General features: G+C 42.6%; 3 protein-coding genes across 3 annotated transcripts; 1 reads left to right on the top strand and 2 right to left on the bottom strand.

Annotated features, from left to right (window-relative positions):
• The first annotated feature begins 6,177 nt into the window (after positions 1-6,177).
• LOC308301368 (testis development-related protein) lies at positions 6,178-25,413 on the top strand. The gene is made up of 4 exons (XM_080745332.1): positions 6,178-6,667; positions 11,141-11,206; positions 18,680-18,795; positions 20,332-25,413. Exons 1-4 carry the CDS (start codon positions 6,581-6,583, stop codon positions 20,801-20,803), a joined length of 741 nt encoding a protein of 246 aa, XP_080601458.1. The 5' UTR covers positions 6,178-6,580; the 3' UTR covers positions 20,804-25,413.
• Positions 25,414-26,462: 1,049 nt separating this feature from the next.
• fbxo25 (F-box protein 25) lies at positions 26,463-47,494 on the bottom strand. Its single transcript, XM_080744503.1, has 10 exons — positions 47,424-47,494; positions 46,650-46,830; positions 36,198-36,301; positions 34,541-34,590; positions 34,199-34,291; positions 33,989-34,082; positions 33,028-33,212; positions 31,324-31,506; positions 29,555-29,698; positions 26,463-28,145 (listed from the first exon to the last, which is right to left on the bottom strand). Exons 2-10 carry the CDS (start codon positions 46,775-46,777, stop codon positions 28,056-28,058), a joined length of 1,071 nt encoding a protein of 356 aa, XP_080600629.1. The 5' UTR covers positions 46,778-46,830; positions 47,424-47,494; the 3' UTR covers positions 26,463-28,055.
• Positions 47,495-51,179: 3,685 nt separating this feature from the next.
• Positions 51,180-53,078, bottom strand: fam110c (family with sequence similarity 110 member C). Its single transcript, XM_080744571.1, has one exon. It carries the CDS (start codon positions 52,968-52,970, stop codon positions 51,948-51,950), a length of 1,023 nt encoding a protein of 340 aa, XP_080600697.1. The 5' UTR covers positions 52,971-53,078; the 3' UTR covers positions 51,180-51,947.
• Positions 53,079-65,615: the final 12,537 nt, after the last annotated feature.

Raw genomic sequence — 65,615 nt, 5'->3', positions numbered from 1 at the left:
AATTGATCTGAAATCGCATCACCATCAGCATATGAACACACCTGACATAACTGTGAAGCCCGTTTGTCACTTTCACAAATCGTATGCTGTATAATTGCATTTTTATGGTGTATCTATATCTATTTAGCCTACAGTACCTTTTGTGACCACACATGTTAAGGGAGGGGCGCTGTTGTTCAGGCCATGCACAATCACACACAAACCCACACACACACACACACACACACGGGGGGGGGGGGGGGGGGAGTGTGTGTGTGTGCAGGCGGGCAGGCGGGCGGGCGGGCGGGCGGGCGGGCGGGGGGGGGGGGGGGGGGGGGTGGTTCTGGCCCTGTTACAGATGTTGTCCAAAATCATGCAGATCGGTACACAGTATCTCTGTAGCCGTTAAATGGAACGGGTATTTCTTACATTGATGCTCCTACATATTAGCATGCAAGCACCAGTTAAAGTTACTTTCCATCCCTCATATACTGTGTGCACAGTGCACATCCCATAATCCACACACTGCACATCATTTCGGAGCTCATATCTTTGAACGGGTAAGGGCTAGTCTAACATATAATTTTCCGAATGTCTGTCTGTCTGAGTGTCTGTCTGAAACCGCGTTTCTCCTCAGTGGCTGGAGCAATTGATCTGAAATCGCATCACCATCAGCATATGAACACACCTGACATAACTGTGAAGCCCGTTTGTCACTTTCACAAATCGTATGCTGTATAATTGCATTTTTATGGTGTATCTATATCTATTTAGCCTACAGTACCTTTTGTGACCACACATGTTAAGGGAGGGGCGCTGTTGTTCAGGCCATGCACAATCACACACAAACCCACACACACACACACACACACACGGGGGGGGGGGGGGGGGGAGTGTGTGTGTGTGCAGGCGGGCAGGCGGGCGGGGGGGGGGGGGGGGGGGGGGTGGTTCTGGCCCTGTTACAGATGTTGTCCAAAATCATGCAGATCGGTACACAGTATCTCTGTAGCCGTTAAATGGAACGGGTATTTCTTACATTGATGCTCCTACATATTAGCATGCAAGCACCAGTTAAAGTTACTTTCCATCCCTCATATACTGTGTGCACAGTGCACATCCCATAATCCACACACTGCACATCATTTCGGAGCTCATATCTTTGAACGGGTAAGGGCTAGTCTATACTATAATTTTGCGAATGTCTGAGTGAGTGTCTGTCTGTCTGAAACAGCGTTTCTCCTCGGTGGCTGGAGCAATTGATCTGAAATCGCATCACCATCAGCATATGAACACACCTGACATAACTGTGAAGCCCGTTTGTCACTTTCACAAATCGTATGCTGTATATTAGCATTTTTATGGTGTATCTATATTAGCCTACAGTACCTTTTGTGACCACACATGTTAAGGGAGGGGCGCTGTTGTTCAGGCCATGCACAATCACACACACACACACACACACACACACACACACACACACACACACACACACACACGGGGGGGCACAGTGCACATCCCATAACCCACACACTGCACATCATTTCGGAGCTCATATCTTTGAACGGGTAAGGGCTAGTTATTATATATTTATTAAAGCCCTTATCGCTGATCTTAGCCATTACAACATGATGTGATGGTGGGTTTGCTCGTGTTACAAACCCTGTGACCTATGAATCTAGCCACATAGTTGATGAGTCATGGTATAGTTGATGAGTCATGGTAATGGCAGCTGTGTCGCTGGCAGTCAGACCCTCAACTGTAGTGTTGCCTGAGCACAGGTGATGCTGTGCTGACGTAGTACATGTACCGTGGCGGATGTTGTTTCTCCTATAGCACTGTTTCCCAAACAGTGGGTTGGGACCCATTTGTGGGTCACTGACCAATTATTTATGGGTCACGACTCGAAAAAACAAAAAATAATTTAATTTTTAGATATATAATTTATTTAAAACAAAGAAACAAACATCTAAGAAATTCCATTAATAAAATTGTATAATTAATAAGTAGTGAAAATAGCAGATCTACAAGCTCACAACGCGTCGCTTCGCACCACGTTGATAGCTTGTAGATCTGCTATTTTCACTAGTTTGGGTCCCGGGCGAAAGTGCAATTTCTCTTTTGGGTCACGGGCTAAAACGTTTGGGAAAAACTGTCCTATAGTACATGCACATACACATGCACGCATGCATGCATGCTCCCAAACACAGATATTTACACAGACATACAGTAGGCACACTGGCATGCACCTGTACACAAAAGTGCTTGTTCATTCACACACACAAACTCACCCATGTGTACAAACCAATGATTCCAACGATGTGTGCAGTACTTGTTTTTCCCAGAGAAAACAGATGGTCACCCTAAACACGAAGATAATGAAATGGATTAGGGACACCTGAGCTTTGTTTGGCCTGAAGGCACACCTACTGTATACTGTAAAGGGAAGGCAAGGCACGGCAAGTTCATTTGTATCGCACATTTTACAAACAATATAATTAAAGTACAGTACAGAAGAGGGGGGGGGGGGGGGGTATTTATACCAGGGGTCATAAATATATCCGTCCACAGACAAATGTGTCTGTGGCAAAGTCTTGTCCGTGGCAAATTTTTTATTTGCTTTTTTGCTTTTTATAATGTTCTTATTTTGATCACAAGACCCAATTACTGAATGTCAAGTCTCCAGGTTTTCTTCAGAATATGTATGACACTTATTTAGTCCAACTAGTACAAGTGGTTCTCAAATGTTATATTTGCAAGGACCTTAACTCTGCGGGTCCATTTGGTTCCATTTGTACACTCTCAGAATTAAAGACCTGTTATGGTCATTCAGGGCTAGTTGAATAGGTGTTTCTGGTAATAGTTTTGTCTTGTATGCCTGTGGCAAAAATGGCTTTCTTACAAAAATGTCCACCACATGAGGATGATCCCAGATTTATACTGTACATTAAGACATCAAGTATTAAGATGGTATAAAAGGATTTAAAATGTTGCTGTCAATGCTGTGCACACTGTAAATAACCACTCTAGAGAGACAATAAGAACGCAACTCCCAGCAAAGAGCCAAACATGGAGGCTTGTTGGCACAATGACGACCTCCAGGGGCATGGGTCACTGACTATAGCCTATCAATAGGTCTCCAAGTGAGTGAGTCATCCTAACAGCCAGTCACACCTCAGCATCAACTCAACTGGGATGGCTTGCATCACCCGGCGCTAATCTCAGTAATGAGCTATTGACACCGACTCATGTGCGCTGAAGCCCGACCCCACTCCAACCCCCATGAAGGCACGCACACATGCACGCACGCACACACAAATCCATCTCTGTACAAATGTTCATCTCTGTACACATGGAATACCCAGGGTTTTACAGTGCACATTAACTCGAGTAGTTTAAAGTATGAATATCCTGAAAAATCTATATTAGTCTTTTTGTTTGTCTCAAAGGGCAAAATGGCCACAAAGTCAGTGAAAGAAGTGAAAAGTCAAAAATGGAACCGGAAGCAAGCTTGCCAAATACAACTAAAAAATCTAACAAACAACTTAAATTTATCTTGCAGGCAGTTCTCAGCGGGTTTGAAAATTAGGGCCCGGCCCTAACTGGGCTGGCCCGAGGCCCTAACCGGCCTGACTAGTTAGCATATGAAAACGTTAGGTCGGATGGGGTTTGGAATGAATTTAGTAATAAAATAATTTTAATAATTTTATTTTAGGCCTACCCTACCCTAAATGTCGGGTCGGGTTCGGGTTTGTTCGGGTTCGATTTGAGAACTCTATAGCTGGCTTCAACAGGCCAGTGAGGCCACTCCCCCATGACAGCATTTTAATGTGCAGATAAAAAAGATATTCAGAGATTCCAGTCTAAACAGAATGTGAACCGTGTGCTGTGTGACTGGGAATCTACACGTTACAGGCATTCAATATGAACTGCTGAATTTAAACATACGGGATCCTGGGGAACATTACTCTACTAAGAGTCTGCAGTCTGTGACAGCGTGTATGCCAGTTGTTCAGTCCACAGTCTGCTCATTTTGCTCATCCATATACTATGGTTGCTGCAGGAAAATGTGCACGTCATGAGGAAGAAAAAGCCTGCGCAACAGCTTGATGCTATGAATATATACTTTTTCAAATTGTGCAAATATACAAAAAAAACAACATTTGGAATGTGTCTGGCCTAGCTTCCTCAGGTGAAAATAGTAAAGGTGAACCATGATGACCCTTATGTGGGTGAGAGAGTGGAATTTTACAGTAGGAGGCAAAATTACAGGTTCTATGCACACCCAAAAATAAGGTTTATGAAGAATCCCATTCCTGCCAGTACAATGCAAGGCTAGATTAAAAATAGATTCTGATCACACATCCAAGTTTAATCCAGTGTGTCCTATATCTTGGATGACCAGAAATGCAAACCTCAAAGTTTTCAAAACAAAAGCTTTTGAACACATTTAGGTCAAGGAGTCCATTCTAAAGATAGACTCAAGCAATAGTTTATCTCCCAGGGGCTATTTTCTTCCTTCTATCTTAACATCAACTCTGCCCCTCTGCGTAGAACTACTAGACTATCCATACTCACACATCTAGAAAGTACAACTCCTAATTGACTTATCTCAAATGTGGACATCTACCCATTAAAAAGTAAAAGTTGATTGAATATCAGGTGAGTAGTGTTAGTGGCAGCTGTGTCCATTTTAGGGGTCAGCAAAACTAGCATAATGTGTCATTTGTTTAGTCTGACCACAGGGTTCTTGAAGAGGAAGGAAGAGAGAGGGTTTGAATGGGAGAAACCTCAGATCACTGTGTGTCACCACAAGGCATATTTTTACTAAATGTAAAACACACAACTACAGAGCCGAAATTAGAAAATGGGGGGAAACTGGCAAGCCTACCCCTAGCCATAAAGGTTTGTAAATATTAGCTATACTGTACTCAAAATAATATTGTGCAGTTTATTCTCCTTCTCTGGTTATATTAGGACATTTGGCTGCAGGGACAACCGTTGAAAATGTCCCGCCATGTGTGTGTGTATTGTCCTTGACAGGTAAATATGAATATGAAATAATTACATAGGCTTATTCTTCTGGACTAATCATATCTTTCCCATACAGTATATTTCTGAAACAAAAGACTGGCATGCATCCATTTGTACATTCTGTTGTGCCAATTTAATCCAGACTCTGGATTAAACTGGCATTTAAGATTGCAGTACTGTAGGCTGCAACAAGAATGATGTGATATTTTGGTGAGTGGCTAAAGAAAGACATCAAGGAAGGAAGAGGCCTGTACTACATGGTGTTTGATGTTATCCTCGTTTGTACCCCCCATCCTCCCCCCAAGGTCCACTCCAATCCACTTCAATAATTGCCCCTGCTGTGACGTGGTCACCTGACAACAGGGTTTGTTTACTTGATGATTTATTGAAGACACATTTTCTTTTCACTGTTTGACCTTTTGCTTGCAAGTACTGCCAGTAGGCCAATGAAGCTAAACATGAGACTGTCTAGTCTGCACTTGTAATCCTTTAATGTAGGGACTGAAAAAAAAGAGAGAATAACTGAAGAAAAGCAAAGTAGTCTTTATGAATATGGTCGAATAAATTGTGGATTTTTCTGGCTATGCACCATTGGTACGTAATCATGCGGTTGGATTAGTTGGGCCTAATCCTTGATCAGCACCCTGCACCCCCTTTCCGGGAAACTTTATAAAACAATCCCTTGATGTGGAATTAAACATGAATTACCCAGGCTGATCTCTCGCAATAAGCAATATGAAATGTAAAGATTTTGAGCCTGAGGGTTCTTTTAGAAAGTAGAATAATCCATGGGAAATTGGGAATGATAATAGAAATTGGGAGGTAGGCCTAGTGTGTTATCACACGCTTAAAGTTTCACTGTTTATCCACATCCCATCCCATCATCGACCCGTGGAAAAAGTTGCATCACGCGTGAAAGCCAAAATGCTTGTGTAGTAGCAGGCTAGGCTATAATATGATAGATATTCATCATGTTAATAAAGACAGTGAAACGGGAGCGGAGCCTGCCTACCTGTCTCTGTGGTAACTAGGCTATAAAACAGCGGATCGTGGCACAGCCAGGCAGCGAACCGGAGCGGAGGAGGGCGGGGGGTAACGGGGATGGATGGGAGGAGCGATGCTTAAACGTTCGGGTGGTCGTGGTTGCTTTTTTTGCGACGCTGCGTACAAACACCAATAACACAAAGCCAAGCAGCACATGAAGGGAAAAGCTTCTGCGTGGCAGCAGCAGCGTCTGGTGAGTGATCAATGAACAACAGTGTGTCGTTTCTTATGGGAGGAAGCCTGCCGGTTGTTGTGTCGCGGTATTAAGAAGAAAGCAAACCATCACACTGTCTGCGCCGCGGCGTCGGTGCTTCGCAGAGATCTCTCCAGAAACGGGCAAAAAAGAAACGCACTGTATAACAACTCTTGTCTGGACTACGTCTCCACTCTGACAGCCTGGACAGGAGCTTATTAACTGACTGACTGTTGGTCTGGACTCTGGAACAACTCGAGCCCAGGGCAGCACAGCCTACAACTCCCCAGAAGAACAACAACACGGACTGCTTGGTCGTCAATAAGCGACGAGATGTTCAAGAAAAGCAAGAGCAAAGTGCTGGTGGATTACGCGTCAGAGGAAGACGACATGTCCTGGCATTATCACCACTCTTATAAGGTGGGTAATGGTGAATAAATAACGGGCTTTTACGCAGCATATTTACGCGCAGGTTGTGTAGGCCAGTGTTTCTCAATCTTTCAAATTTCAAGGTCTCCCCTTTAACTCTGACAGTACACTGTCAGAGTTACAGACTTGTATGGGTCCATTTAGACCCCCCTTAACTTGTCTAAAGGAACCCACAGAGTCCATGGAATCCTCTTTGAGAAACACTGGTGTAGGCTAAATCTGCAATACTGTAGCACTTTGACTAAATACGTTCTGAAAAACTGCCAAGACTGTCCGAGTTTACAACAGTTGGTTAAAGATATCACACTGACTCACATAATTATGAGCTAATGCGACCATGGAGCATCCCGTGAGGGCAAAAGATGCTGTCAGTGTGGTTGGAAGATAAGTGGCGACACACACTGTAAAATCCTCGATGCAAGGGTCATCCACCGTCCAGGCAGAATGGTTCCATTTGTACACCAATCAGAGTCAGGGAAAGGATCAATTAACATTTAATTTAATATGGGACATGGAAAGAGCTGTGTGTGAAATAATTTAGCCTCAGTCACAATAAAGCCTCGGGAAATCAATTGAAGTGCTCCTAATCTTACTGGGTCATAGTTTAGGTTACTTGACACATATGTCTTGTCATGAGTTAGTTCCTGTCTTTTCACATGATTGTGTGTGGGAAGCCACAAGGTCTTTTCCACTAGGTCAACTGAGATGTCTAGGAGTCATGCCGGCAGGGGCTGTTATGAGAAACGAGGGGCGACAGATAAGCTCGCTTTTTTAAGATGAAAATACCACATCTGCCCTGATAAGACCTCTAGTCTAGTGTACAGGGGGTCCTGCGTACACACACACACACACACACACACACACACACACACACACACACACACACACACACACACACACACACACACACACACACACACACACACACACACTGTGACCTGACACACACCATTTCCCAGGTGAGTAGTAACTGCGTGTGGGGTCTAGGAGCCCCCATATCAGCACTTAGGCAGCTGGGGGGATAGTCTTGAGATAAGAGAGAGAACCTACAGTATGTATGCGTGCGGCCTAAACACACATAGCCTACTATATGCTGTACACCAACAGTCATGAACACCCACACACACACACACACACACACACACACACACACACACACACACATTATTCAGTCTTACGTAAGTGTAGCCTAATTTCTGGCCATTTAATGGATCCTCTTACAAACGCTCATGGTCTAGTATGCATGTTGAGACTTACAGTAATCGCTTATGGCCATGGTTGTACATTACGTCATCCATTGACTGTTGCTTTGTCAGCGACTCAGCGTTTCAAAATACAGAGTATTTGTAATACAAGAGTACAAAGTGCCAATGACTGTCTCGTCAATAGCAGGCATGAAAGATTAGCCTGGTTAACACTGTTAACCGGGGACATTCCTCATGTGTTGTTGGGATAAGGTCAGGATCTACATCCTGATTAATGCCTAATTTTCGCTCAGTTGACAAGCCCACCCACCACCACGCACGTCACATTTGCAACCCGTCGTGAGCCTGTAGATTTGCTATTTCTGATGGTGCAAACGGATCATAAATCTGGCATATTTGGCCCTTGGCTGGGATGTCTGTGGTGTATTTCCCAACTCTCCCATCCTGGGAACCGTCACATTTTTAAGAACGGCCTTGACTTCAGTGTTCTCTTCTCACCGGTCCACCGTGCACTGTCTGGACACTGATCCCGGACCAGGTCAGTGACTTCTTCCCAGAGATGCCTGGGAAAGTCATCAGGGAGATTCTCCTCCAGTCGCCATAGCAGTAAAGTGCCTCCGGGGTCAAGGGGTCGGATCATAAAATGTGGTAAACGATGCTGACAGGAGTGCATTCAGCCCCTTGTACGCTGGAGGAGAGGAGTATGATGTTGGCATCGGGCCCAAAAAACACGATGGCAGCAGCACTGTCTCGAATGCTCTCCTTCCCTCATATTCAGTGCCCTCCCTTGGCCAACATGGAGGTTTTAAAGAGTGTGATAATGACGTACAGAGAGAGAGAGAGAGGCAGACAGACAGACAGACAGACAGGTCATAGATCCGCCTCGCCCAGGGAGATAAAAGCATACAGACTTGAACACACACACACAGAGCTGCAGGACAGGTACACTAGATGCAAACAAATAGGAAGGAATAGCCTATATACAGTACATGAAGAATCAGAAGCAAAGAGAGTGAGAGAAGGCAGAAAGAGCATGACAAGGGGGGAGGAGGAAACATAGAGAGAGACACACAGAGAGAGAGAGAGCGTAGAAAGGATTTGAAGTTTTTCTTTTTTTCTCACCACAGTGCTCTAGGGCTGCTAGGCCTGTGCCACAGCTTGCTTTTCCTAAAGTCTCCACCTAGCTTAGTTTCTCTTGAAGTTCATTGTGTGTGTGTGTGTGTGTGTGTGTGTGTGTGTGTGTGTGTGTGTGTGTGTGTGTGTGTGTGTGTGTGTGTGTGTGTGTGTGTGTGTGTGTGTGTGTGTGTGTGTGTGTGTGTGTGTGTGTGTGTGTGTGTGTGTGTGTGTGTGTGTGTGTGTGTGTGTGTGTGTGTGTGTGTGTGTGTGTGTGTGTGTGCGCGTGTGTGTAAAAGTATGTGTGTGCACGCATGTCTGAATCAGCCTTCAGACACCTGCATACTTCAATATCGTGGCCTTAAATCCACCTGCTTACAGCCCTCTCTATGAAGCAGGGTTATTGACATTACGCATCAGGGCTTCAAACAACTTCAGACGATCTAACATCTTAACTGGCGTAAATCATGAGAAGTGAAAAAAGAAGAGCGAGAGGGAGGGAGCGACAGAGAGAGCTGTTGCGCTGATCCTAAACTGACAGTGAAAGCTTTATGGGGAAGGCAGATCAAACAGACTTCTTGCCCCGTAGGGTAACAATTATTAAATCATTATAATCCGTAATGCAAAGAAAACCTGGATTCATCCGAAAACCCCTCCTTTTGCAGCAAAATGTAATACATGTGTTAGGTTACCACTGGAAAATTGACTGGTGACTGGTAATTACAGTGGGCCTATTCTTCTAAAGAGGAGTCAGGTTTGTGTAAATCCTGATGGTTCTTTGAACTTTAAACTTAAAGTGTTAAAAACTATCCCATGTTCCTCATCATCTTGCTGGAAATCAGATAATACTGTGCCAGAATCTACTCCGCAGGCACGCACGCACGCATGCACGCACGCACGCACGCACACAACACACACACACACACACACACACACACACACACACACACACACACACACACACACACACACACACACACACACACAGACAATAACAGAGAGAGAGAGAGAGAGAGAGAGAGAGAGAGAGAGAGAGAGAGAGAATCCTCCCTGAGGTGAGAAAGCAAATCCTTACTCCCTGTTTGCAGAGTTTGTTGAAAAACCCCCACCCGAGCACTAGAAAAGCAATACTCTCTCTCTTTACCTTCTCTCCCCCCCTCTCTCCCTCCCTCTTCCCCTCTGCCACTATCTCTCTCTCTGTTCTACGGTTGTTAATGCTTACTCTCTAAGTATAAGCTGCGTTTGTGTATTGTCTTTGATCTGCACAGGTGGCAGGGACCCAAAAAGACTTTGCTCTAGCATGTCCAACCATCTCTCTCTCTCTCTCTCTCTCTCTCTCTCTCTCGTCAAAATAACTACAAATGTCACTACTACTTTTGTGTAACATTCTTGTATGATGAACTGAAGTAGTAGGGCATTACTTAATTAAATAAAATAAATACACACGTTTGAAACATGGAGATGAGTGGTTTCTGCCCGACACTGCCAGCAACGTCTTTCTCATATTTAGAACTAGTCCTGCGGTCGTTGTGTGCTCAGTGAGCGCTGGTTCACTTTAGCAGCCTCACAGTCCTATACTAACTGACTGACTGAGTGGGCAAAGTGGCCAACAATGACAGAGTTAAATTGAGACTCATGACCCCGGCAGTGTATGACGTTATTGTGTTTTTTCCCCCCTCTGCTACTGGCTTTACTTCCCTTATCCTTTGTTCGAGTCTTCCCTCAGGTCGTTCTGTCTGTCTGTCTGCCTGCCTGCCTGCCTGCCTGTCTGTCTGTCTGTGTGTGTGTCTGTGTGTCTGTCTGTCTGTCTGTCTGTGTGTCTGTGTGTCTGTCTGTCTGTCTGTCTCTCGCACGGTGGCTTTCCTCTCACCCCCCTTCCATCCCCACCATCCAAACACGCTGTGTTTATGTTACAACTTGAAAATAGTTTAGCCTGTGTGTTGTACAGGATGACCTGCGAGCGCACGCACACGCAACGCACGCACACACGCACGCACGCACGCAAGCACGCACGCACGCACGCACGCACACACACACACACACACACACACACAGAGGACCCCTGCTGTGGTGTGTGTGGACTGTATTTGGCAGGAAGGTAAAAGGCAGTTGCTAACTCATCGTGTGTGTGCATGTGTGTGTTCAGGATAAAGACTTAGAAGGAGGAGGAGAAGAAGAAGAAGAGGAGGAGGTAGAGTCTCCAGGATCCAAGGTAAACTGAAAAAAGTAACACACATACACACACAAAGCTGTACTTAATTCACCTTTTCATTTAATTTTCCTTCCATTTTCAGTTTTACACTACACAACACAAAAGTAAAAACACCACAGAACCGCACAACACAACGAAACAAAAAGAAAATACCCTGACCACGCGCACGCACGCACGCATGCACACACACACACACGCACGCACGCACGCGCGCACACACACACAGAGTACATACTGTATGCACATGCTAACAGTAGCAGTGCAGCTGAGTCTGAGGCTGCAGTGTTTATCAGTAAACATCACCAACCTGACTCCTAAACCTGCCCTGCTTCTCTACCCTGACACTGGATAACTGCTGCTGTGTGTGTGTGTGTGTGTGTGTGTGTGTGTGTGTGTGTGTGTGTGTGTGTGTGTGTGTGTGTGTGTGTGTGTGTGTGTGTGTGTGTGTGTGTGTGTGTGTGTGTGTGTGTGTGTGTGTGTGTGTGTGTGTGTGTGTGTGTGTGTGTGTGTGTGTGTGTGTGTGTGTGTGAACGAGTGTGTATGTGATTGCGGGTGTGCTCGTGTATATGTTCGTGCATGGCTGCATGCATGATTGCGTTCCAAAGATATCCATCCAGCTAGTTCAGTTAATTTATTATTTGGTTTTCCATACAACAAGCATAGGGGTTTGGATAAATGTCAGTAAAGGACTTTTTGATATGCTGTTTGAAGTAGGGGCACAACAAGCAACTCTAACTCGATTTAATTAATAATAATTAATAATGTTTTACTATATTATAAAATACATTAAAAAATGTAATGTTTGTCACAGGTGTCTGTGGATCTATATCTACCGTCTCAGATGGTTATGTAAGGGTAAGACATTAAAACCCTCAGAGTTAATTTTCCACTGAGGGACAGACCCTTAAGGGTCCATTTTACCGTGTAGGTTACTTGGTTCACAGGACGTGTGTGCGCTATTTCATAATCCGTTCCTTTTTTTCCTTTGTAAAGTTAGGACAGAGGTGGCTGGCCTGGACAAGGGAAGGAAACTGAACATTCCTTCGAGGAGTTCAGCCTTTGGTGGGGGAACAATCGCCATGAAAAGAAAAACAAGGCTGAAAATAGCCACAGCTGCCCTGATAGTATGGAAGGTGACATTTGTCCCCCTTTCTACCACAGGTCACTTTATGTTCCTATTCAGTGGTGTGTTCTAGACTTTTTTTATATAATCTATGATCCGCAGCTATTCGTGTGGCCAGCGCATACGCCAGTGCATAATGCCTATCAGATACGCTACTTTGAAAGGTTCACGAGGGCATACGCTTATTCAAGAAAATGTCTTCACGGCATACTCCTTATACCCGCATGACAGGTAGAACACAGTAGGGCTGTCACGATTATGACATTTTGCATGACGATTAATTTTCACTCAAATAATTGCGATTAACGATTTGATTGTGTATTTGTTGTTGACAATTACATTTCTGTTTGGCTTTTAGGCTTTGAAGTTGCACATGGTAGATATGTCACATAACCTAAATATATAAAAAAAATGACTGACAACTTTATACTTAAAAAAGAACATTGATAGTGGAAATAGCCGATCTACAAGCATCGCAACGTGTTGTGAGCTTGTAGATCTGCTTTTTCCACTACTTTTTGAAAGTGTTTGAAACTACAGCATATTAACATTTCTCAACATGGCAACGATTATGACGATTATGCAAAAATAAATGCGATTACCTAAAATAATTGTGACAGCCCTAGAACACAGCACTGTTCCTATTAGGAAACAGACTAAATGGACACAAAGTCTCCTGGCAAAAGTGTACACTGTAAAATCACGAGTGTTAATTTCACTCTGAGAGTGTAACAAGATACTTTCCCTGCCTCAGGCTAGGTCCAGACTGGTCTTTGTCATTGTAACCACTTTAACCCTGTCGTCATTATTTTAAAAAGAATAGCCAATATACAAGCTTTTAGATCCGCTATTTTCGCCACAAAATATAATATATATATAATCTTATATTTTTGTGCTGTTTCGGGTTTTGAAACGTACGGTGGAGAGATAGAGAGACGGCAAGGTAGAGAGGCAGAGGTCGTGTGTGTTGGATTTCAGCCTATCGTGTCACAAACGCCAGCCACCCCGCGAACGCATTCACCTGCTTTAGCTCACAAAGATTCCATGACGGACAAAGTTAATGCGAGTTCTCAAACACTTTGAAATAACGTCCAAACCCATGAAACTCATCCACCTCTTGATAACTCCCACTCCCGTTAATATCCAGTCTGACATCGCTGAGTCATAGACAAACTTTCATGGCAGTTTCCAAATTATTGTAGAATTAAATTGCAGGGGAAACGGCCCTTCAACGTCAAAGCCATACATATCTCTTTGGTATGGACGGAAGAATTCTATCCAATAAGAGAGCTATTGTTCCTTCAGGCGTAGAATGGAGCATTAAAACCATAAAGATAAGTTGCTCCCCACACAGTAAGCTCTGTGAGCTGTTTGGTTTGCCTGCCGGCCGTCCGGCTGTGGCTGGAGAGAGATTACTGCAGACTGAGCTGCTTTGGGCCCAGAAGCTTGGAGGTTTAATGCTGAAGAAAATCTCAAATAGGCAAGTCTCTGTATGGGTGCACACTCGTGCAGACATAAAGGCACGTACAATACTTGTGAATGCTTGCATGTAACTGTGCAAAGACAAACTTGTGCACATATGCGTACGCACACGCACGCACACACACACACACACACACACACACACACACACACACACACACGCGCGCACGCACACACACACACACACACACACACACACACACACACACACACACACACACACACACACACACACACACACACACACACACACACACACACACACACACACACACACACACACACACATGGCATGCAATCTCTGTTGGCATCTCTGGTCTCAGTCTGTACTGCAAAGCTCTAACTATGGCAAATCTGATCCACAGTTTACACTTGGCAGCACTCAGGGAACGTGGGGGCAGGGCAGGAGAGGAGAGGCAAAGAGATAGAGAGAGCAATAAAGTGGGAGCCAGACCAACGCAACGACAAAGAGAGGGAGTAAAGACAGAGTGATGGGAGGGGGTGTCGAAATTGCTGACAGATAAAGTCGCTGTGAATATTTTGGGGTGATAACAAACCTCCAGATAATGGCAGCATTCTTACGAGAAAAGAGATGAGCTGTAATCAGAATGTTTATAAACCACTGGGTAGGATGGCATTTCCTGGTGGAATATCAGTGGATATCTACATAATACAAGTTGAACTGTCCAGTTCCTTAGCTATGTCTAGTTTGTCCTGCCTTTATACTAGTAGCCAAACAATGGGAAATTGGAGATTCGACAGAAACTAGTCACTGCCCTCTGGGGTAAAAGAAAAGTGTCCTTAAAGGAGTAGTTCACCCCCAAAATGACTTTTTTTCTACTGATTACTCACCCCATAGAGACTTGAATTCATGGATATATTTTGTATTTGTCGCATTCCTAAGACAATAATTTGATTTCAATAAATGTACCCCCATTGATTCCGGATGGGGACCCAAATGCAATTACCCCCTTTGATTCCCATCTGGAATTGTAGGGGGTAAATTTACATACCGGTAATATCATTTTTGTCTTAGGAATGCGACAAATACAAAAAAATATTCATTTTGGGGGTGAACTACTCCTTTAATCAAACCCCATATAACAGTAAAAGAATGGCTCACCCTTGCTGAATTTATAAGCAGTTTATTTATCTGCTAATTGAATTGGCTTCAGGTGTTTATCACTTATGACATCACACTGGCAAATGGGGTCTATTCTTTTACCGGACATCTACTGTATGTAATGTTCTCAGTCAAGCTGTCAGATCTGTCGCACTGGGAGGCAAATTCTCAATAGAATGCATTGTCAATGGGACAAGCAAATGAATAAACACTTTCTAAATGACTGCAACCTTTGTAAAATAATCGCTTCAGTAAAATAAAGAAGACAATCATGTACAGTATGTATCGCACAAAGTCTCTTATTTTAATGGGCACAGGATCTCATTAATTGAGATATCTATGGTATGTTGTCGCGAGACTGTCAGTCACTGACAGTTTGTTAACCGATATCTCACGATCCTGCTGAGCTAGAAAAGTTTGCCAGTGCTCTTTAGATCAGTGGTTCCCAAACGTTTCAGCTCGAGACCCAAAAGAGAGATTAGACGTTTGCCCAGGACCCAAACTAGTGAAAACGGCAGATCTAAAAGCTATTTTTCTTATTTATGTAATTTCTTTGATTTTTCTTTGATTTCTTCATGAAATGATTGAGAATAATAGTAGAATTTTGTCTTAAAGTGTGTCCGTGACCGTAACCCACTGTTTGGGAAACAGTACTTTAGATGCCTCACATTGAAAAACAAGTCATCGGAAAATACCATAGTGTATAATATATGTCTTCTTTTATTTTCCTGAAACGATAATATGACATCATTCATCAGTCAAAAATATTGTTTGTTTATAAGCTGGTCCAGCTGGCTCTCATTGACTTCAATGCATTCCATTGAAACTTCCGCTTCCACTTTGCCTCGCAGGTGCGTCAATGGCGCATGCCTGGCGTAGAATGTTTCTCTTCATTTTGAAATACGTTCCTCTGTGACGTCCAAGGAATGACCCTGGGTGGGGTGAGAGTGTTACCCCCACCACCACCAGGGGTGTTGCACCAAATATTGGGCCCTGAGTACAAGAATTCACTGCGGGGCCCCCATGAATGTTCTTCATAGGGGAGGGGGTTTGACCCATTTAGACTGGGAAGAGGGAACGCATTATTTTGTGCTTTAACTATTGAAAAATAGCAGATATACAAGCTCAATGCGAGCTTGTAGATCTATTTTTGAAAAATCTTGAAAATGTGTGCAAATCTTTGAATATTTCAAATTTGAAAAACCTGTTTCTATGTCAGTGGTGCTCAAACCTTTTCATGTGAAGGACCCCCAAAATGATATGTATTTGCCCACAGACCCCCCCCCCCCCCCCCCCGCCCCATCTCAAAATATGTAGTTCCAGGGACTACAAATTGAGTTACAAATGTTTGCTTAAAAAATACATATATTCAAAGATTTGCACATGACTTTTCAAAAACAGCAGATCTACAAGCTCGCGCTGTGAGCTTGTTTATCTGCTATCTTTCAATAGCTAAAGTATAAAATAATTAAGGCCTCTCCACCGTGGGCCCTGGTGAACTGAGTCCCACTTTTCCCCCCCTTGTGACGCCCCTGCAGGTCAGGTCGACCCGCGCCAACCATTGAACCACAGATAGTCACTCCTCGATTAGATATCACACAGACATTCATGGTGAACTTTTTCCACACGTCCAATTGTGACATAATGTGAGAAGAGCATTCGATATACTGCCAAGATTTTGTACTGACACCGATAAGATGAGGGGGGGAGAGGATAAAGTATGCGTGTGGATGCATGCCCCAGCAAGAGTGTGTGTGTGAGTGTCATATTACATGGCAAAGAGTGTTTGTGTATGTTTATTTACCGAAAAGTGTCAAGGTACATTGTGTGGTCTCAGTCAGTACTTGTAATTTGAACGGGGAAGCTCTGCTGAGCGATCCTGGGAATGGGGAGAGTTGTTACAGCGCTAAATGTGTTTGTCCCAGGAAGAGAGATCGCTGCTTTGGTCTAGAGTCGGCTTGTTTGTTTGTTGTCTGTGTTGTCCCGTCCTCTGATCTCTGAACAAAAAGGAAGTAAACTGGAACTTAAGGGAGTATAATGCGTGTGCACTGTGCACGTGTGTGTGTGTGTGTGTGTGTGTGTGTGTGTGTGTGCGTGTGCGTGCGACTGTACCTCTTCTATAGGAAAGATCATAGAATTAAATACACCGCTATAAAAAAGGGTTGTCGGGTTCAGCCCACTTCATCAAAGTGATTCAGTGAAAACTCCAAAATGTTTTGATAAGTGACGCAGCCCGGGCGGATGTGAGCGGGGAGTCGACGCTATAACCTTGACACTTGACATTGGGAATGCTTCCCAGAGCGCATGGAGCAGAGAGAGAGAGACAGAGCCAACGTCTCGTCCACATAATCGCTGAGTAGGCTGGTATTGGCCTGCCGAGGAGCGCGCTGCGAGGGCAGGGAGGAATTCGGATGTGACAGGAGAGTCGAGGAGGGCTTTGTAGGAGTGGAGGGCACTCCAGCTGGAATGCACACTGTACTGCCAAGTCAATACAGCATGGAGTCTGTCTCCTTCCTTTATCTTTACCCCCCACCACCCCCACATCGCTCTCTCTCTCTCTCTCTTTCTCTCTGTAGTCTGTACTCTTCAATCAATATGTCCTCAATGCCAGAAAACAAACAACAATATTGCTTCATAAAAAAAACTGCAGTACTGTTGGTAACTGTCTATTTCTGGTCACTTTGACTTGACTGTGCATGGAAGATACTGTAGAATAGTGGTTCTCAAACTTGGGGTCGGGACCCCAAGTGGGGTCCCCAAATTATTTTGTGGGGCCCCCAGATGATTAGCTTAGTGTAAAAAAAAATGTCTCACTCAACAGTAAACAGACCAACATAAGTGTATACAGGGTGTCTGCACATTTATAAAGTGACAATTTATGGATTTTCAAGACCGTTTTAATACCAAACTAGCCAAACTGTCAAATATTAAGTAAGCAAGAGGCGAACATTGTGAAAATAGCAGATCTACATGCTCACAACGCCTCGCACTGTGAGGCGTTGTGAGCATGTAGATCTGCTATTTTCACAATATTTATCTGTGGAACCGAGTCACATTTAAATGTAATGCCTACAATTCCAAGTGCTTGTCAGGGTCCCCAGTTCATATTATGTTTATTATGGGGGTCACGGCCTAAAAAAGTTTGAGAAACCCTGCTGTAGAACATAGGAACACGGACGTCGGAGCACTGATGGCTGTGTCTGTGTGCTGTTTTATATTTTCTGTTATGCAGACACAGATATAATTTAGAGCTTTGTCCAACTGTTGTAATCCTACTTCATGCCCATATATGTACTGCAGCTAATTAACAGCTGTAAAACGTAAAACAAGCATTAACCTATTACCAGATTAAGGGCTCTATTCCAGGCTCCCCCCCGTTTCCGCTCTACACTAATGTCTTTGCCAAAGAATTCTGATCTGCAAGCTCACAACGCTTTTAGATCTGCCATTTTCACCCAAATTTTAGCCCTAGCATAGGAATGCTAGGGTTCCAAATCATTGCTGCCTCATACTTTAGCTACGAATCTGGGTGATTTACAGTATGTATTTATTTGATAGTCCTTTAAAAGGTAAAACTCCCTCTGAGGAGTTTGTTTTTCAGCACGTTATGACCTTTTGGAGCGTAAATCATCCACAAAAGAGGCATGAGGCGGAGAGAGAAGAATGCAACAGATGATGTTTATTATGTCCACCCTGTGATTCAAAGCCGTGGTGCTGTGTTTGTCTGCTGCTGCTCTCTTGTCAGGAGTCCAAAGTCAAGAAGATCAGATCCAAGAAGGAGAGGAGAGACAAGAAGATGTTCTCCTCGAAAGACGACGAACACTTCCTGATCACTGGAGTCAAGCTGACCGACAGGCGAGGGTGAGGTTAAGCTCTGTTCTTTAGTTTTTTGTGACACCTGTGATAGACAGGGTTCCCACGGTCATGAAATTCCTGGAAATATTTTGAAATTAGAAAAATATTTTTCCAGTACTGGAAAAGTTTTGGAATTGATAGCTATGCATTGTCTTTGGTTATTGATTTTGTTAATACCTCTGAAATGACAAATTAAACATTGGCCAAATTGTCAAATATTAGAGGCAGAAATTGTGAAAATAGCAGATCTACATGCTCACAACGCGTTGTGAGCACGTTGTGAGCATGTAGATCTGCTATTTTCACAATAAAACCGTGTTGTACAAAATTCCTCTACTCTTAGTGCTCGTCAGGGTCCCCGGGTCCCCAGTTCAAATATGATTATTTCGTGGGTCACTCCACATAGGAGTAAGCGACTCGTTATTGAGCTGAATTATTGTTATATAGTCCTGGAAATCGGGTTCAATATTCTGGAAAAGTTTTGGAAAAGTTTTGGAAATGAATTGGTAAAGATGTGTGGGAACCCTGGATAGGTATTGACAAAGAGCAGTGGTTCTCAACCAGTGGTCTGGGGACCAGCAGTGGTCCATGAGGAGGTTCCAAGTGGTCCTTGAGGGTGTTCCAGGGGGTCCCCGAGTTAATTGTTGATAGTTAGGGAGGAAATAAAAAGAGATATTGCATGTCTGTAAAACTCTAGAGTTATGGGGGTGGCTTTATCTAATGCCCACCAAACTGGAGTTCCTTGAAATGAAAATAAGAGTTGAACCACTCTATGTCAGTGGTTTTCAACCCTTTTCATATGAACTGAGCGTTCGCCCAAACCCCCGTCGTCGACATCTCGACCTCTTTGAGGAAGTGTGGAACACATACGGAGAGGAAAGCCGAGAGTAAATCAGTCCAACCGTGACAGATGTGCAATTCCCCCGGGAAATCCTATACAATGGCCCACTCTGTGGGGGAAAGTTCCACTCCCCAGCCGCTACGTGTCTGAAAAGTATCCAGCCTCTCAAGTCCCGGTAAAAGATCCCACACACCCTCCATGGTCCAGCATCCTGTTAATCTGAGAAGTGCTTCCTGATTCCTACTGGTCCTGGGTGATTTGCACTTCTCAAGGTCTCAAGAACTAACTGTATGTTATACAGGCATGGATCCAGATCAGGTTTGTGTGGTAGATGTTTGGTTTTTCATATGATCACAAGCCCCTCCTACAGCATACCCTGCTTTAACATCATAACATAAATTGGACCATATTGTCACAAAATGCATATCATGGTGATTGAAGCGAGGCGACAGGAACCATAAAGTATTTATGACAATGTTTATTAAGGTAAGAAAATCAAATGTAAAAGTTCAGGGAAAATGAATGGAATCCTATGGAGAACATGTTGCTTCTGGTACCAGAACAGCGCAACTAGCGGCCAATCATAGGAACTTTAAGTTCCGTGCTTGCTTCATTTTAAATCCGGAAAACTGGCCCCCGGATGTATACATACCGCTTTCTTTCTCTCAATCCAATTTTCTTTTTCTTTTGTCATACAAAAGGTCTCACAAGAAAATCAAGGACGAAGAGAAAGAGAAGGAAAAGGAGAAAGAGAAGGAGAAAGACAAAGACAAGAAGGAGAAAACGGAAAAGAGCCACTGTTTCTGGGAGAGCGTCACCATGACGATGAAGCAGATCACGCCCACCAGGAAGCCGGAGAAGATGGAGGGCTGGGAGCCGCCTCAGGTCGGCGCGGACGCGACAGAGACCCCCACGGACGAGAGCCCGGAGGCCAAGAGCGAGACCGGGGACTCGCCTGTTTCCCTCCCCGAGTCCCCGGGCCTCCCCGAGGGGCTGCCTTCCTCCTGGGCAGGCCTGGGGCTGGAGGAGGACTCGTCGCGCTACGCTAACCTGTCAGACTCCAAGGATTCCGCGGCCGTCAGGTGGACGACGCGGGCCAAAGGCAAGCTGGCGGGCATCAGCAGGAGGAGTCGAGGGATTGCGACGGAGAGCTCGTGGGAGGGGTTTAAATAGTGACGCCCTAGGGTGGATCTTAAATGACCTTTTTTAGATTTGTTTGAGTCTCACCCCCCAATTATGTTCCAATGTACAAAAAACTGCTTTGGTTAAAATTTGGTTGAATTTCAAGCATATTTAGAGGTAGCTCAATCAAGTCAAAGATTGTACATTTTATTGGTCAAAATCGAATTGCACTGCAGGCACATTTAAGTTATACATTTCACATTATTCTTATACTAAGCACAGAAATTATATTTTTTAAGCTTACAAATCTAAACACAAATCTGTGTTGTCATATGTCAAACCAGAATTAATGTATTGTAGGAAATAGCAAAGCAAAGAATGACAAATTGCTATTTTTCATTTAACGTGTCGTGCACAATGACATGTCTTTATTGCAAACTCTTCAAACATAAACACACAACAAGCACACAGCCCCACTTCCTTGTTTACCTCCCAAAACCCCCGAAAGTCACTGCAGTATTTAATAGTAATTCAGTAGTTACTGATCAATTAAAGTTTGTTTACGGCTATCGGGATACTTGTGCCGATGGTTCTGCACAATTTGCAGCAAGTATTGGAGTTGGGACTCATCTTTAGTAATGAGACCACAATATTCTTGTATTAGGGCAACCCCACACTCTGCATGATCATTGACAACATTCATCGCCTTCACTACAGCCAGAGCTTCTTGGTAGTCCACCCTGGGCTCCCACTCATCGGGATCAACGTCAAGGAAGTCATCTGGGAGATTCATCATTTTGAAAAGTACCTTGGATTTGGGAGACACAAAATCTTCAATATTCTTCCTTGCAATTGTTCCAAGGTCAACAGTAATTCTCTTCATATGCCCCTGTTCACCATAAGTGATTGGAAAACCTTTGAGAAGCAGATTTAGACACCTCAGCGTTTATTGATGAACCGGATACCTCGCTGCTCGAGGTATCCGGTTCAGAGCTCCAGGAGCTACCCATCATGCCTGTTGGATGGCAAAGGTTATTTAATGTTTGAAGATCTGGATGTTTCATGGCCAATTCAAACTGACCCTCAGGGAAGAAAAAGCATGCATGGATTTGTGCATTTTTGCAGTTTGCATTTATGTGAAGGCATGGATGATGGCACCTGTTGCTGTCAGCGCTCCACTAAATGACTTGGCAGCTGTTAAAATCGTTGCTGGAATATTCATCAATAAATGCTGAGGTGTCTAAAGCTGCTTCTCAAAGGTTTTCCAATCACTTATGGTATTTGGCTCCAGAGATCATCGGACTTGCATTGTTTGACAGTCAAGTGAGCGCGCAAACGAAGAGGCTGATGGTGAGAGCCATGAAAGATGGAAATGAAGATGATGAACCGGGGCATATGAAGAGAATTACTGTTGACCTTGGAACAATTGCAAGGAAGAACATTGAAGATTTTGTGTTTCCCAAATCCAAGGTGCTTTTCAAAATGATGGATCTCCCAGATAACATACTTGACGTTGATCCCGATGAGTGGGAGCCCAGGGTGGACTACCAAGAAGCTCTGGCTGTAGTGAAGGCGATGAATGTTGTCAATGATCATGCAGAGCATGGGGTTGCCCATTAATACAAGAATATTGTGGTCTCATTACTAAAGATGAGTCCCAACTCCAATACTTGCTGCAAATTGTGCAGAACCATCGCCACAAGTATCCCGATATCCGTAAACAAACTTTAATTGATCAGTAACTACTGAATTACTATACTGCAGTGACTTTCGGGGGTTTTGGGGGTAAACAAGGAAGTGGGGCTGTGTGCTTGTTGTGTGTTGTGAGTATGATTGAAGAGTGTGCAATAAAGACATGTCATTGTGCACGTTAAATGAAAAATAGCAATTTGTCATTCTTTGCTTTGCTATTTCCTACAATACATTAATTCTGGTTTGACATACAACAAACATGTAATCAGATTTGTGTTTAGATTTGTAAGCTTAAAAAGTATAATTTCTGTGCTTAGTATAAGAATAATGTGAAATGTATAACTTAAATGTGCCTGCAGTGCAATTCGATTTTGACCAATAAAATGTACAATCTTTGACTTGATTGAGCTACCTCTAAATATGCTTGAAATTCAACCAAATTGTAACCAAAGCAGTTTTTTGTACATTGGAACATAATTGGGGGGTGAGACTCAAGAAAATCTAAAAAAGGTAATTTAAGATCCACCCTATGACGCCCCCCCCATCACCAATTTACCTCCACTCCTCTCTCCATCAGTACCTCTGGTCCTTTCTCTGTTTCTAAGGGGAAAGTATGTTGACGGGAACCAGTTGTCTGTATGTCTTTGTACGTAACAAACCATTGTTATTGAACTGTTCCTCAGAGTTCTAACGCCAGCCCTGGACTGAACAGACTCACTAAACCCATACTTACTGTACTTTCTTGGTCTGCCACAACTTTAGAGGTGTGCATAGTTGAACCTTGTGGCTCATCGCGGACCTTGACCTTTGATGACCAAATTGCACCACATGTCAAATAGATAATATATTACATTTCATGGCCTTGTATTGTGGTTTGATGATGTTACATTGTATTGCGTCATTGTAGACAGAGTGACATGCTTACGCACAGACACACAGCCTCGTTAGAATAATTTTGCATTGCTTTCGTGGCTCATCTAACAATGTTGATAACGAATCCACCCAACACCAATGATTCCGTGCCAAAGTTGTCTTAGAATTGTAGAAACCTTGAGCTATAGGTGAGACATCGTCTTTATCGGGTTGGAAACTATTACTTTTCAGGATTCAAATTCAAAAACGGCAAAAGTAGCAGATCTACAAGCTTGTGGATCTGCCTACTTTTGATACTTTTGTGTGATGCTGTGGTATGATCAAGTAGGGGCAATAATTTACAAAAAGAAAAACACTCAAATTCAGAATATGGAGTGAAGAGGTTTCTCCCCGACAGCAACGATATGGCAGAGAGATATTATGGCGAGACAGGGTTCCCATCGCAAAGCATCGAAATTCAGATGACAAAATTCACCACACACAGAAGCCTTACACTACTGTATCTTTTAAACTGTGATTTTCACTGGCCTTTAGACATTTTGTAATGAAAACAGTACTATGTGAGATTGAGAGCAGTGCTTGTCATTGCATATTTTAACGTTATCACAACACTTGATGGAAGATATGCAAAGCTGCCAACGTGCTTTTGTGGGCTTTTATACTGGAATGGATTCCCCATGCCATTCCTTCTATGCAGTTTAAGCCTTGAAGAAAAGAATGTGAGTTTGTTGCCTTAACTTATACATAACTAATGCTTTGTACAATCAAAAGACAGCTTATTAAATATGTTATTTTTTGTGTGCTCTGGACTATTAGGTGCTCTGTAAAGTGTGTGTGTGTGTGTGTGTGTGTGTGTGTGTGTGTGTGTGTGTGTGTGTGTGTGTGTGTGTGTGTGTGTGTGTGTGTGTGTGTGTGTGTGTGTGTGTGTGTGTGTGTGTGTGTGTGTGTGTGTGTGTGTGTGTGTGTGTGTGTGTGTGTGTGTGTGTGTGTGCTGTAGGTCTTTATGAATTCCTGTATGAATTAATCTATCTGTGTAGGAAAGGATGAGTTTTTTTTTGGTCAGGTTCTCTTGACATTCTTTAAGATGATTAACTGTATGTTCTTCCTTTGTTTTAAGACATATTAGGGAACCACCCTTGCTTTGTAGAATGGCAATACACTTGAACGAGAAGCTGTGTGTTATTTATCAAGGCCGTTACTGATGATACATTCTCTTTATACCAGGACTACTAGTTGTCAGGAGCGCTCCGTGATGTGCCTGCACAGTACTAGTCTCAGTGTTAACTTACCCATCTTTAACTCAGAGAGCATACAAATGGAACCGAAGTTACCGTTATGGGTCCATTTGTACAGAGTTAAATGAACACTGGAGGATCTTACGGTGTGTACTACGTGTTATCAGAAGAAAAGATATTGTGGCCTTGCTGTGTTAAAACATTACTCCCAGACCAAACAAACTTCTCTGACCAATAAACTTGCCTTGCATATCAAAATGGCCTGCAGGTGCACCGGGCCGCCCTCCAGTGTGATGTTAAGATGTGCCAACCTTGAGTTGGTCGCTGTGTTCCAGTTACTATCCAGTATCCCTGGTTACTGACTGTTAGTTCTGCCAGATGCTGAGGGCCTTTGAGCGGCTAACAGGCTGAATCGAGGTGGTTTTGGAAAGAAAATTGGTCTGCCTTGTTTATTGTGCTTACATGGTAAAATACTGAGTGTTCATTTTAACGCAGAGTGTGTACACGCGTACCTTTGTACACTTTTGAGTTATAAATGGTGGATAAATGAACCCTGAGGATATCTGTGTACATATCACGGATTGAATAATCATGTCATTTCTAGAATGATTGTTTCCGGGGTCTTTTAATGCCCCACTTTGTAATGTCTTACCAAACAGTTCAAATTCACGCCATTTGCCTTTTTATTTCCTCTCCTTTTGTTTAGTTTTTTTCTTTGCAAAGCTACTGAGTCTGTCTGAAACTGAAGTCTGCTCCACTGCGGCCAAGAGTGTACACAGATACAGATCCAGTGCCAAGGATGCTGTATCCTGTATTTACAAAAAGATAGGGTCGCGTTCTCTCAACCAGAATAAAGACGTACCCGGGACTGTCTGGCTCTGCTTATTTCAACACCTTCCACTCTGAACTAAATACACAGACTCAGGGACGTGCTGGGCCCCTGATTCAGTCCGGGAAAAAGAGTTGGAGAGGCCCTCATTGCGCGCTATAGAGAGAGATCTCTCTATAGCGCTGCTGCTACTCAAAGATTTGCCATTTCAGATCATGAAAAGTGACAAGCCAGTGGGCCAATTACATGAGTTATATTTCGTCGTTGTCGGGTGGAAACCTTGTATGTCCAAAACCGTTTGTTTTGTATTTATCATTTTAAAAATGATTTAAACTAGTGAAAACAGGCGATCTACAATCTGCTGTTTTCACTACGTTTGTGCGACGGCCTTGTATGATGAAGCAGGGCTTTGCTTTGCGAAAAAATTTACAAATTTGAAACTTGGAGATACAAGGTTTCTGCCTGACAGTGACGATTTACTTTGCTGGCCGCCCAGCCCCCAAAATGGAATGAAGGCCGACATTTTATTTGTAATTTTTTCCTAAAGGCCGGCCAGGAATGAACCGGCCGTTCGGGAGTTGTCCCGCTTTTCCCAATGGCCAGCACGTCCCTGACACAGACTGATTTACATGGCATGCTTTCAACACTGGAATGGTTTACACTAACAATGTGGCCAAAAACAGGGCCATTTTACCTAAGCTTCTTAACACAGGTCATATAACACTAGCCAACCTGCTTACATAACTCCAATAGTATCAAGGGGAAAAAGATGTCTATCTTTAAAAGAGGGAACAAGAGCATTCCCACATATAGACTGAGGCGTCATAATAAAAATGAAGGCCATTACTTATTTAACTGATAAAATATATTAGCCGTTAAAATCTTTCAGATCGTGAGAGCCCAGAGAATGGCCAAAATAGTTATAAATGATCATCTGCAGTGCATTTATGTAAACAAACATGCATGTTATTCCTATAATGACCATATAAGTGCAATCGCTCTGTCGGCCATGTCTAAAAAAGATCTCATAAATAAACAGCCCAATAAATCCCAGAAGCCATAAAAATGAGACCTTTTTAGAAAGATTTAATAATTATATAACCAGCTACTATCCCAGAAAAGTCATGATAGTACCAACAACAGTAGCCTTCATAATCACATACATTTCAGTTATTGGAATGGTAAAGGAATATTACAAAATTCAAAGAAAGGATATAAAAGTTGTCTTTCATAAATAACGTTTAACAGAATGTTTTTCCTTGTTTGAAAAAAAAAAAAAAAAAATTGTATTGTAAAAAGTTGTTTTACAGCAAACGTATATTTGACATTATTTTCTTTTAGTGTCGTTTCCTTGAAATGTATGCACAGCACAGCAACAATACACAAAATGACAATGTACGTAAACATACAACTACGACTACATTTGACATGCATTCAGTTACTGCAGAAATCCCCCCCAAAACAAGACAACAAAACGAAAACAGGACAGGCAGAATTAGGGTTGCAAAGGGTCAGAAATATCCAGGAAATTGACAAGAGATTTTCCAAGGAAGTTAAGCTCGGGAATTTTGAAAATGTACAAACTTTCAATATAAAAATGATACCTTTTAACAGAATCTATTTTGAAGGAAATTACACACAACAATGCAATACTGGGTCTTAATGGCATATTGGGGTTAAAAGTATGCCCATTCAATTGAATGGTACCCATGCACTGCATTCAGCATCACTCTTACATCACAAATTTGACAGCATCATCACATTAAATATAGGAATCCAGTCGTTTACAACCCTCTTACATGTGCAGTGCAGCCAAAAGACTACATTCTTTCAGGAACGTTTTGATTGATAATATGTGTGGAGTGAATATATTTGATTTTATGGTATTTCCCTTAACAGGCAGGCCAAAGTAAAGCACACACTTAATAAACTTGTTAACACACCCTTGCTAGCTAGCTATTGCCATGTGGGAAATAGCTTGATTGAGCATGCTAATTGAAATTAGTCGTTTACTTTAAACCTAAGTTTGCACACAGCCCACATTGTTGCCTCAAAGAACCTTTCTCATTAGTCATCTTGCCAGCTAGCTAACTCACCACATGGCACATTTCATGTTGAATGTATTTGACAAATTAATGGATTCATTTGGCTTTTTTCTATTTGACTTGTTTCTATCATATAGAACATGGTACATACGGCCTAAGAAAATAACCCTTTTATTTACATTTTATTCCCGTTATTTCCGGTTAATTCCCATGGAAAGTTTCCACCTTGAATTTTGCTGGAATTTTGCAACCCTTGGCGTTATAACCTACGAAAACACCACCCATCTTGTTAATCATGAAACAATTTAACAAGTTTTCTTCCAAGGTGTTCACATTTACCATAGTCCATCGAAGCCACAGAGTTTTTAATCTGAATCTGAAAAACACTGAAAATCTTTTTATTAATTTTTCCCCCACTCTTTTTCTCTCCATAGGTGCTTTTTTCTGTCAGGGAGACAAATATATGTGCACAAGGCAAGGAAGAAAAACTAAAAAGAAGTCTTTTTTTTCAGTTGAAGCCCTTTGTAACTGGTTGAAAGACATCGAAACCTCATATACAAACTTCACTTGGGGTTGAGGAGGAGGAGGAGGAGTAAACGGGTCCCTCGCGCAGAGTAAAAGACGTAGGATCAGAACTTGAAAAGGTCGATAAAGTGCTGAGGGGAGACAGGCATGAGGCAGTCGTCAGGATCATTGGCTGTGCACGGATGCCCAGAGTCCTGGAAAAAAGAGTCAGGAGAGGCCAAGTGGTTACGAAGAATTCATACAGGATACACAAACAAACGCTGCAACTTCAAGTAGCACTGTACTGGACTTCAGCACAAATAAACATTCAGCTACATTTAAGGTGGCAGCCAATATAGCCATCTTCTTTTAGACGAGTGAACTGGACATCCAGAGGAATTTATAACCCAACAAAGTCTAGTTGTTAAAACTTTTTAGAGAACACAAAAGCCCCAGAAGTAAAAGGTGAGACTGCTTCATAAACATTCCTAGAGCACAAAATGTGACTGTCAAGAGTAACACAGAGTAAAAAAAAAAAGAAAAATAATCTCTGGGGCAACACAGAACCAAAATGGCAACCGGGAAGAGACAGAAGCATAACGGGACGGGAAGTACCTTGAATAGTACTGCCAGGTGGCGGTCCTTTGGGGATTGAGGAGAAGGAGTACCAGGAATAAAGACCGGAAGGAGGGAAGGCAAGCATAGAGCGGGATGCAGAGAGGTCAAAGGTTAGAAACTAGAGGAAAACAGCCAAGGAGGATAACATAATAAAAACTGGAAGAAAAGGAGGTTGGGGTCAGATGCTGAAGGGACATGATTTTGAGTCCAATCACAAGTGGTACAGTACACGTAAGACTTTACCTGAGATTATGACCATTCCCAACCCTCCAATTATCTGAGTGGTCAGTCAGTCTTACTTGGTTACAGGCGAGGTCTACAGTGTCAATGAGGTCTGATTAGACCATTCATTTAATGAATGGTCTGAGTTCACAGATTATCATGTTGTTCAAGAGCAGGAAGGATTAGCGAAATTAGCAAATAGGCATTCGAATTACTGTTAGCTGATCAGTGTTGCTGTGCGTCACGCATTAACTTGCTTAGTCCCTGTGCATGGTTAGTTGCGATGTGTGGAAAACAACATACATCTTTTTAACACTGTCCTCAGAACTACAGTGGCTAAAGGATAATTCGAACTAGAAAGGCGAGTAGAGGAAAGAGCAATGGTTTAATGCTTCTAAAAGACAGGATTATATACCATCATTTCCCACCGTCTCATAATGCTTCCCATAAGACTGCAACCAGGGCCAGCGAGGTTGTGTGCTTTGACCTCAGTCAGAGCGTACCCGCTGATAAGAGTTGTTTTGGCTGTCTGGTCGTGGAATAACAGCATGTTCTAGCTAATACAGAAATGATTCCTGATTCAGGTCCAAGGCCTTTTCACACAATGATCTTTAAGCTCTGATGCCTTCATGAAGTCTGATTATACACAAAGGCATCTCTCTCTCTCCCCCCCTTTCAAGACCTTTATTTCTTTCGTTCAGTATTTCCATACACGATGTAGTCAAAATGATGTAGAACACGATTTGCGCATGAATGCGTTAGCATCTTGTGTCTGGCTCCTTACCTTCCAGAAGAGGATGCTACAGTGCCTGCAGAAGTGCAGTGTGTCTCCGTACTGCTCCCTCTTGGGGTAGTACTTCTGTAGTGTGAAGTACATCAGCTTCCAGTCCACGTGGCCCCTCTCAGACAATACCAAGTGTCTGCAAAACTGTGTTCACACACACATACGTAGACACGTTAGACACGTGTCTAAAATGATTTAACATCCAAAATGCGGAGGATGGTAAGGTAATTATAATGGGTCAAAAGGCTAATTAAAGGAGGAGAGTTTTAAACAATGGAGCATTTCACATTTACACCAGGTCTGTGTGCATGTATGTCGTTGCTGTCCGTGGTGGAAACCTTTGTCCAAAACCTTTCCTTTTTTATTACTATTCCAAAAAATGATATATAAAAAGGTGAAAATAACCCATCTACAAGCTCACCACAAGTCACATCATGATGCGTTATGAGGTTGTAGATCTGCTATTTTAATTACGTGTGTGTGGCACTCTTGTATGATGTAGTAGGGCATTCATTTACTAAATATTGAGATGACAGCAATGACACGTATGAGAGAGAGAGAGACATACAAAAGGAAGAGAGAGAGATAGAGAGACAGTGGGAGAAGGGGAGTGAGGGAAGGAGAGTAGGAGACATGAAAAACTGGGCCAATTCTGCTCTCTAGTGGTGAATATATGTATTACTTTGTAACCTTCTCCCAGGGCAGTAAGCCATTTTTGTCAACGGAAACTCAAGTCTTAAAGGATTAGTTCACCCCCAAAATTACTTTTTTCCCCTACTGATTACTCACGGCATCAAGACTTGAGTTCAATAATATTTTTCTGTATTTGTCGTATTCCTAAGATTAAAAAAATATATATATATTATAGTAAATGTACTCCCATTGATTCTGGATGGGGACCCAAATCAATGGGGGTACATTTATTGTAATACATTTTTTGTCTTAGGAATGCAACAAAAATCTAAAATTATTATACTTTAATGTTAAAAATGCAATTTAGATAGCATGTTCTTTAGACACATGCTAAGTTCATTGTTAACTGGTATCCTTTCATTTCAATGCACAGATAACTTTTGGCAGCATAATTGAATAGACTGATGCTAGGTCCTTGGTTTACTTGTGATCCAAGTTTACTGACTCTCTGCATTTAATTGCGACCATAGGTCGCAGTTTAGTATGTGAACGGTCACAGCTTGACCGTATCTCTGTCTGTCTGTCTGTCTGTCTCTAACGCCTGACACTGTGGTTTTGCTCTGGCTTCACTGTGATGTCACACTAACAGAATCCCTTTTATGCCCATATATGGAGTTCCCTGATGTCATCAATATTAAGCCCATATCTAACAGGACTTCATATGGGAATGCCCATATATGGAGGCCACATACCACACTAACAGAATCCATATAATGGCCAAGACAGTGTGGCTGGTTCTACAGACAGGGATCTCCATGTATGGGCATAAAAGGGTATGATGTCAGATGTTATAGACATCATAGACATCCATATACAGTACATGGATCTCCATATATGGGTACCAGGGGTCTCCAAATATGGGTAACTGGTCCTATATACATCACTGGCCACTGGCCAGATGGCCAAGAATTGGCGCGACCTCGCCCTTTTGGGGCGAGGTCACATGTCACCCTAAGGCATCTTACTAGTGTACAGGTTTACCTTGCTTACGGTTAAAGGTAAATCCTCCACTGAGCGGCAGAATGAAACGATAGTCACTCGTCTACGTATCACAGTTAAGTCTGGTTGTCTCTTACGTGTTTCTCTGAGAAGTGGAAGTGGCAGAGTTTCTTCCACAGCTGCCGGTCCTCGCTGAGCATGTGCAGAGTGGGAGTGGCTTGTCCCAGGTTGATGATGTCACAGGCGTCTGAGAACTTGCAGAGGATGTTGTTCTGCATGTGGAGCGGCAGGTCGCTGAGCGTCATCCCGCTGGAGATTTGCTGAGGGAGGACAGAATTAACAATGACTCCCTGAAACCCACGAGCAGAAGAACTGCGCGAGGGCGACCCGGCAAGGGAGTACCCACAGGGGTTGCACCAACGACACCACTAGGGGATGGGACGATATGAAAATGTCATATCACGATTATTGTGACCAAAGAAATCGTGATTTACGATATTATCGCAACAATCAAAATATCCCCAACATCCATTATCCTGGGGCGGAACATTTGCCAAAAAATATCTGATCTACAAGCTCACAATGCTGCGACACGTTGTGAGCTTGTAGATCAGATATTTTTTGGCAAAGAGATTTGGTAGAGAGTGAAAAAAAGACTGTATCACGTACGTATATTATAAGTACCTTTTACCAATAGAGGGTTTAAATGGTATACCGGATATGCAGCTCGGCAAATAAAAGGTGAATTGATCCCAGTGAACGACGGAGGACGATTTCACGATACATTAAATCTCCGCGATACGATTATCTTGAGTGTTTTTTTTATCACGATAAACGATAAAATCGCTTATCGTCCAATCCCTAGAAACCACTTCATGAAGGAGGATTTATTTCCGTCACTTGATATGCAGTGAGTTAAAGGAAGACACTCTCTTGAAACCTCAGCTGTCTGTGCAGGATTCCAATCCTCTCTTTACGTTTCTGACTCATCCATACGATAGGCTACAGAAAGAACGGTGGTGCACCGCTGGGTGAAGAGCCGAGCCCTGGCACAGTGCCATCTGTGCTGAGGTCACCAGTGTCAGCATCCTGGTTAACCACTTCAACCAAAATGTATACTTTTTCTTTTATGATGAACAGAAGAATAACCGATGCAATGTGTTGTGAGCGAGTAGAAAATGGGAAAACCTTTACCTATGCCCAAAATACGGATGCCAGGTTGACCCTGAAAGTGGTTACAAGCTGGAGAGCAGGAGTGGAGGGCAGGAGGCAAATGTATACCGTAGCCCAGGGTTCCCCAATTAGTTTTCCCCAAGGGCCGAATTATGTCTAGGGTACCAAGCAGAGGGCCACAACATTGCAGGGGGCGACGGTGGCGTTCCCGCTACTCCAGCGACTGCGACAGTTCAGATATCGTTGTTGTAGGGTGAAAATCTTGTATGTCCAAAACCATTCGTTTTGCATTTATCATTTTAAAAATTATCTAAACTAGTGAAAACAGCCGATCTACAAGCACACAACGCCTCAGTGCTTGTAGATCTGCTGTTTTCACTACTTTTGTGCGACGGCCTTGTATGATTTGTGAAAGAACGTACACATTTGGGGAAACGAGATTTCCACCCGACAACGACGATATACTAGTGTTGTTGCTGCTCTTATACCACCATTATTACTGGGGTTGGTGTGGGCCAGACAGTAGCCCCCCGCGGGCCGCAAATGGCCCACGGGCCGCCTATTGGGGAACCCTGCTGTAGCCTGTGAAAAATTGCTTTCAAGTTGACGGCCTACTTCTCTTTTCGAGATGAATGTTTTAGGCATAACTCCTAAAACACAGTCCTAACCTTGGGAATCTGCAGGTTGTTGAGCTGCTGTTGCCAGTTGAGAATGGTCTCTAGTCTGCAGACCCAGATGTTGACGTTTCCCACCAGCACAGACTTGCCCATTCCTTTGGTCAGGATATATAGTGTGGAGCTCAGGTCCTGCAGCAGGTCTTTGATAAGGCGCGGGTTGTGTTGGTCTTCCAGGACTAAATAATCAACAAAAAAGCAACAATACGCATTATTAAGCACAAATATCTGTACAAATCTTTGAATATCTCATTTTTAAAGTGAACATTTGTTAATTCAACTTATCCCTTCCTTCTATATGAGACTGAATAGTCTACAATCTCTCCTTTTTTGATCCACTCGAAAACACAACCTCCCGACTAATAGTAGATCACCGATTCTTGGGGTTTTGTGGTGGGCCTTCGCTCTAACAGCACCCCTGCTAGCTTACGTGCAATGACTACATGCCATTTAGGTTTTGGGGCCATGGGAGACAAGAATGTCTTGTTAGAATGTGTTTACCAGCATGGGAACAGCCTAAACTAAGTATGGATCTGGGGTGAGACTCTATTTTGATTGTCTTAAGTACCAGCTCTTATGCCTTAACTTTAAGGCCTGTCCATACCGTCACCGACCACCAAACCTTTCATCGGAAAGTTCCGTTTCAACTACAAAATGAGGTCACTCGCACCTTCTGAAAAGCATTACCCCGAATTAGAGTTTGTAAAGCTGCAAGTCAGAAAGGCAGAACTCTGACGAAAAGTTTGGTGGTCGGAGACAGTATGGACAGGCCTTTAGGTTAAGGCATAAGAGCTGGTACTTAAGACAATCGAAATACAGCCCTTAACAGTCTCTGACATCAGGGTGGAGGCTGGGGCTTGTCATATACATGACCAATGGTCTGCTATGTCCACGGGACAGTAGAAAGTAAACATGACGCTTTCCGTCTCTCTCCCCTTTCTCTCTTGTTTCTTACCCTTCCGTACAATCTTCTCCAGTACGTTGAAGTAGTTCTTCTGGGCGGCTCCACTCAAGGAGGGCAGCTGGGACTTAGCAATTAGCTGGAGGAGCTGGGGAAGGACGAGAGGCAGAGGGAAAGGAAGAGAAAGAGGGAGACAATGAGAGACAGGACAGGGAGAGAAAAACTGCAACCAGACAGTTCATGACGAGTTATTTTTGGGCTTACTTTTGCCACATAGTTGAACCTCCTGATGTCCTGAATGGCACTGGAAAAGTCAAGGCGGTTGAAGGCTTCACCGAGCGTACAGTATCCGTGTCTCTGTACAGGCACACCGCAGACACGCAGACACGCACACACACACACACACACACACACACACACACACACACACACACACACACACACACACACACACACACATACACACACATATTTCACACACAACAATTTAGTTAAACTGAAGCCCCACTGTTCCCATCTACAGCCAATAAATCTGTCATGTGTGACCTCACAAGGGCCATTTCACAACGTAAACACATCCAGATCCAGCTCTACTAGCGCTCTCACCTCTCTTGTGCTCTCCTTCTGCACATAGATCCACTTCTCCCTGTAAACGACTGCAGAGGAGAGGGGACAAAAACACAGTCACATCAGGGAAGAATGACCGGACAATGAATCATATCTGTTTGTTTTGGTACGGCTGCCAAAAGTCTCCACTTTGGCCCCACATGTATGTGACTCTTAAGAGACACACACACCCACACACCGGCAGAATTTATTTGGCCATGTACAGAACAGTAATCTTCTTTTCTTACGTTTAAACCCATGCTCTGGAGGGGGTTTAACAGCACAGTATGAAGCAGGTAAACATAATTCAAAATACAGTTTTGTGTGACTTTAGGGTCTGCAAAGGATACATAAAAATGTTTATAGCCGGCCCTGCCCTGCATTATATCAAGGTTCACTTTATTTGTCATTTACATGATGATTGCACATGAAACGAAAATCCTACTCAGAAGACCAGCAGTGTACAATATAATAACTGTCAATAAAATACGCATAAATTCTTAAGCATAAAATCCCAAAGTGCAGTGAATTAAAAACAGTAGCATCCAGCATTAATCAAAACAGATAACATGGCAGCATGACATACTGTACTATATTAACAGCAGAGTAGGGCAGAACTGCAAAATTACATTTATTGTGGAAGTCTAACAGTTTCCGGGTAGAAGCTTTGTTTAAGCCTTTCAGACTGTAGGTCCTTGTAAAAAGAACTCAAGGTATTTAAAAGTAACAAAAAACCTATGATCCAATAAAGGAGACTATGAACAATGTATGACAATGTGTCAATAGGGGGTGCTCTAAGGCAGTGGTTCTCAACCTTTTTACAGGCCGCGACCCCTAAAATAAACATATTTTAACTGGGGACCCCTGACAAGCACTAAGAGTTGAGTTATTACATTTTGTATAACACGGTTCTATAGTGAAATAGCAGATCCGCTGCCATTTTGTTCACCTTCAGAGTTAAATTATGGACTCAGGATTTCACTGTGTAGGAGCAAGTTCAATTCCTTCTCCATAAGTACGGTTTCGTCCAACTGTCCAACGAAAGACCATAGATAGAAATATGATGAACAAGTCGCCGCAACTCACACAAATGTTCACTCACACGCCGCTGTCACAATCATGCTGACCTTTTACTCAACAATTAATTGTCATTCAAATAATTGCGATGAACAGTTTGACCACTATTAACCCTATTTTTGGCGAAGAGATTTGGTGTAATATATCAAGGTCCATTATTTATTCAGCATTTGAGCCACGGACCACCATTTGATGACATTTAGCCTCTCAGACCTAAAACGTAGAATATTTTGTTGTCATTGGATAAGATTTTGTCCACAATTCCGTGCTGTATTAATGTGGTACCATAGGAGAGATAACCGGCAAACGTTGATCAAAATAACAATTCTTCTACATTCCCTCATTGTGTAGACTTCTTGCAAAACAATAATTAAACTCTTGAGAGCGTAAAATGAAACCAAATGGACCCATAAGGGTTCATTTGGTTTCATTTTACGCTCTCAAGAGATCTATAAGGGTCCATTTGGTTACTAATTTAGCTGGGGACCACCTGGAACCCCCTCAAGGACCACTGGTGGTCCCCATAACACTGGTTTTGAACCACTGTAATATAGGATAGGATTGTGACAGGCACACTCACACTGAGATTTGGTGTTATTGTTGTAGAGGTCCTTTTTCCTCTTCTTGGCTGCGACCTCACAAACATCTCCCACAAACAGGTTCTCTTTGTTCTCCTCACAGAGCCTGTTTTGAGAAGAAGTGACAGAAGAAGAATACGTTACTAACATTGAACAATACTGCTTCTTGACAAGTTCAGCAAACTCAGTTCAGAACCGCCTCCGCTCGATCATATTGTCTTTTTTCTCTTTTTCTTTTTAAAGATAATGTTTTTGTGTGCTTTTTCGGCACACGCATTCCCCGCCGCAGCAGGGAGTGCAGTGCCCGGCCTCGACCTGACCTGATATGCGGTTATCCGGAACCAGCGCGAAAGGTCCTGAATCTCCGTATGCGGAGCTAATGTCTGACATTAGTGTTTTCCAGAACCGGCACTGTGTCTGCAGAGATCCCCATATGGGCATAAATGGACGCAGGCAGACAGATTCAGATATCTACATATATGGGCATAAATGGACACAGTCAAACAGATGGTCAACACGGGTCCTATGACAACAGGTATAATGGGGATTGCATTAAAGGGCGGGGCATTCATTCTCTATTTACATCGTTCCCGAGTTGGCCAGGTCGCCGACTAGACGCTCGGGCGGCCGAGCTTCTAGTCTCTATTATTATTAGGTTATGCCTCCTGGCGTTGATTTGTTCTCTAGTAGTAGGGATGGGACGATATGAAAATGTCAAGATCACGATTATTGTGAGCAAAGAAATTGCAATTTACGATATTATCACGATAATCAAAATATCCCCAACATCCATTATCCTGGGGCGAATAAATTGCCTAAAAACTATTTGGCTATTTTTGGACGGTTTGTGTTCGTCCACGGATCTTTTATTATTATACAATAACTGAGAATGTATTACACAAACAGGTTGTATTACCTAATATTATACTAATTTTGACTGATACTACTGTTCTAATTGTCACTGGCACAACACATCTATACAGCCATAGGCGATTCTAGCCTCTTCCAGCAGGGGGTGCACGACCTCTATTACCTCATGCACGCGCGCACAGCGCGCGTGCACGACGTTCAAAAATTGCGGATATTAGCGGTTTTGTAATGTTGTTTTAGCGGATTTCTGCAGTTAATTTTGTACCCAAATGTAACACAATATAAACAAAAAAAAGTGTAAAACAGGTGCTTCTTTTTCTAGACACCATATGTCTATCTATAGGATTTATTTACTTATTTTGCAGACAGAGGCAGCACAGCCAGGACATATAAAGCCAAACATCAAGTTAATCATCATTCATCAAGCAATCAAGCAGTCATTTACAGTGTCAAATAAGCATTTCACAAAAACAAATAGTAGACACATCCTTATTACACAATGAACTGCAGCCTCCGGGTTTTGGCACTTGCAAACCTTTCAATTATTTTCTGCACTTTAATTTCGTGTATTTTCTCAATCTGTAAAATGCCTATAACTGACACTCTTTTATCAGTCATGGTTGTCCGTAAATACGTTTTTAGTTGTCTCAAAGTAGAGAAACTGCGCTCAGCTGAAGCACTCGTAACTGGTATGGTGAGGTACAGTGTGTAGACGTGTTTTAATGTACCAAATGAATCAGAATTATGCATTCCCTTCTCTTGGAAAAAAGCAAGTTTCTTTTCAAACAGTGTCGTGTCCTCCATTTCTTTTTTTTTGCGCACATTCTCTTCCCTGTACATGGAAGTCATTACAGAGATTTCAGCTTTCAGAACATCTGCATCAAGAGTGTATGTCTGACATACGTCTGTCACACTTTTTTCTGAAGGGCTATCTGAGGTTACAACATCAGCAAGACACTGGAGGATATGAAAATCGTTTTCAGAAAAGCGCCCCTCAAGCTGTTGTATGAGTGTGTCCAGTGTTCTATACAGAATATCACATCGGTAATAATCCGCTGCTGTGTTAAACACTGATTTGCGTGGCACACTAGGACCAGCAAAACCATTTCTTTCACAGATCTGACTAACATACTGGAACACCTGAGAAGCAAACTCTCCCCCTCTAATATCCTTAATGGTTTTAACAGTCGCTGTTTTATTTAATAATTATAAAATAAAGTTACATAATTACAAAAAAAAAAAAAAAAAATCAAAATGGCCGCCTGGCGGCCAGGGGGTGCACGTGCACCCTAGGACACCCCTTAAAATCGCCTATGTTACAGCCTCAGTGAAGTCCAGTTACCCAATGGCTGTTAGAAGAACAGCTTGCTGGGAAGTGAATCAGGACCCAGGTTATTACTAATCTGTATAGCCCCATATAGAACCTCACCCTCTGCTGGCGATCTGTTGTTAGCTCCGTGGTGAGGTCCTATGGACCCATCCGGCCGCTGTCGAGGAACGGCTCCACAGCGACGGGGGAAACCTCTTTCATGGACATAAATCCCGAAAATAAGGGTAGTTCCATGCTCGCCGAGTACGGTTTTCCTTAGACCGGCACAAGAAAAGTATACACTGGCACTTGGAAAACGGTTTAAATCGCTTATTTAATCAGCCTGCCATGTTTTCCCATTCAACCCAGAAACCCCCCGGCGGCAGTTGCCACTACTGCTTCCTATTCTGCTACAATGCGAAGGGAGCAGTACTCGCACCTGCCGCCAGGGGCTTTTCCGGATTTAATGAGACTAAATAAGCGATTTAAACCGTTTTACAAGTGCCGGTCTAAGGAAAACCGTACTCGCCGAGCATGGAACTACCCTTATTTTTGGGATTTATGTCCGCGAAAGAGGTTTCCCCCGTCACTGTGGAGCCGTTCCTCGACAGCGGCCGGATGGGTCCATAGGACCTCACCACGGAGCTAACAACAGATCGCCAGCGGAGGGTGAGGTTCTATATGGGGCTAATCCATGGTGATGCACAAGAGCAGCTCTAATGAGCTTTGGCTGACAGATCAAAGGGCCTGACCTCCCGGCTGCTAATTGGATCTCCATGCATTAGTAATCCAGTGGCTGCAGCTGAGCACCTGACTGCCTGCGCTCCCATTCAAACAAATACAGTAGTTTCTAATACAGGGAGGGGTCTCAGGCCAAGGACCCCTTAGTTGAGAGAGAGATGAAGCAGGGACCCCCCACAACCTTTTCATAATTTCATTGTTTAACAGCACAATCATCATCAGTGTATTTTGGATTCATGTCAATTAGTGTTTTCAGATATTAAACTACTTGAAACGTTAATACTTAATAAAGATGACCTTTCACTCTGTACTTAATGTGCTCATTTTCCCTTCTTCACCAAACACTACCTTTGCCGAAAATAGCCGATCTACAAGCTGCGAGGCTTTGTGAGCTTGTAAATCTGCTATTTCTGGCTAAAGTTCTCAGAATATGGATGCTAGGATTCAGGTGGTTAATATAAAAAAGGAGAAAAAAGGTTTCTATCACCATTGGAGGACCCCCTGTAGTAACTCTGAGGACCCTCTAGGGGTCTCGGACCCCCTGTTGAAGACCCTTGTCTTACATTACATCGTAATGTACGTACACATTTATGTGTGGTGATAGACAAACATTGAACATTCTGTGGAGATAAGCCCTCCTTTTCAAAAATAGCAAAAAAAATTGTCAGTTTTATCCATGCGGATAAACGCGCCTGTGTGCAAAGACCTTAACTTGCCATAGTTTTCTGGAAAACACATTTAAAGCGGCAAACACCATTATGGCAATAGCAGACAACCCAATAATAATAATAATTCAACAAATTGAATTATTGTTGGCCCTCCTGAGGGTATTTGCTGCCCATTAGCATGGGTAAAAACAGAATATGTTTCCTGAAGATAACAAGGACAGCTCTCCAGCTGGGAGACAACGTATTGGCACAGACGAGGCACACAGAACACAGAGCAGGGAGACCAAAATAGTTCTCTTGTTTTACTTCGACTTCTCCCAGCAAACAGAGGCGATTATCAAAGTCTTTCAAACAAGACGAATGCCTTCGGGAGGCTGTGGTATTTCAAAGGGGCTGAACAGGCATTGTTTGGACAGCTCTTAGTACAACTTAATATAGCTACTCTTGGGTATTTTTAAAGGATAGAACCTGCACACCAAGCTATCTCTATCTAAACAAATTAGACGATGTTTTAATCCACGGTGGATCTTTATTAATTTAGGTCAATGCTGTCGGGTATTGCCACAATCAAAGGAGTGTGCTAGCAGCACTCATCAGTAGCATATCATCCTTGATAAGAACTGATGAAAAGAGCAACGAGTTGTGAGCAAGTATAATCGTACATTTTTATAAATGTTCGCCTATAATGACAGGGCCAAAATAGGTTGAAAGTAGTTAAAAATCAGGAAACATCTGCCGCATAATTTCCTATAGTGATTTTGTTAAAAATACTGATGTGTTAATGGCCGATAATATATTAATGTTATGTTTATAATCCTGGACAGTCTGAGGTTGCTCATTCTTGAGAGCTTGACAAAGTTCAGACCATAATCTGTTATGCCACCACCTTGCAGCATCTCTTTCTGGAGATGCTCCAATGGCATTTTGAGTTGAATAATCACTGTGTGTTGCTCCTTATCTATCTGAAGAAAAAACACTTAAGATTTGTTACAGTTTACTAGACCACATTTTGGTCACACTTCTTCATAAGATGATGGCATATAGAGACGCTAAAACTGAGTTGGTTGAGGGGTTGTTTGAGTGTTGGAATTACAGGTGAGGAATGCAATAACCTAACAATCTAAACTGAGTCAGAATTTCATCAGTGTCGAGTTAAATAATTGACCCTTTTTGAGGCCATAACTTTAATTAAGGTTTGTCTTCACACTCAAGCATAACAATGTGAAACGTTACGTTTTTTCTTCATCATATTACATAATATAAGTTTTATCAGCATTTAAGTTTTAGTAAACATTCAGTTTGACCACAATAATAGCGCAAACTGGTTACTGAAAATGGTTTAAAGAAGAGAGGCATTGGGACAAAGGATGAAGCCAGCCACTGCACCTACTTTTAGCGCTGACATTAGCTAAATGCAAATCATCTTCAAAAGCTGATTAGTTAGTGCATATAGGAGGGTTGGAAAATTCCAGGCAAAGTTATTCATCAAAGTGCTGCTGGGTGGATGCTAAGCTGAAACACATGCCAAAAGCAGATGTGAGATTTGCTGATAAAAGAAAATAGGACAAAAGAAAGAGGGAAAAGACTAAGCTAACCGTATTTCAAAGGGTTGAAAAAGAGAAAAACAACGTATCATTAATGCACCTGTTATGTCTGACAAACAAGGTACAGTAATGAATGATACAGCACGCATACCTAAATAATAGTTTTGAGAACTTTTGATTAATTTCTTTCCATCGCTTATATTAAAACTTAAAGACAGCATAAATCAGGCAGTTATTATTTACTATGGGGCGGTTTATTTTTGTATGATTTGTGTATGTGACCTCTGGTAAACTAATACCGGTATTATCACTCATCAATCATTGTGAAGATGCTGCTGGTGCTGGCACATACAAATGCATCCCCCAATCAGCATGGAACAATCTGTCAGTAACTCAAACGGCCAATATAACAATAATGAATCCAACCTGGCCTGGGAACGCCTTGGTATACTCCCAGAGGGAGTGGAGGAAGTTGCTCAGGATAAGGAACTCTGTAAGTCCCAGTTGGAACTGTTATCCCCGCCACCCGATTCCGGATAAGCGGTTGAAGATGGACGGATGGATGAATCAATATTTGGAAGATACTCAAACGATATGTTAAAATAAATCCTACCAATAACTAAACCATTTCTACAAGTTGTGTCTGTTACATAACAGGTTGCCTTACATGCCGCGTCTTTGCGCTGTGTTGCGAGCTTGTAGATCGGCTATTTTCACTACTTCATATTATGGCATTTCTGAAGGGGAACACACACTGGACGCGGAGGCGGCGCGGGGGCGGCGCGGAAGCGGCGCGTCAAAACATACAGCCCCATTATTTTCAATGAACTAACCCACACTGGCGCCGTCAGACGCGCGCAGTCGCGGGTCTGCCGCGCCGATACGCCACTGTTCTATTTTTCCAGCGTTGCCGCGCGGTGAACATGTTCTCCCATGGTTCTCCCCAACGGGGGAAATGGATGTGCTGTGTGGCAGCGCGCCGCATCCAGTTGGGGTTACCCCGCGGCACTTCACGTGTGTCGATACCGTGGCGCGACGCTGCGCAGCCGCCCGCGTCCAGTGTGTGCTCCCCTTTAGATTAGTTTGTTTTCAAGTCTTTTATTTTTTAATTATTACAAATCTTTTGAAATATATATGTTTTAAATGTAGGGAAAGAAAATGGGATTTTTGCTCAAGTCGTGACCCAAATAATAAAAAAGGTCTTGTGACCCACAAATGGGTCCCGCCCCACTGTTCACACAACTGCTCTATCATACAGTCAGTGGACTACATTCCACAGAAAGTCACTCAGAACGTGAGAACCACAACAGCCTGAGTACCGGAAAGTCTTTGACTTTGTCTGGATTAAATAAAAAACCTTTGACATTTCGACTCAAAAACATCCACCTCGACGCTGCCATGATAACCTACCTTTGTTCTAACGAGTTTGCCTTGTGTGAATGATTCACTCCTAACCTCAAGAGCATTTCCTTAACTCAACCCTATACTCAACTCTGTTGGGTTACCATGACTCCCCTGCCAACATGACAGACTACAATTACACGTTGCAAATCACTTCCTCAAAGTCTTGAGGTCTCTGTTATTGCAGTGATAACAGTTGATCAGACGTTTTCCTTCCTACTTTGGAATAATCGTTATAATCTACTGAGTGAAGGCCTGGGCACTTTCTGCTTGTACTCAAATCTAGTTTTACAAATTAAAAACAGCCCAAATCCAGAATTTCTGATTTCCTATGCAGATGTCGATTTGCTTTTTCTGAACAAGGCTAAGGAATGTGATTCAAATCTGATTTGTAAGAATCATTCCCATGTTTGTTTGTTTTTTTGCTGTTCAGACAATCTGATTTAATAATCTGGATAGACCAAAAATCTCCGAACAAGGCCTTAACAATGGTCGTTTGAACAACACAGTGTCCGTGCAAAGGAATGACAACAGTTTGTATTTTCAATATCACATTTTACAGTTGAATTAAAGCAGTGAGGGCTTTATTCAAATGCCATCGTGTACAATTAAAGTTGGCTGTGGGCCCCCGTTATCATCTACTGAGGCCTGGGCACTTCCTGCGCATACTTCTACATTTCCTGTTCCAATGGCCCACTGAGTACTTCCTCCTTAGGTCACAGACAGACACAGTTTCCAGTCTCTTTGCAGAAGTTCAAGTCTGTGCTCTGGCTTCAAGGTCCAGACAGCGCAGACACACCATCTAGATCAGTGTTTCTCAACCACTGTGCCTGGGGACCTTTGGTGTGCCCCTGAGAAGGGTCAAGTGTGCCCCTTGAAACTGCTTGAAAGCCAGTATTGTATTTATCATTTTTAAAATGATTTAAACTAGTGAAAACAGCCAATCTACAAGCACACAACGCCTCGCGGTGCGAGGCGTTGTGTGCTTGTAGATCTGCTGTTTTCACTACTGTTGTGCGACAGCCTTGTATGATGAAGCAGGGCTTTACTTTGCGAAGAAACATACAAATTTGAACTTGGAGATACAAGGTTTCTTCCCGACAGTGACGATATTTACACCCCTGTATTATGTTGGTGTGTCCATGGATTCTTAGGACATGAAAAGTGTGCCCATGCAGAAAAAAGATTGAGAAATACTGATCTAGATCTCCACTCCTAATCAGTCTGGTGGGAGCCAGGAAGCGTTCAAAAGCCAACACAACACAGAGTCACCTCTGGCAGTCAATGAGGTTAGGCCAATCATCAGACTGCATTTCTAAATGGCTGCGTGGCTAATAGAAACAAATCTGCTTGAAGACCTTGATCAGAAATGATCATGTTATTTATTGGCATGTAGACGTTTTCCATGACATACTGTATACATCCCTGATGAGGATCCAGTGATGTTCTTAAAATATTAAACTTTTTTATTAAGTTGAAACTTACTCAACTTCAAAGTATGAATTGTGCTTAAAATAGCAATCATGGGTGAAAGACACAACACTTCAAAGCCATTCTAATCAAAAGCGAGAGCAAAGGGAGGCGAAACCAAAACCGCCCTGAAGAGAGAGGAATAATTATCTAGCTTCACTTCATGTTATTATAATAATCCCGCTCCCTAGAGCTATGAAGGAGAGAAACACTAGGCTGTTAAATAAGAGCAACAGGCGATGGGATAAAAGTAATTCACTTTAACCCATTAAGAGCTGAGGCGATTCAACAAATGTTTTCTGAAAAACACGTGTTGCTACTGGTATATCAGTGGTGCTCAAACAAGGACCGGACCCCCAAAATGATATGTATTTGGACAGGGACCCCCATCTCAAAATAGTTTGTTCCAGGGACCCGAAGAAGCAAAGGTTTGAGTTTGAGTGTTTGCAAAATGTTCGCTCGCTCTAATATATATATATATATATATATATATATATATATATATATATATATATATATATATATATATATATAGAGAGAGAGAGAGAGAGAGAGAGAGAGAGAGAGAGAATTAAGATTTGCACACATTTTCACGATAAAAAAAAAAAATCACACCCGTGTGAACTGAGCGGTGGTCGTGGAGGCTGCGCAACAGCAAAACAAATATATACCTGTATATATATATATAATAAAAAATATTAAAACAATATTAAACAAAATATTAATAATAAAATGCATGTCACTCAGGCCGCCACTGGTATCCATCCATTGTGTGTGTGGGTGTGTGTGTGTGTGTGTGTGTGTGTGTGTGTGTGTGTGTGTGTGTGTGTGTGTGTGTGTGTGTGTGTCTCTGGTCTGGTCTGGCCTGAACAACAGCGCCCCTCCCTTAACATGTGTGGTCAAAAAAGGTACTGTAGGCTACAGACAGACAGACACGCAGACAGACAGACAGACATACCCACACACACGGCCACGTATAGGAGCGTTGTGACCACCGCTCAAAAAACTCTACAAGCTTCAGCTGGTATATCTGCTATTTTTGGATAGCCAGAGTATAAAATAATGCTTTTTATCTCAAATCTAAAATGACAGATTTTGTTTTTGTTTCGTGTTAAATTTAGTATCTGTTAAATCCTGTGACTGTTTCACCTGATTTAATGGGTTAACAACACTGTTACAGACTCAGTGGATGTGTCAGTGCTCAAACCACAGTACTCTGAGAGACGTGTAGAAGAGTAGACTAATTGATAGCCTTGCCTATCCTATGTCTCGAGTCAGAAAACAATGCTATTCCAGTTGAATGACGCCATAAGTAATGCTCACAGACACACAGCCTACTGTCAGTGTCATCAGTACTCAGACGCACGGCCACAACCGTGTTAAGTCGATGGAAAACAAAGAAACCAATATCTGATGTTACAAACAACAGAGGTGGTGTATACATGATGTCTCATTAGTGAAGCCAATTGTGGGTTTACTATCAATGGCTCTTTGGTAAGCTGTTATGCAGGACTTCTTGCATGCATACTAAGGAAAATACAGCATGAAATGATTACTAGATAAATACATGTCAATAGTTCACAAAAGCAAGGTGAAGTGATATTTGGCACCCTCTTAATTTTCTTTATGACTTGAGTACAAAAGCACCACCATATGTAAACAATCCATTGTGCTTTCTTGGGTTTAAATCCTATTAGTAGACTTTGTATCTGAACTTTACTGTCCTGTGTTTTTCCTGTGCGAACTGCTAATAAAGTATTCAATCAAATCAAACTCCATACAGTATGGCTACAATGTGTGCCTGGCCCTTGCTTATTATGTTGTTGTAACATGAACAAAACAGGTTTAATACTGGTTACTTATGAACTAGAACCAGTAAATAAGTAACTGGTTACAAGGGACAGCCTTAGGTGAAAGAGATACAGAATAACTGGTTAATTCAATAAACCACATGGCACATGTAAGCAGCTAAAGCAGGGGTCTTCAATGTTTGCAGGCCAAGGACCCCTTAGTTGAGAGAGATATGAAGCAGGGACCCCCCACAACCTTTCCATAGATTCCATATACTTTAATCGTTTGACGGCACAATCATCAGTGTATTTTGGAATCATGTCAGTTTGTGTTTTCAGATATTTAACCACTTGAACCGTCAATACATAATAAACTTGACCTTTCACTTTGTACTGCTCTTTTTTCCCCTCTACACCAAAAATTGCCGATCTACAAGCTCACAATGCCTCGCAGCTCGTAGATCTGCTATTTTTGTCTAAACTTAAGTTCTCAGAATATGGACACTATAGGGTTCAAGTGGTTAATGTAAAAAAGGAGAAAAAAAGTTTCTATCACACAAAGATTTGGAGGACTCCCTGTAGTAACTGAGGACCCCCTAGGGGCCCCGGACCCCCTGTTGAAGACCCTTGAGCTAAAAGAATGGCACATAATGATTCTTACTCCTCCAGGTCTATGTCGTTGTTATTGTCTCCCAGGTCGCTTCCAAAGAACTCGATCCTCTTCCAGCCGTCCTGGGTCCTCATCCAGCTCCACCCAGGTGACCTCCAGTCCTGGCCCAAGAAAGGCATCCTTCAGCAGGGGAATGTGTCGAGTGACAGCCGCTGCCACTCCAAGTATACACCTAAAAAAAACACAATGTTAGCAGTTAAATAAAAATAAATAAAAGGTCTGTTTTCTGTCTATAAAAAGGTAAACGTTTTAGTGGTGTTTTTGAACACTGTCAGTTCGATGTAGAGTAAATACTGGGGGGAATGTATTGAATGTAACATTTTGACATTTGGCAATTGATTGATTGATTGATTGAAGACTTTATTAGAAGTTGGCATAGGAAAAGGTACAGTTTCATGACAGTACAGTTCACTGGTAAAGGTCAACTAAAATGAGATCCTAGTAAGCTTTTCTGCTTATTTACACGGAAACCTTTATGTATCTCATATAACATTGAATGACAGACGGATATAACACAGTACTATGCAGAGGATATCGTCAGAAAAAAACAACAATCATGATGCAAACGTGACTTGATGTAATTCGTACAATGAAGGCAATTAAACAGAGCCAAAGATGAGCTGGCTTTGTTTTGGCTGCGTTGGCCGTTGGGCTACAATAATAGTGATAAATATGTCATTAACGAATGATGACAACGTTAACAATGACACACACGGTAGACGACGCTGCCGTGCCCCGGTATCCAAGTAGAATAATCACACAAACCTTAATTTGTGGAAGATTCCTTTGTTGCGTCGACAATATCAGCTCTCTTCTCTTTCTCCCGTGGAAATATATTGACGGAAGTAAACACAGTCGTGTAGAAGTGGAATGTGTAAACGCCCCCTTGCTTTGCCGTGATTGGACGACTCCCCTGTATTTATCCTGTTGCTACCCGGAATCGCGTCGCCGATTGGCCCCGGCACTTGTCAATCAGTTGTTGTTTTTTTTCCTACACGTGACAGAGAGCCCAGCACATGTTCCTATGTTTTGGTTCTGATGATGGGGGAGGGAGAGAAATCAAACTGCATCTATCTGTGTGACTCGACTCTGCTAGTGTGTTAAGTATGCTTAATAAGCAAATATGATAATAAGCAAATATGAAAACATTTGTATAAATGCATTTATGCATATTTTATAATAGGCCTAGCCAATACACATCACAAAGGCACATCCAATGTTGAGAGATATTTATTAAAAGTGCATGTTGCCTAAATGGTTTGAGATAGCACTTATGCTGGTAAGTGTGTAATATTAAAATGACTTGTTTGGAGCGCTACATCTTGGTTTTGTCTTAAAGGTAAATAGTCATATAGAAATACACCCTGGTGTAGGCCTATATTAAATTATCATCTTTTTGTTTTATAGATAAACCTATAACATGTAGATTGTAAGACATATAGTTATGCACAATGATCCATATCAGACAGAATAATGTCAGATTTTTGCCACGTCAGACCAGACTCAGGACTGTCTAGAATTCCTTCCCTCACCCCAGAACTGTCTCAGTTTTATTGCTAGATACTGCCCTCTTCAGGTTACATACTATGAAAGACAGTTGCTACAAAGTAATCTGGGTTTCCAGAGGCTTTCTCTTTTTAGCTACAAAGTGACAGTCTTTGCATTCAGCTGTAGTCTAGGTTAGTTTTTACAAAACGTTGGACTATATAGGCTACAACATTTTGGTGACATTTGCCCTTTCCACTACTTTAAACTGTACTCTACATCAGTGGTTCTCAACCTGTGGGTCGGGACCCAGAGGGGTGTTCCCAAATTATTTTGGGGACACACCAGATAATTAACTTAATGTGCAATGTTGTTTTCTCACTGAACAGTAAACAAACCAAGATAAAGTTTAAGTGTATAGAGTGTATCTACACATTTCTAAAGTGACTAAAACTGACAAATTAAACAAACATTAGCAAAATTGTCAAATATTAGGCAGAAATTGTGAAAGTGCGGTGCGAGGTGTTGTGAGCATGTAGATCGTCTATTTTCACAATAGAACGTGTTCTACAAACTCTTGGTGATTGTCAGGATGGGGGAGTCCCCAGTTTAAAATATGATTATTTTGGGGGTCATGGCCTGAAAAGGTTGAGAACCACTGCTCTACATTATTATGTTGAAAATAAATTCACAGCAATAAGTTAAACTAATCATTTAAGATCTACCCCATATAAGTAAAGCAAGTAAGTAATGCCCTTAAAATGACAAAACACAAACTATCATCACAGTTTCAATTTAAAGTTGGGACCCTGTGTTTTCGTTCTTTTTGAATATATAGCACTGCCTTTCTTCCTCACCAATGAAATGTGTGGTTACTTTACAGCTCTCACATGATGGTTGCAACCATGGGCGTCACAAGGGGTAGGAAAGCGGGACTGTGTTACTAGGGCCCAAGGTGGTGGAGGGGCCTTAATTATTTTATACTTTAACTATTGAAAAATAGCAGATATACAAGCTTGTAGATCTGCTATTTTTGAAAAGTCGTGAAAATGTGTGCAAATCTTTGAATATAATGTATTTTTAAGCGAACATTTGTAACTCAAATTTTGCCTCTGGGGGGTCCCTGGAACTAAATATTTTGAGATGCGGGTCCGTGGCCAAATACATACCATTTTGGGGGTCCTTCACATGAAAAGGTTTGAGCTCCACTGACATCGAAACATAGATTTTTCAAAAAAACTCAGAGGAATTTGAAATATTCAAAGATTTTCATGATTTTTGCCGCGCTGTGAGCTTGTATATCTGCTATTTTTCAATAGTTAAAGCACAGGGGCCCCGCAGTGAATCCTTGTACCCGGGGCCCAGAATTTGGTGTGACACCCCTGGTTGCAACACACTGGTGGAGAAAGCAACCATGCAGGACATGACTTGCCTTAGAGTTAGACTGTCATCCCCTCTGTAAGCCCCTTGGGAGAGGCCTTTACGCAACATGAGGGTGAGTGAGAGTGTGTACCTGCATTACTGTGTGAGGTTAGAATAGGCATTTAGAGAGGTTACGTTCAAGGTTTGGGGTTATGCCTTATTTATAGCTAGGCCTACTTATTGCGTGCCGGTGCATGTCGCTACAAGCTCTGATCAACATGCCGCAGCTTGTAGATCTGCTGTTTTCGGCCTCAAGGTTATGGTTGAAACAGCAAAAACAGCAGACAAGTTGTCGTCCTAAAATGCTTATGGCCTCACATGTGAATTTGTGTGTGTGTGTGTGTGTGTGTGTGTGTGTGTGTGTGTGTGTGTGTGTGTGTGTGTGTGTGTGTGTGTGTGTGTGTGTGTGTGTGTGTGAGAGAGAGAGAGAGAGAGAGAGAGAGAGAGAGGTATCAAATGAAATCACTCAATGTTCAGTGCCTGTGAGTTCAGATCAGGGGCCATTGTGGGAAAAAACACCTTAGGGATAAAATAGAGAGTGGGTGGAGAAGAAACCAACCAGACAGAGAGTGAAAAAGGAAAAAGAAGCAGAGATACAGTTTCAAGTGGGCATTGAAGCGAAACGAAACCCATAAGCAAACTCAGATTACCACCTACATTCCTCTGTCAGATTGTCCTTGAGTTACCTGAACTTCTATTCAGGTTGCTAATGATTGCAGATTACATGGCTTTGTCTGTTGGATTAGTGATTTTACCTGTTTAATTATTGTCCAGCAGAAAAACACTATTACTATTATTTAAAAAAGATTAACCTGCTCTTCTGTGCTGCGAAACCTTGTGTACAAATGTATTTGTGGCTGTCTGATTCTGCCAAATTTGTCATTTAATTCGGACAAAAATTTAGTTTGGTCAGGTTTTTTGCTAAACTGTGGAACCATTAGCCGATTAGCGTATACATGCCTGTATATAAATGTATTATTTATTTTATTTTATATGGACTATGTGCACCCTTGTTTGTCTTTGTATTTGTATCATGTAATTTTCTATGCTGCTATGGACCATAACATCTGTGTCATTTTAGATTTACTGATATACTCACAGCGAGCTTGTACATTTTTGAACATTTCTGAAAAATCTTGAAAGTGAGAGAACTGCCGATCTACGGCATTTGTAGAATCGGCCTCAGGTCTTAATGGGTTAATAATAATGAAGTTTGAATAGGAGCAGGATTTAATTCATAGTGAAATCCATTATTTCACTTGGGTCAAAGCACATAAAAGAAAATGTAGTGGGGGTTTGTTAGGTCGTGTGTACTGCGTACACCGTACAGGGTTATGAATGACCATGCTTGTCCCCTAGATACAATATGATAAGATAAACCTCTATTGATCCATGGGGGAAATGCAGGTGTCATAGTAGCAACAGTTTGCAGTAAGAGGAAACTACAGTAACATAAAATAAAAATGAAACAAAAGACTGACACAAGACATCTGGGTCTCTGAATGAATGGGTTAACTTATGTAAAGTTTATCAATAAATATAAGTATAAATGTACATTCTATCACCAATTAATATATGAATGATTATACATCTTTTGCCAATAATGGTTGGATATACAGTATGTACAGAAGAGAATGTACTGTGCAGGCTTCAGCAGTGAGTATCTGTGAAATATATGTACAGTATCAACAGTATTAATAAAGTATAACAATGACTATAATAGTTAGTAGCCCATGTGCAAGGGCCCCAGAGTCAAAGTAGGAGTTAGTAATCCAACAGAACACTCTTCCAGACTCATTGCAGGAGTCAGTAATCCAAAATAACACAGTGCCAGAGTCAAAGCAGGAGTCACTTTCCCAAACGACAGAACAGACAGCTTGGTTTTGGAACCTGTCGGCTCTTGGCACAAAGGACTGCATATGAGTCTGTGGCTGAATGTGCTCCTCATCCTGGCTAGCTCATCAAAGAGGGGATGGGAGGGGTTCTCCATGATAGCGTTCGTCCAGCTAAGTCCAACTACAGAGCTAGCCTTCCTCACCAGCTTGTTCAGTTTGTTGTGTTGATGTTAACCCCATCCAATCTCTCGAGACAAGAGTCAATGATGGCTACGCAAAAAGGGACAAGTGGGCGGTCCAATTTCGTGACGATGGCTAGCCAAATTGACCCCCAACATACCATGGCAAAGAAGGGGACACAGGCTACTACAGACTGGTAGAACATCTTCAGCGGACTGTTTTAGACCTGAGCCTCCACCGGAAGAACAGCTTGTCCCTTCCAGTCGAGGGCCTCAGTGTTGTCAGTCCAGCTCTGTTTATTGTTCATAATGTACTCCCAGGAACTCGTAGGTGTGCACCATCTCCACCTCCTCCTCGGTGTGTTTTCTTAATCAAGATCCCGTAACTTTTTCCCAGTCTCTTTAGCATTTTTGCAGCTGTATAGCCATTTGATAATCCGTGCATTGCGTTCAATGACTGAGGTCCCCTGGCGAATATTTTCATGCAACTCCTCTTCCAGTAGGCCACCATTACTGTCACCACTATTCCTTGAGAAACCATCGTCTGATTGGGAGACGCTGAGACTCCTTACATAGACGAGGTCATCTGAGTGTGCCGAAAAGGTGTCTCTTCCCATTGACTCAATGACCTCGCCATCCAGCCCGCAGTACTTGAAGAAAGCATCAAAGTCTGCAAAGTTTTTAGAGTATCTTGAGCTGATGTCAGAATGAGAACGGCTGACTCCTTTACAATTCCTCCTCTTTACCTCAGCAACTAATTTATGAGCAGGCTTATACTCAACACCAACCTGTGTCACAGGGTTACTATTCTGTGTCCTCTCTTGTTCTCCAGCTTCATTTTGCTGTGTATTATGCGTTAAAAACCTCTCCGATTGAGGATCACTGGCATTTGACATTTTATCACAAGGCTTACATTCCGTATCCGTTACCACAAGCGATGGCAGTTTCTTATTCACAGTGTCAAGCAGTAACCTGCGTTTTACATTTTGCTTATTTGGTGACCTTTTCAGCAATTCACACTTCTGCCGGTAAAGTAGAATTGAGTCCGGTCGTTTTTTGGAGCTGGACCGACGCACAGCATTGTCATCATGTCCTGCGGAGCAGCTTTGATCATTACCTGTAGCCACAGGCGAATTCCTGTTTGTGACAATCTTGCCGCTACGCCTAGAGGACCCGTTACTACTCACAGAGGCCGATCCAATACTAATTACTGGATCTTGTAATGAGTTGGCCACCTGTTGACTCTTGACATATTTTAGTTTGCTTGCAGCTAGCCTCTCCACGGCGCTCATGCCTGCCTTCATCTCAGCCTCAGGTTCCAGTTGCTTTCGAAGGTATTCAGGGCCCTTCTCAAGAATCTTTGTGGCATCTATGTCGCTTGTTAACTCCATCCTGTCCTTACGTATGATCCAAATGAGTCTCTCAAAGCAACGTGGGTAAATCCGTGTATGGCTTCTGTAAAAAGTTGAAGGTAACACGTTTAGAATTCCAAACAAGCCACTACCTCTGTCTGGGCACGTTGCACAATGGGAGCGTTCACCCTTTCTGTCCAAACACACCCCACCCATCCCACGGCAGGCCTGTCCCAGCCAAACACAGGGCTGTTCAAAGTACACCTGATGACATCACAAACAACTAGAGTGAAAGTTGACACTTCAGCCTGGTGAAGTTTTTTCGATGGTAGCAGGCATAATAATAATAATAATAATAATAATAATAATAGCTGTGATTTATATAGCGCTTTTCTTAGTACTCAAAGTCGCTTTACAATACTAATTGTTTGTGTGTGCGTGTGTGTACGGCAGATAAAAACAACAACTTTATTAGGAAAAAAAACTAGAATAAGATAAGAAGATACAGTAGAAAACAATAAAAACAAAAGTATGGTCCAAGATCAGCTGGGGAAGGCAGTTTTGAATAGGTGAGTTTTCAGAGCGGTTTTGAAGGAGGGAAGGGAGGGGGCGTCTCTGACGCATTTAGGGAGTTCGTTCCAGAGGGTGGGGGCGGCCACTGAGAACGCCCTGTCCCCCCAGGTTCGGCGGTTGGCATTTGGGACCTCGAGGAAGCCAGCCTCTCTGGACCTGAGCGACCGGGTGGGGACATACTGTATGGCTGGAGGAGGTCGGAGAGGTATGGGGGGGCCAGGTTGTGCAGTGCTTTGCAGGTGGTGAGGAGTATTTTGAATGTGGCATGTGGGTAATAACATCTCTGTCTGTCTGTCTGTCTGTCTGTCTGTCTGTCTGTCTGTCTGTCTGTCTGTCTGTCTGTCTGTCTGCATCTCTCTCTCTCTCTCTCTATCCCTCCGTGTCACTCTCTTTCTCTCTCTCTCTGAAGAAGACAAACATATGTTTGTCTTTAGTCAACACTCACATTATGAGTCAGTACACAGTAGGTTGGCAGTAGATTCACTGCAAATGGATCTCAGGCTGTTCCAGTGCACACACGCATGGACGTGAGTGCGTGCGCACACAAGACTCACCCACACCTTGTGTGCTATTCATAAAGGTGTCAAAGGCAGATGGGGTGTGTCTCGCAGTAATTATTACTTTTCTAAACCATCAAAACAATATTTTCTATTGTGCCACAGTTATAATGACTCAAGTAGGGTCAAGGGAGGAAGTTCTATGGTGCCATCTATGGGCTTAATTGCTCAATAACTGTTTACTGTTGACTGTGTAGCAGAAAGATAACAACTGTTCCAGGTGTGTGTGACTGTTCTGTATAATTTCTCGCAAAGTGCGTGTAGAATGGCCACAGTTTATTTTGCAACATGAATCCTTTACAATCCTTGTACCTGGTGTGATACAAATAAATGCCAAAATAATAGCAACACACAGATAACATGTTTTTATATAGTGGAGACTGGAGACAGACAACAGAAGTCCAAAATGCTTGATTGTCATGCATGTGATTCACATACTGTAAGTCTCACCTCAGATATGTCTAATTACATTTTTCATTGACTCAGATGGGCTGATAATATGCAATATCATTCTTTAATCATCTCATCTTTTAAAAGTCTGTTCTGCTGTAACTCTACTGTGCTGCTACTGTTGTGTTTGCGCTAACTTGAGAGGCTCCATGATCCGCATTTGCTGTAAAAAAAAGAAAATCACACTTGTGTGAACTGAGCGGTGGAGGCTGCGTGTGTGTGTGCGTGTGTGTGTGTGTGTGTGTGTGTGCGTGCGTGCGTGTGTGTGTGTGTATATTTGTGTGTGTGAATGTGAGTGTGCCTGGCCTGAACAGCACCCCTCCCTTAACATGTGTGGTCAGAAAAGGTATAGCAGGCTACACCACAGGCTACATACAGACAGACACACACACATACATACATACACACACGGCCACGCTATGGAGACGGTGTGACCACCGCTCAAAAACAATCCATTGAAGGGAACAGATATGTCACAGCTCCCTCTTTACATGGCTGTGATAGTCCCATTTAACAGCAGCCAGGTAAACCGAAGTTTGTTTCTTAGTGTATGTGAAAACACCTGTACAAATCCATGCTAGCACACAGAGAAACCTAAATGAAACACCCGCAATTAGTCATTATTTAAAATATCTGCTCTGAAAAGGATCTTTGTTAAGCCGCCAGCTGTCAGCTGTAAGGACGTGATAAATCCTATGGACCTTTAATTGTAATGGTTGGATATTACTGGGGAGGGGGGATCGCATTAGTGATGTTAAGAAGACAAGTGTTCCCTCTTTTCTTCCTTCATCTGTAATTGAAAACACATATTCAATAAACTAGAACAAAAACATCTGCCCCAATACAGATTTGTCAAACTTAAAACAACAGAGGGCAGCACTTGAATGCATAGTGACAAATCATGGTCTACTTGCCTGAATACTGAATCAAGTGGTGGTGTCACTGCAGGTCCTTTATACAGGGGTGTCAATTGGGTATGGCAGGGGTATGCAGCTGCCATACCCTGGGTCCAGGGGGGGAAATAAAAGTTACTTTTAAATATAAATCCATTAATGTCTCTTTGTCTATCTGTGCTGGTTATTATGTTGTTAAATTACAGTAAAATAACTACAAATTTAATAAAATGGTCACTTTAACAAGGTATTATAATTATATTCTCCACACTTGTATTCTCCCCATCTTGACAGAATGGTATATTCCCAGGTTCCGCAGGTCAGCTGCACAGGTGCAATGCATTATTGTTAATTGTGGCATGTTTACTAACATGCCAAGTTTAGCTGCACTTGAACAACTGTTCCAGGCTGCCATATCCAGCCCAAGAAACCATAGAAACGGGGGGGGGGGAAATTAAATGTACTTCTTAAAATAAATGTATCATGCCTGTTGCTAAGGTATGGCAACATGACTGGCCTCGCGCGCGTGCAAGACACCAGTCATGTTGCCATACCTTAGCTTTTTCTGAACTGACACCAGCACCACTGCCTTTATACACCCAGGTGGAAGGAGTCCTCTAATCTCTATCCTTACACAATAAACCATACTCTACTGCCATGTACTGTATATGGTAATATTGTTTTATGTCTCATTTGTGATTATTGGTTTAGCTGAAGCACACATGCATACATAATTGAAACAAACAAACAAACAAACAAACAAACAAACAAACAAACATTTTTTTTTAAATAATCTTAGTATCCAACCCATTCATGTAAATTGAGTAGAGATATGTTTCTCAATGCATGTACATAATTGTACTGTACACAATTCATAAATTGTGTGCTTTGTGTTGATTACATTTATATCATTGTCTTGACTTTGGCTTCCTCAATGTATAAGCCAGTTTTTTTCTAAGTCCAGCAGCACTTAGAAAAAAAACGGCTTGTCAATTTAAGCCAGTTTTTTTCTAAGTCCAGCAGCACTTAGAAAAAAAAACGGCTTGTCAGTTTAAGCCGTTTTTTTTCTAAGTCCAGCGGCACTTAGAAAAAAAACGGCTTGTCAATTTAAGCCAGTTTTTTTCTAAGTCCAGCAGCACTTAGAAAAAAAACGGCTTGTCATACAAAGCAGCTCTTTGGGGGATTTTTCCAGTGTATTCTAATAATAATAATAATAATATCTGGGATTTATATGGCGCTTTTCTGAGTACTCAAAGACGCTTTACATGTGTGTGGGGGCCAGGGGAGAGGTCACACAAAAACAACAACTTTATTAGGGAAAACTCAGATAAGCAAAATATTGTGCTTATCCTTACTTACCCTCTGTTCCAAATTAATAATAAATAGTTGGATATAAATTCTCTGAGATCCAAGGCAGAGATATGGTACTGTACATATGGGACTGATTTCTCATGCATGGGGATGATGTTTGTTAAAAAGAAAAGAAGAAAAAGATAACTAGTTTTTGCTATGTTGATTGCAACCGTAGGTCGCAGTTTACTATCAGAACCGTCACAGCTTGTCCGTGTCTGTCTGGAAGTCCGTCCGAACGGACGGGTAACGCCTGACACTGTGATTCCCTTGACACATCACTGTGACATCACAGGTGACATCACTGTGATGTCAGGGGAACCACACTAACAGAATCCATTTTATACCCATACTGTATATGGAGATCCCTGATGTAGTCAATATTAAGCCCATATCTAACAGCACTCCATATGGGCATTCCCATATGGGCATTCCCATTCATATGGGAATGCCCATATGGAGGCCACATCGGCCACATACCACACTAACAGAATCCATATACTGTATGGCCAAGACAGATGGCCAAGACATCCCATATCTGTGAGGCTGGTTCTACAGACAGGGATCTCCATGTATGAGCATAAAAGGGATTGTATCTATGATGATGTCAGATGTCATAGACGTCAAAGGACTTTCACAAACAAATAACTGAATAAGCATGTTTGGGCTCTCACAGCATATCTCCATATACAGTACATTGATCTCCATATATGGCTACCAGGGGCCTCCATGTATGGGTAACTGATCCGATATATATCACAGATGGCCAAGACATGGCTCGACCTCGCTTGTCGCCCTGAGGCGTCTTACTGGTTGTATTGTTAGACAATGGCCAGTCTTAAAAAGATGAGACATATTCAACATGCATGCACTCAGAGTTACAGGAAGATGTTATCATTTCCTAGTACTAAATGAGGGTTGAAAGGGGTGGATGTGTTTAACATGAAACAAGTTCAATGATGAATCCCTGGCCGAGCTGTGTGATGATAGTGAAGAGTAATCACCAGAGTGATCACCTGTGAGTGTGTGTGTGTGTGTGTGTGTGTGTGTGTGTGTGTGTGTGTGTGTGTGTGTGTGTGTGTGTGTGTGTGTGTGTGTGTGTGTGTGTGTGTGCGTGCGTGCGTGTGCAGAACCAAAGTTTACTTTAGATAGTAATAATTCCCACATTTGAGCAGTTTGTGTCAGGAGCCGAGGAATGGAATAGATTCATGTCCTGCTGTTCTGCTTCTAATAAAAGAGAAAGCAACCGTGCTTTTTGATGTACAGTAATACTCCATACTGTAACATTGCGAATACTTGGGTTCTGGGTTCTATTACTGGGTTCAATACAAAAAGTTAAAACTTGGCCAAACTCTACTATTCAAACACAAATGCATTTTAAAGTATAAACATAATGAAAAACTTGAGACAATTCACACAGCACAATAAAATACTCGAGTCAAATACATCTTAAGGGGTTGCAATATTGTTATGTTTTTCATTAAAGTGAACTGTCTTGATTTGTATGCTCAAGATCTAAAATAATTGAAACTGAATCAAAACTTGAGTTCAGCTCAAATAAGCTGTGGAACGTTATGTAAAACACTGTACATTCTAAGTTTACTTTAAGGCCATTCATCTTACCAGATTGTTTATATTGGACACTGGTGTGAAGCAATGTGGTCATTGGACAAAAAGAAATTCAGAGTTTTGCAAGTGGCAGCATTGTGTTATGGAATAATAACAGTAAATATGTCTCCTTGCTGTCTTTTTTTCAAATTCCAATCGGCAGTGATTGGAATTGGGGTCAGGCTTGAGGAGGGTAGCAAAGATCACAGAGGCAAAAGGTTTAAACTAATCATAACTAAGTCCTTGCATTCATCTAATGTCTCTATTTAACATAACAAACTCCAACATGTAACATTGTTGTGAAGTAGTACACTGTAAATTTGTATGGACACATGTCTCAGCTTTTGTCATTCCAACGATGTTTTTGAGCGGTGGTCACAACGCTCCTATACGTGGCCGTGTGTGTGGGTCTGTCTGTCTGTCTGTTTGTCTGTTTGTCTGTCTGTATGTATGTATGTCTCCGTGTCCGTAGCCTGGCCCTGCAGTAACCTTTTCTGACCACACATGTTAAGGGAGGGGCGCTGTTGCACACACACACACACGCACACGCACACGCGCGCACACACACACACACACACACACACACACACACACACACACACACACACACACACACACACACACACACACACACACACACACACACACACACACCACCGCTCAGTTCACACGAGTGTGATTTTTTATTATTATGTTTTCGCCCCTGTGTGAATGTGTGTGTGTGTGTGTGTGTGTGTGTGTGTGTGTGTGTGTGTGTGTGTGTGTGTGTGTGTGCGTGCGCGTGTGTGTGCGCGTATGTGTGTGCGTGCGTGCATGCATGCATGCATGCGTTCATGCTGTGTCTGTGAGCAGCTAATCTCAAGCACCACTGGACCAATCTGCATTAAACCTTGCACACGCACTTCCAGAAGGCCAAGGAAGAACCTCAACCCAACATTTTTCAAATGGGACTCATGGTGGCACTATAACAGGCCGCTTCACGTTTTGACTCTGATCTGTTTCTTGCAGTAAACACAATAGTAAACTCACATACTGTAGGCCCATTTCCGCATGACAAGATCTTCTACAATTCTGTGTTTTCTTAAAAAAGAACACTTTTTGATAATACTTTTTGTCCAAAACTCACACGAATCTTTACACATTAATCTCTGGAGTCATGTGATCAAAATGTATCAGATTTTCCAGATTCCATTCTAATTGGCCACGATTTATTTCCAAAATTTGCGGGAGGGGCCCATTTAGCGGAAAATGCCACAAATCATGAACGCAGCATCCGATCTGCCTCAAATTTGAATCACTCATTGAGGGGCCTCTAAACAACACCAAACAAGCCAAAAGCGATTCCCTAACACCCATAGAAGTCCCACAAATGCTATAAATGTCATTGTTATGTTTTTTCCCAGCCACATTAGGCACAAATGGTCTCGTGAGTAATGTGACGATTACTGACAACGAGGGTGTTGATACTCCATACCGTTTGACTGTGATTGCGTTCACGCGTCTTTTCTTACAATGTCATATATCATGAACACAACATCCAATCATATCCAATTGAAATCGTGTTGAGGGGCCCATTCAGCAGCCCTTCAAAAGAGATTTCACTTATGCCCATAGGGGCGCTACAAACTTGCGCGGTTGTACCTTCTGTCATACAAAGTATTGGTTCCTTTGTGTACTGAGTGCACAACCCTGGGTAGGCAACCCAGCCTGGCCAAGATCCAAGTAGTGCACTTTTCTATAGTTTATGCTCCATCGCACAATGGCGTTGCATGCTGAAAATAGTAGTCCTACAAGCTCTCAACACAGTGCATCCACAATGTGTTGTGAGCTTGTACCGGTACGTTGGCAATTTTTGGAGTGCGACACTATCATGCTACTATCAAGTGTGTTTAACTTAAGTGGTGGTTGATCTGAAACCTGTGTCTGCACTCTGTCCCTAGAGTGAATGTAGTGTGTGCAAAAAAGGCACTTAAACCATGTCCAAAAAACTACTCAATTCTTCAAAGTACTTAAAATACTCAAAATACTCTTAAATGGAAAAAAGGTTCAAAAATAGCAAGAGTCTTTCTTTGCATAAACCCAGTGCTTTATTCACCTCAATCTGAGGCCTTATGGCCAGGCTGCTGGCAATAGTAACAAATGATTCCCCCATAATTGTGACCAACCTGCTGCCCATCTCTATTGGCACCCACATTCCTTAATTTCCTCTCGTTCCTTAACCAGGTCCGCATGTCAGGGGAGAACACTCTGAGCAGCTGTTCCATAATAATGGCCTCCCCAATGTGCTCTACGCTGGACTGGTCTGGCTTCATCCACCGCCGATACAGGCCTTTCCCTCACCAACAGTTCTTCTCTGTCCCCATCGACATTTTTATACAGGCATATGTTTGAGCCACCTCTCGCTAGGACCCCCCTCCCACTCTACTGCGCATGTGCGAATGCAGTGCACACACGGAGCTCTGTCAAGTGAGCAGCACTAACGTTTCCTGCCTGGGAGGTTGCAGCAATAAGCCAGGCTCCAGCCTTCAAAATAAAAGTGCGATAAATTATTATACTCCATTATTTTGTATGTTATTAAACCTTATTTTTTACCCAGAAACATAATTAGCATTGTGTATGTTCGTTTAAATGCTTAATCTATATTTTGAATGTGCATATCATGGGAAAATGTATCTTTTTTCAAAAAGAAAAAATCAGTTGCCTCAGGGGTACTCTTATTTTGAAGAGATCGGCACCGGAAGTCTTATTGCTGCTAACGCTAATGCTGCTCACTTGACATAGGCCACACACGGTAGCAGCAGCAACCGCAGCAGCAGGCAGCACACAATCGTATGGCATTTTTGGACACAACACGGATAGTATTGTTATTGCACAAGATACAGACGCTGCAAACACATAAACAGCTTTTAGAAACACCTTTTCTCTTTCGGTTTTCGGCGGCTGCGGGGGGCGCGACCGGACCGTTTTAATACCTCGGATACAGAGACAGAGATAGATACACCGTCCTCCGTTGTGTGTGTGTGTGTGTGTGTGTGTGTGTGTGTGTGTGTGTGTGTGTGTGTGTGTGCGCGCACACTGCAGTGAACGGAGTGACACGGACCTTGTGTAAAATCCTCCCGTTTTCACTCCTGGAGTCAATAAGCCATCCGTGGCTTACCCTTCCTCATCACACAGTGTTACCCTTCCTCATCACACATCACCCGATCTACAAGCTCACAGCAGCTCGCATCCGTGTCTCCGCGCCGCGCTGTGAGCTTGCAGGTCGGCCACCTTCCAGAGGACGCTGAAACTTGCAGGATGAGCACTCTGTCAACCCATGCGAGCGTCGCTAATTCGAATGACACCCGCTAAATTCGCTTTGTCTTAATACGCAAATAATAGTGGAATACACAAAAAACAGACCAGCGAGGCATTTATGTAATTTCCAACATCAAAAACCCCAAATATTAACAACAATCAACGGGTCGACATGTCTCAGATCGTGCCTACTTTCGCCATTTGATTTGTCCTGACTCCTATTATATTGGTGCTAAAAAAGACTAACTCACTTTCAGACAGCCCAGACCGGGTGGGGAGGTGGGGCCACGGCCGCTTAGCTCATCCATTCCACATGGGCACGCATGGGCACTAGGGAATAAGCCCCCGCAGGGGGCTTTTTTTCTAGTATATATATATACACACACACATTTAGAGTCACATTACTGAAATAATACATTTACTTGAACTTAATTTACATTAACCACATTTGGTAATTTGTTGAGCACAGGTCCTGATTAAGCACAGGTGTGCCAACAGGCTCCCTACCCTGGAGTCTACCATCAATCAAGCAATCAATCAATTACATTTCCCAAAGAGTGACTTTAAACCTTGTGTTGATACAATTTATACAAACATACAGGAAGAAAGATATTAAAAGTCATCATCGATAACCCCAGTGGCAGGATGAACTGCCACAGTGTCCAAAGTTTAAAACATTGACCATGACCTACAGCTCGTAAAGTAAACAGTCTGCAGATCCACATCTGAATTTTGTCTCACAGACCATGGAGATGTGAAAATCTCCAGATGCGAGAGGATTTAGCCTACGTAGGCCACCTGCTGTGTGAACCTGCAGACACTAAATCTGTACACTCTCTTAAAATATACTCCCTTTTCTTACAATGTCATATATCATGAACACAACATCCAATCATATCCAATTGAAATCGTGTTGAGGGGCCCATTCAGCAGCCCTTCAAAAGAGATTTCACTTATGCCCATAGGGGCGCTACAAACCTGCGCGGTTGTACCTTCTGTCATACAAAGTATTAGGTTCCTTTGTGTACTGAGTGCACAACCCTGGGTAGGCAACCCAGCCTGGCCAAGATCCAAGTAGTGCACTTTTCTATAGTTTATGCTCCATCGCACAATGGCGTTGCATGCTGAAAATAGTAGTCCTACAAGCTCTCAACACAGTGCATCCACAATGTGTTGTGAGCTTGTACCGGTACGTTGGCAATTTTTGGAGTGCGACACTATCATGCTACTATCAAGTGTGTTTAAGTGGTGATTGATCTGAAACCTGTGTCTGCACTCTGTCCCTAGAGTGAATGTAGTGTGTGCAAAAAAGGCACTTAAACCATGTCCAAAAAACTACTCAATTCTTCAAAGTACTTAAAATACTCAAAATACTCTTAAATGGAAAAAAGGTTCAAAAATAGCAAGAGTCTTTCTTTGCATAAACCCAGTGCTTTATTCACCTCAGTCTGAGGCCTTATGGCCAGGCTGCTGGCAATAGTAACAAATGATTCCCCCATAATTGTGACCAACCTGCTGCCCATCTCTATTGGCACCCACATTCCTTAATTTCCTCTCGTTCCTTAACCAGGTCCGCATGTCAGGGGAGAACACTCTGAGCAGCTGTTCCATAATAATGGCCTCCCCAATGTGCTCTACGCTGGACTGGTCTGGCTTCATCCACCGCCGATACAGGCCTTTCCCTCACCAACAGTTCTTCTCTGTCCCCATCGACATTTTTATACAGGCATATGTTTGAGCCACCTCTCGCTAGGACCCCCCTCCCACTCTACTGCGCATGTGCGAATGCAGTGCACACACGGAGCTCTGTCAAGTGAGCAGCACTAACGTTTCCTGCCTGGGAGGTTGCAGCAATAAGCCAGGCTCCAGCCTTCAAAATAAAAGTGCGATAAATTATTATACTCCATTATTTTGTATGTTATTAAACCTTATTTTTTACCCAGAAACATAATTAGCATTGTGTATGTTCGTTTAAATGCTTAATCTATATTTTGAATGTGCATATCATGGGAAAATGTATCTTTTTTCAAAAAAAAAAAATCAGTTGCCTCAGGGGTACTCTTATTTTGAAGAGATCGGCACCGGAAGTCTTATTGCTGCTAACGCTAATGCTGCTCACTTGACATAGGCCACACACGGTAGCAGCAGCAACCGCAGCAGCAGGCAGCACACAATCGTATGGCATTTTTGGACACAACACGGATAGTATTGTTATTGCACAAGATACAGACGCTGCAAACACATAAACAGCTTTTAGAAACACCTTTTCTCTTTCGGTTTTCGGCGGCTGCGGGGGGCGCGACCGGACCGTTTTAATACCTCGGATACAGAGACAGAGATAGATACACCGTCCTCTGTGTGTGTGTGTGTGTGTGTGTGTGTGTGTGTGTGTGTGTGTGTGTGTGTGTGTGTGTGTGTGTGTGTGCGCGCGCGCGCACTGCAGTGAACGGAGTGACACGGACCTTGTGTAAAATCCTCCCGTTTTCACTCCTGGAGTCAATAAGCCATCCGTGGCTTACCCTTCCTCATCACACAGTGTTACCCTTCCTCATCACACATCACCCGATCTACAAGCTCACAGCAGCTCGCATCCGTGTCTCCGCGCCGCGCTGTGAGCTTGCAGGTCGGCCACCTTCCAGAGGACGCTGAAACTTGCAGGATGAGCACTCTGTCAACCCATGCGAGCGTCGCTAATTCGAATGACACCCGCTAAATTCGCTTTGTCTTAATACGCAAATAATAGTGGAATACACAAAAAACAGACCAGCGAGGCATTTATGTAATTTCCAACATCAAAAACCCCAAATATTAACAACAATCAACGGGTCGACATGTCTCAGATCGTGCCTACTTTCGCCATTTGATTTGTCCTGACTCCTATTATATTGGTGCTAAAAAAGACTAACTCACTTTCAGACAGCCCAGACCGGGTGGGGAGGTGGGGCCACGGCCGCTTAGCTCATCCATTCCACATGGGCACGCATGGGCACTAGGGAATAAGCCCCCGTAGGGGGCTTTTTTTCTAGTATATATATATACACACACACATTTAGAGTCACATTACTGAAATAATACATTTACTTGAACTTAATTTACATTAACCACATTTGGTAATTTGTTGAGCACAGGTCCTGATTAAGCACAGGTGTGCCAACAGGCTCCCTACCCTGGAGTCTACCATCAATCAAGCAATCAATCAATTACATTTCCCAAAGAGTGACTTTAAACCTTGTGTTGATACAATTTATACAAACATACAGGAAGAAAGATATTAAAAGTCATCATCGATAACCCCAGTGGCAGGATGAACTGCCACAGTGTCCAAAGTTTAAAACATTGACCATGACCTACAGCTCGTAAAGTAAACAGTCTGCAGATCCACATCTGAATTTTGTCTCACAGACCATGGAGATGTGAAAATCTCCAGATGCGAGAGGATTTAGCCTACGTAGGCCACCTGCTGTGTGAACCTGCAGACACTAAATCTGTACACTCTCTTAAAATATACTCCCAACTTCATGATCCACCACGCCTCATTTTCTTTTATATAAAAAAAAAGAAAAAGGGTGGAATATTGCTCCTAGCTGGCTCGCCAAATATGATAGAAAAATATTAATGTTCCACAAGGATGAAGGATTTGAAGAATTGACAAAGATTTATTCAAAGAGGCAAAAAGTTGAACAGAGTATCAGCATTGCAGCATCAGAGGAGAAGGCCTCCTGGCCTCTCCTGTCAGCCCCTTCCGGACACAACCCTCCCCTACACCATTATCATACAGCTCTTATAGTCCAAGATGTTATTCTAACATGTTAACATGGTCTTATAAGGTTATGTTCTAAAGATAAAGCAACATAGAAATAGTTACACACAGTACAGATTATGCTGACAGAGTGAAGTAAGCATAGATGGGGGAGAGAACTCAGATGTTAGATTGACAGCTGCAGGTACATCTAAAT

This window comes from Nannobrachium achirus (genome assembly GCF_963921795.1).
Source record: "Nannobrachium achirus genome assembly, chromosome: 16".
Taxonomy (NCBI): domain Eukaryota; kingdom Metazoa; phylum Chordata; class Actinopteri; order Myctophiformes; family Myctophidae; genus Nannobrachium; species Nannobrachium achirus.
The sequence above is the reverse complement of the archived record's forward strand: the minus strand, read 5'-3'. Positions and strand labels throughout refer to the sequence as shown.

What these genes read in the sequence shown, in the direction of transcription:
- fam110c (XM_080744571.1), bottom strand. Translation starts at nt 52,970, where the DNA reads ATGGAGTTAACAAGCGACATAGATGCCACAAAGATTCTTGAGAAGGGC.
- fbxo25 (XM_080744503.1), bottom strand. Translation starts at nt 46,777, where the DNA reads ATGCCTTTCTTGGGCCAGGACTGGAGGTCACCTGGGTGGAGCTGGATG. An exon ending in GGTTCAACTATGTGGCAAAA is followed by an intron (nt 34,083 to 34,198) that starts GTAAGCCCAAAA and finishes GTCCTTCCCCAG; the next exon opens with CTCCTCCAGCTAATTGCTAA. An exon ending in ACAACCTGCAGATTCCCAAG is followed by an intron (nt 31,507 to 33,027) that starts GTTAGGACTGTG and finishes GTCCTCCCTCAG; the next exon opens with CAAATCTCCAGCGGGATGAC.
- LOC308301368 (XM_080745332.1), top strand. Translation starts at nt 6,581, where the DNA reads ATGTTCAAGAAAAGCAAGAGCAAAGTGCTGGTGGATTACGCGTCAGAG. An exon ending in ATTATCACCACTCTTATAAG is followed by an intron (nt 6,668 to 11,140) that starts GTGGGTAATGGT and finishes GTGTGTGTTCAG; the next exon opens with GATAAAGACTTAGAAGGAGG. An exon ending in TAGAGTCTCCAGGATCCAAG is followed by an intron (nt 11,207 to 18,679) that starts GTAAACTGAAAA and finishes CTCTCTTGTCAG; the next exon opens with GAGTCCAAAGTCAAGAAGAT.